This window comes from Loxodonta africana, unplaced genomic scaffold (genome assembly GCF_030014295.1).
Source record: "Loxodonta africana isolate mLoxAfr1 unplaced genomic scaffold, mLoxAfr1.hap2 scaffold_32, whole genome shotgun sequence".
Lineage (NCBI taxonomy): Eukaryota > Metazoa > Chordata > Mammalia > Proboscidea > Elephantidae > Loxodonta > Loxodonta africana.
In genome coordinates this window covers 1704572-1776660 of record NW_026975036.1, presented here as the reverse complement: position 1 = coordinate 1776660, position 72089 = coordinate 1704572, and the positions used below count along the sequence as shown (strand labels likewise).

The window sequence follows — 72089 nt, the reverse complement described above, 5'->3', positions numbered from 1 at the left end:
GACGGTGCACTCTCGACTCCAAAATCAGTCACTGCCTCCCGGGGACTTCTCGTCCCTCCAGCCGCGTGGCCGTGCCGCTCCCAGGAACCAGCTGGGCCCCCTCCCGGGGTTAGTTCTGGTGGGTGGAGCAGCTCCCCATGCTTGTGCCGTGACTGAGTGTCCCGGCTGGGGCGCTGTTCTCCCCGCTCCAATACCAGTCGCTGCCTCCCGGGGACTTCTCTTACCGGCTGCGTCCCACGCCGCCCGCCCTAACAAGCTGGGCCCCCTCCTGGGGTTAGTTCAGGGGGTGGAGCAGGTCTCCGTGTTTATGCCGTACCTGTGTCTAGTCCAAATCCCGGCGGGACGGTTCCCCGGCTGGGACGCTGCTTTCCCCGCTCCAAGACCTGTCCCTGCCTCCCGGGGACTTCTCCTACTGGCTGCATCCCACGCCGCCCGCGGAACCGTCTGGTCCCCCTCCCGGGGTTAGTTCAGGGGGGTGGAGCAGCTCTCTGTGCTTGTGCCATACCTGACTGGTACGCTGGCTTCAGGCTCTGAAAACAATCGCTGCTTTCCCGTATTAGTTCGTTCTCCGTCTCTAAATCTGTGTTTGTTGTTCAGGGTTCGTAGATTGTTAAGTATGTGATCAATTCACTTGTTTTTCTGTGTCTTTGTTGTAAGAGGGATCCGAGGTAGCGTCTGCCTAGTCCGCCATCTTGGCTCTGCCTCCTATTTGGATTGTTTTAATTCCAAATCCCATGCTCTTTCAACCATTTCAGAAGGTATCAGAATCAAAGGCAGCATTTATATCAAAGCCTTTCTTGTTTTGTTACGAATTGAAAATTCTCTTCTGTAATTGCAGAGTTGTGTAACAGACCTGCACGTGTAAGCTGTTGGCCCTCAGAACCTGTATTGCCTACTGGTATCTAGGACAGTGCAGAATACAGTTTAGAAAGAAAATACTTGCTAATACTCTCTCAGTACACTGTCAATATACCAATGCTTAAAATTATATGGGCTTCTTGTTCAGTTGAGTAAAAGTTGTCAGTAATAAAAATTAATTGCATTTAAACCTATGTGAAAATTTTAAGTGTCCTTTGGTGGTCACAGTGACCCTATAAAACTGAAATTGAGTTAGTGTTATTATTTTACAGATAAAAAAATGTGTGGGGTTGTAAAATTTAAATAATTAGATCATAGAACAAATAAGCCAGCCTTGAGCTCAAATATTCTCACTTCACATCCTGTGAACTTTTCATTATATGTATACTTAGTTATGGTCTGTTTTTTTAAAACTTTTTTTTTTTAATTGTATGTCATACCTATTGCCGTTGAGTTGATGCTGTACTCTTAGCGACCCTGCAGTACCCTATAGACTAAAGAGAGACTGATGCATTTTAACTGCTGAACTTTTGGTTAGCAGCCAAACTCTTCTTAACTACTACTCCACCAGGGCTCCATATTTGGTAGGAAGTGACATTTTATTAGATATAAAATCATTAAAAACAAACGAACAGATTGCCGTCTAGCCGATTTGGACTCATAGAAAAGCTATAGGACAGATTAGAGCTGCCCCACAGCATTTCCAAGGAGTGGCTTGTGGACTCAAACTGCCGACCTTTTGGTTAGCAGCTGTATCTCTTAACCACTGGGCCACCAGGACTCCTTAGTGGTAATTAAGTGCAGATTTTTTTCAAAAGCACATGGTAACATAACAATTTCACTATTAAAATTTGGCTATATAATTAGTTACTGGAATCTAACATTGTTAAGTATATATCTGAGACTCCTCTGGCAAACTGCTTAAGAGATGGCTTAAGCATAAGGCTTACAAGAAAAGAGAAATCATTATTCCTCAGTTGCTCAAAGGAAGATTTCTCAGCTAAACAACTTACCTAACTCATAAGAGTTTGTTGCAAATAACTTCTGATTCTTTTCAAAAATGAAGTCTGCTACCATAAGACAAATGTATGTCATAGTGTTTTTATAGCTACCTGTTTCTACAGACAGTTCCATCTCATGGGTATCATATGTTTTACTGAAGAAGTCAGAGAACTCTATGATGTAACAATATTTGGCAAGGCTATTATGATTCTGAAACACAATGGTGGTTAAGAACATCAGCTTCACGATTAGTAGACATGGGTTTTCTTTCTCACTGTGCCGCCATCTCATTGCATGGTCCTAAACAGGTCTCACAATTTCTATAGGCAGTTCACTTAGGTACTTTGGAAAGTGTCTTAGTAATCTAGTGCTGCTGTAAAAGAAGTACCCCAAGTGGATAGCTCCAATAAAGAGAAATTTATTCTCTCACAGTCTAGTAAGCTGGAAGCCCAAAATTCAGGGCATCAGCTCCAGGGGAAGGTTTTCTCTGTCGACACTGGAGGAAGGTCCTTGTCATCAATCTTCTCCTGGACTAGGAGCTTCTCTGCACAGGAACCCTGGGTCCAAAAGTCATGCTCTGCTCCCGGCACTGCTTTCTTGCTGGTATGAGTTCCCTCACTCTCTGCTTCCTTCCCTTTCATTTCGTCTCTTGTAAGATAAAAGGTTGTCAGGTCACACCCCAGGGAAACTCCCTTTACACCGAATCACAGATGTGACCTGAAGAAGGGTGTTACATCACACACTAATCCTCTTTTACCACGGGTAGAGATTATGATTTAAAACACAGAAGATATTGTAACAATTGAGCAGGAATGTGACAGTGGTTTGCACCAGGGTGGGAGTAGTGGAAGTAGATATATTATGATGGTAGCTTCAATAATACCTGCTGATGGACTTGATGTGGGGTGTCAGAAAGAAGGGTAAAAATTATTCCAAAGTTTTGGACTTCACCCTCTGAAAGATAGTATTGCTCTTTATTGAGACAACTTCATGTACAGATGCCATGATTAACATGGCTAACTTTTACGTGACTGCTTTTCAAATACCAAGCACATTTAATCCTTGTGTCAATATTGAGTCATATACTGTTATAGTAGATGAAATAACTAAGATAGCAAGAGGGTAAGGAAGTTTTTTGACTTTAGTCACTAGGTCATACCCCTAGTCTTACACTGAAATAAAGGTAATTCTGAAAATGTTTTTAATCTCTGAACCCCCCTACTATTTTCTGTCAAATGAGGACAACTAGCTTGAAGTATGGCTGTGAGAGTGACAAGGCTACTAGCTCTGCAATTGGCCCAAAGTAGGTGTACAATCAATGTCAACTACTTTTATCGGCTATTGAAATTTTTAAGAGTAAAACCAAAACCCACTGCAGGTGAGTCGATTTCGAGTCATAGCAACCCTATAGGACAGAGTAGAACTTCCCCATATGGTTTCCAAGGAGTGCCCGGTGGATTCAAACTGCTGACCTTTTGGTTAGCAGCTATAGCTCTTAACCACTACACCACTAGGGTATCTATGTTTACTGCCTATGAAAGTGGATAACATGACTGTGACTATCAAAATTATAGTGTTCTTTCTGTGAGGCTATAACTGTGCCACCCCAAAACACCTAGTTATCATAAAGAATGCGGACACATTTTTCTCTCATTTATCTGCAATCTACATTTACTTCTTCTTTATGAAAGGTTTTTAAACACCCAACATGAATCTTTTTTTCTTCTCAGAGTGATTACAAGCTATTTCACACAGACACATACACACAAGCACATGCACATAACCACCAACACCACCACCACTATCACCAGAATTAATGGTTAATTTTGGCAGTAGATAGAGGCAAAATTTGTCACATGATTACTGTTTTAATGTGAATGTCACATCTAATTTTCTGATATTAATATGTAGATTTACTTACAAGCGTTCTCACTCACTGATGCCCTCCCCTTCAATCCATTTTTTTTTTTTAAATAATGACAACATTTATTTTGTGTATGACTGTAATCAGAGTAGGGCTTGGTGAGAACAGCTCATCTGTATTCCAGTTGGCCTTTGTTGGGGTGGCTTGAAAGCTGGGGGCTAGAATCATCTGGAGGCACTCACTCACAGTTGATGTTTGGTGTTGACTGGCCTACCCGAGCTGTTGGCCAGAACACCTTCACGTGGCCTCTATATGTACCTTGGGCTTCCTCACAACATGGTGGCTGAGTTCCAAGGGTGAGCCTCCCAAGAGAGAGAGTCAGGTGAAGGCTGTATTACCTTTTCTGGTCAAGCCTCTGCAGTATTGCTTACACTGCATTTTTTATTTTTATTTTTATTGAGCTTCAAGTGAACGTTTACAAATCAAGTCAGTCTGTCACATATAAGTTTATATACACCTTACTCCATACTCCCACTTGCTCTCCCCCTAATGAGTCAGCCTTTCCACTCTCTCCTTCCGTGACAGTTTTGCCAGCTTCCAACCCTCTCTACCCTCCCATCCTCCCTTCAGACAGGAGATGCCAACACAGTCTCAAGTGTCCCCCTGATACAAATAGCTCACTCTTCATCAGCATCTCTCTCCTACCTACCGTCCAGTCCCTTCCATGTCTGATGAGTTGTCTTCGGGAATGGTTCCTGTCCGGGGCCAACAGAAGGTTTGGGGACCATGACCGCCGGGATTCCTCTAGTCTCAGTCAGACTATTAAGTATGGTCTTTTTGTGAGAATTTGGGGTCTACATCCCACTGATCTCCTGCTCCCCCAGGGGTTCTCTATTGTGCTCCCTGTCAGGGCAGTCATCGGTTGTGGCTGGGCACCAACTAGTTCTTCTGGTCTCAGGATGATGTAACTCTCTGGTTCCTGTTGCTCTTTCTGTCTCTTGGGCTCGTAGTTATCGTGTGACCTTGGTGTTCTTCATTCTCCTTTGATCCAGGTAGTTTGAGACCAATTGATGCATCTTAAATGGCCGCTTGTTAGCATTTAAGACCCCAGACACCACATTTCAAAGCGGGGTGCAGAATGTTTTCATAATAGAGTTTATTATGCCAATTGACTTAGAAGTCCCCTTAAACCATGGTCCCCAAACTCCTGCCCTTGCTCCGCTGACCTTTGAAGCATTCATTTTATCTCAGAAACTTCTTTGCTTTTGGTCCAGTCCAGTTGAGCTGACCTTCCCTGTGTTGAGTATTGTCCTTCCCTTCACCTAAAGTAGTTCTTTTCTACTAACTAATCAGTAAAAAACCCTTTCCCACCCTCCCTCCCGCCCCCCCTCGTAACCACAAAAGTTTGTGTTCTTCTCAGTTTATACTATTTCTCAAGATCTTATAATAGTGGTCTTATACAATATTTGTCCTTTTGCCTCTGACTGATTTCGCTCAGCATAATGCCTTCCAGGTTCCTCCATGTTATGAAATGTTTCACAGATTCTTCACTGTTCTTTATCGATGTGTAGTATTCCATTGTGTGAATATACCACACTTTATTTACCCATTCATCCGTTGATGGACACCTTGGTTGCTTCCAGCTTTTTGCTATTGTAAACAGAGCTGCAATAAACATGGGTGTGCATATATCTGTTTGTATGAAGGCTCTTATTTCTCTAGGGTATATTCCGAGGAGTGGGATTTCTGGGTTGTATGGTAGTTCTATTTCTAACTGTTGAAGATAACGCCAGATAGATTTCCAAAGTGGTTGTACCATTTTACATTCCCACCAGCAGTGCATAAGAGTTCCAATCTCTCCGCAGCCTCTCCAACATTTATTATTTTGTGTTTTTTGGATTAATGCCAGCCTTGTTGGAGTTAATGATTCCATCTCATCATAGTTTTAATTTACATTTCTCTAATGGCTAATGATCGAGAGCATTTTCTCATGTATCTGTTAGCTGCCTGAATATCTTCCTTAGTGAAGTGTGTGTTCATATCCTTTGCCCACTTCTTGGTTGGGTTGTTTGTCTTTTTGTAGTTGAGTTTTGACAGAATCATATAGATTTTAGAGATCAGGCACTGGTTGGAGATGTCATAGCTGAAAATTCTTTCCCAGTCTGTAGGTGGTCTTTTTACCCTTTTGGTGAAGTCTTTAGATGAGCATAGGTGTTTGATTTTTAGGAGCTTCCAGTTATGTGGTTTCTCTTCGTCATTATTGGTAATGTTTTGTATTCTGTTTATGCCTTGTATTAGGGCTCCTAAGGTTGTCCATATTTTTTCTTCCATGATCTTTATTATTTTAGTCTTTATGTTTAGGTCTTTGATGCACTTGGAGTTAGTTTTTGTGCATGGTGTGAGGTATGGGCCCTGTTTCTTTTTTTTGCAAATGGATATCCAGTTCTGCCAGCACCATTTGTTAAAAAGACTGTCTTTTCCCCAATTAATTGACATTGGGCCTTTCTCAAATATCAGCTGCTCATATGTGGATGGATTTATATCTGGGTTCTCAATTCTGTTCCACTGGTCTATGTGCCTGTTGTTGTACCAGTACCAGGCTGTTTTGACTACTGTGGCTGTATAATAGGTTCTGAAATCAGGTAGAGTGAGGCCTCCCACTTTCTTCTTCTTTTTCAGTAATGCTGTACTTATCCGAGGCTTCTTTCCCTTCCATATGAAGTTGGTGATTTGTTTCTCTGTCACATTAAAAAATGCAGTTGGAATTTGTATCGAAGGTGCATTGTATGTATAGATGGCTTTTGGTAGAATAGACATTTTTACTATGTTAAGTCTTCCTATCCATGAGCAAGGGATGTTTTTCCACTTAAGTAGGTCCTTTTTAGTTTCCTGTAGTAGTACTTTGTAGTTTTCTTTGTATAGGTCTTTTACATTTTTGGTAAGATTTATTCCTAAGTATTTTACCTTCTTGGGGGCTACTGTGAATGGTATTGATTTGGTTACTTTCTCTTCGAAGTTCTTTTTGTTGATGTAGAGGAATCCAAGTGATTTTTGTATGTTTATTTTATACCCTGAGACTCTGCCAAACTCTTCTATTAGTTTCAGTAGTTTTCTGGAGGATTCCTTAGCGTTTTCTGTGTATAAGATCATGTCATCTGCAAATAGAGATAATTTTACTTCCTCCTTGCTAACCCGGATGCCCTTTATTTCTTTGTCTAGCCGAATGGCTCTGGCTAGGACCTCTAGCACAATGTTGAATAAGAGCGGTGATAAGGGGCATCCTTGTCTGCTTCCCGTTCTCAAGGGAAATGCTTTCAGGCTCTCTCCATTTAGAGCGATGTTGGCTGTTGGCTTTGTATAGATGCCCTTTATTATGCTGAGGAATTTTCCTTCAATTCCTATTTTGGTGAGAGTTTTTTATCATAAATGGGTGTTGGACTTTGTCAAATGCCTTTTCTGCATCAATTGATAAGATCATGTGGTTTTTGTCTTTTGTTTTATTTATATGGTGGATTACATTAATGGTTTTTCTAATATTAAACCAGGCTTGCATACCTTGTCTAAATCCCACTTTGTCATGGTGGATTAATTTTTTGATATGTTGTTGAATTCTATTGGCTAGAATTTTGTTGAGGATTTTTGCATCTATGTTCATGAGGCATATAGGTCTGTAATTTTCTTTTTTTGTAATGTCTTTACCTGGTTTTGGTATCAGGGAAATGGTGGCTTCATAGAATGAGTTAGGTAGTATTCCATCATTTTGTATGCTTTGAAATACCTTTAATAGTAGTGGTGTTAACTCTTCTCTGAAAGTTTCATAGAACTCTGCAGTAAAGCCGTCCGGGCTAGGGCTTTTTTTTTGTTGGGAGTTTTTTTTATTACAATTTCAATCTTTTTTTTTTTTTTTTTTGTTATGGGTCTATTTAGTTGTTCTACTTCTGATTGTGTTAGTTTAGGTAAGTTGTGTTTTTCCAGGAATTCATCCATTTCTTCTAGGTTTGCAAATTTGTTAGAGTACAATTTTTCGTAATAATCTGATATGATTCTTTTAATTTCAGTTGGGTCTGTTGTGATGTGGCCCATCTCCTTTCTCATTAGGATTATTTGTTTCCTTTCCTGTATTTCTTTAGTCAGTCTGGCCAATGGTTTATCAATGTTGTTATTTTTTTCAAAGAACCAGCTTTTGGCTTTGTTAATTCTTTCAATTGTTTTTCTGTTGTCTAATTCATTTAGTTCAGGTCTAATTTTTATTATTTGTTTTCTTCTGGTGCCTGATGGATTCTTTTGTTGCTCACTTTCTATTTGTTCAAGTTGTAGGGACAGTTGTCTGATTTTGGCTCTTTCTTCTTTTTGTATGTGTGCATTTATCGATATAAATTGGCCTCTGAGCACTGCTTTTGCTGTGTTCCAGAGGTTTTGATAGGAAGTATTTTCATTTTCATTGCATTCTATGAATTTCTTTATTCCCTCCTTAATGTCTTGTATAACCCAGTGTTTTTTGAGCACGGTATTGTTCAGTTTCCAAGTATTTGATTTCTTTTCCCTAATTTTTCTGTTACTGATTTCCACTTTAATGGCCTTGTGGTCTGAGAAGATGCTTTGTAATATTTCGAAGTTTTGGATTCTGGAAAGGTTTGTTTTATGACCTAATATGTGGTCTATTCTAGAGAATGTTCCAAGTGCGCTAGAAAAAAAAGTATACTTTGCAGCAGTTGGGTGGAGAGTTCTGTATAAATCAGTGAGGTCAAGTTGGCTGATTGTTGTAATTAGGTCTTCCATGTCTCTATTGAGCTTCTTACTGGCTGCCCTGTCCTTCTCCGAAAGTGGTGTGTTGAAGTCTCCTACTATAATTGTGGAGGTGTCTATCTCACTTTTCAGTTCTGTTAAAATTTGTTTTATGTATATTGCAGCCCTGTCATTGGGTGCATAAATATTTAATATGGTTGTATCTTCCTGGTCAGTTGTTCCCTTTATCATTATGTAATGACCTTCTTTATCCTATTTGGTGGATTTAAGTTTAAAGTCTATTTTGTCAGAAATTAATATTGCTACTCCTCTTCTTTTTTGCTTATTGTTTGCTTGATATATTTTTTTTCATCCTTTGAGTTTTAGTTTGTTTGTGTCTCTAAGTCTAAGGTGTGTCTCTTGTAGGCAGCATATAGATGGATCATGTTTCTTTATCCAGTCTGAGACTCTCTGTCTCTTTATTGGTGCATTTAGTCCATTTACATTCAGCGTAATTATAGATAAGTATGTGTTTCGTGTTGTCATTTTGATGCCTTTTTATGTGTGTTGTTGACAATTTCATTTTTCCGCTTACTTTTTTGTGCTGAGACGTTTTTCTTAGTAAATTGTGAGATCCTCATTTTCATAGTATTTGACTTTATGTTTGCTGAGTCGTTACGTTTTTCTTGGTTTTTATTTTGAGTTATGGAGTTGTTATACCTCTTTGTGGTTACCTTAATATTTACCCCTATTTTTCTAAGTAAAAACCTAACTTGTATCATCCTATATCGCCTTGTATCCCTTTCCATATGGCAGTTCTATGCCACCTGTATTTAATCCTTCTTTTTGATTTTTGTGATCTTTTACATATTGACTTCAATGATTCCCTGTTTTGAGCGTTTTTTTTTTTTTTTAATTAATCTTAGTTTGTTTTTGTGATTTCCCTATTGAGTTGATATCAGGATGTTCTGTTCTGTGACATTGTGTTGTGCTGGTATCTGATATTATTGGTTTTCTGACCAAACAATTTCCTTTAGTATTTCTTGTAACTTTGGTTTGGTTTTTGCAAATTCTCTAAGCATGTGTTTATCTGTAAATATCTTAATTTCACCTTCATATTTGAGAGAGAGTTTTGCTGGATATATGATCCTTGGCTGGCAGTTTTTCTCCTTCAGTGCTGTATATATGTCATCCCATTGCCTTCTTGACCGCATGGTTTCTGCTGAGTAGTCTGAAATTATTCTTTTTGATTCCCCTGTGTGGGAGACCTTTCTTTCATTCCTGGCTGCTTTTAAAATTTTCTCTTTATCTTTGGTTTTGGCAAGTTTAATGATAATATGTCTTGGTGTTTTTCTTTTTGGATCAATCTTAAATGGGGTTCGATGAGCATCTTGGATAGATATCCTTGCGTCTTTCATGATGTCAGGGAAGTTTTCTGCCAGCAGATCTTCAACTATTCTCTTTGTGTTTTCTGTTATCCCTCCCTGTTCTGGGACTCCAATCACACGCAAGTTATCCTTCTTGATAGAGTCCCACAGGATTCTTCGGGTTTCTTCATTTTTTTTTAATTCTTTTATCTGATTTTTTCCAGATATATTGGTGTTAATTCCCTGGTCCTCCAGATTTCCCAGTCTGCATTCTAATTGCTCGAGTCTGCTCCTCTGACTTCCTATTGCATTGTCTAATTCTGTAATTTTATTGTTAATCTTTTGGATTTCTGAATGCTGTCTCTCTATGGATTCTTGCAGTTATTAATTTTTCCACTATGTTCTTGAATAATGTTTTTTAGTTCTTCAACTGCTTTATCAGTGTGTTCCTTGGCTTTTTCTGTAGCTTCCTTATTTCATTTCTGAGGTCATCCCTGATGTCTTGAAGCATTCTGTAAATTAGCTTTTTATATTCTGTATCTGATAATTCCAGGATTGTATGTTCATTTGGGAAAGATTTCCATTCTTTTGTTTGGGGGGTTGTAGAAGCAGTCATGATCTGCTTCTTTATGTGGTTTGATATCGACTGCTGTCTCCTAGCCATAACTAAGATATTGTAGTGATTTATTCTATATTTGCTCACTGAGTCTTATCTTGTTTTATTTTCTGTCAATATACGTAGATAGGCTACTAGATTGTTGTAGCCCTCGACTCACTTATGACCTATTACCAGCTGGTTTGGGCTGTTACCAGGTAGATATGCCTGAGTCCATTCACTATTCTTGAGTAGAATCTGATTTGGGGTCATCAAGTGTGTGATGCACCCTATCACCTATCCACCTTGAGAAGTAGTGGTAATAGTTGTGTGCACCAGATTCTAATAGCAGCTGGGGTTCACACCCCGGGGGGGCAGGATATTGACAGGCTTCCCCCAAGTGTCAGTGAGGTATGTGTGTCTCTATTCCTAAAGCACCTTGGTGGGTGGGCTCTGCAGCTGTACCTTAGGCCCCCAATGCAAGTACCTCTACAGATTGGTAGGTGTCACCCTCCTTAGACCCCTAAGGCAGGAGGCTAGGTGGTCTGGGGGGAGCTTCAGCCCTCAGTTCCCTGTTGTGGGTCAGTGAGTTCTCTGTTGAATACGCAGGGATATCAGACCAGGGAAAATTGTCTTTCCAGTAAATCTGCTAAAACAAATGCAGTCAGATCCCTATCAGAAATGCCTTTGCATTATAATAGCTACCTTTTTCCCTGTAGGGTCAATCCCACTTTTTTATATCTTGTTGCTCAGCATTCCCCACTCCCAGAAAGATCTCTGCTCTCCACTGGTCTCCATCACCGTCTCATGCTTCCTTCTTTTCTCTACTTCCTTTTTTGCAATCTCAGACTGAGTCCTGAGAAAACAAAGGACTGAAGAAATTAAGCCGGCTTCCCCATAGGAGATATTAAAATGTTTCATAAATTACAAAGCTCTATGTAAAGGTTAAACATTGTTATTACATGCAATGATTAAAAACTAATATTAATTGATTGCTTCTTATATTCTTATATGCTAGGCAGTGTGCAAATCACTTCATATAGATTATCTCTTTTTTTTTTTAAACACTATATATAGTAGGAAACTTATTCCTTCTATTTTACATGTTGAAAACTTGAGACAACAAAAGATTTGGCCTTTTACCGCAGGACATGTGGTTAATGAGGAGCAGGTCCGAAGACCTAATTCAAGCCTCTCTAGCCTCAAGTCTTTCTTTTGACCTTGATCACTTGTGATTTCTCGTGTAAAAACTTACTTTACCTTTGTAGTTAGCATGATCCTTCTTTAATATTTATGTATCAGCACAGGCTTTAAGAAGACTCTCATCCTAACGCATGGAGGCATAAGATTAGATTCAAAAAAACACTTAGGGGTTTGAACTATGCCTATCTCTCTATTTCCTCTGAATTTCCCATCTTCCCTTTTAGGAGAATTTAGAATGAGAACTTAGAACTGCTTTTATACTTATTTGGGGTCCTGTTGGCACAGTGGTTAAGAGCTACAGATGTTAACAAAAAGGTCCGCAGTTCAAATCCACCAGCCACTCCTTAGAAACCCTATGGAGCAGTTCTCTTCTGTCCTGTAGGTTCTTTATGAGCCAAAATCAACTCGAAGAAAATGGGTATATACTTACTTACTTATTTCAGGTCAGCTAATAACACATTACTACCCTTGTCAAAATAGTTTTTCTAAAAAAAAAATAAATTTAAGCCACTTTAAATTTGTTATTAAAACTAAGTCGTTCCCTGGGTGGCATAAACAGTTCTCATTTGACTACTAACCTAAAGGTTGGTGGTTTGAACCCACTCAACAGCTCCATGGAAGATAGGCCCAGTGACCTGCTTCTGTAAAGACTACAGTCAAGAAAACCCTATTCAGAAGTTCCACTCTGTAATATATGGGGTCACCATGAGGCAAAACAATTTGATGGCAATAGGTTTGATTTTTATTTTTTGTATCATATATTGAGCATTTAGTCTTTGCAAGGCACTTTCACATTTAAACTCAAATAACCCCATAAGTATGTTATTCCTAATTCATAGGTGGGAGAGCTGAGGTTCAGAATGTTTTGTTTCACTCACCCAGTGTTGTATAACTACTAAGCACTAGAACTAAAAGCCAGCTTATTCTGTTTCAGTTCCATTACATTCTCTAATGTAAGATTTCTCCTAAATCAGAAGTCTCTGAAACGAGTTGGACCATGTTTCCTACTGAGCAAAGTAATAACCTACTCATATATTATAATGAGAATTTTCTGAGAATCTAAGCACATGGAGGGCAGAATGTGATCTATAAATAAATAAGTAGATAGATGATAGATGATGGATGGATGGACGGACGGACGGATGGACGGGCGTGCGGGCGGGTGAGTGGGTGGGTGGCTGGATCAGTAGGTAGATTCTTTTCATTTTGCAAATGAGGATAACTGAGATTAAGAAAAGAAACAGACATTTACAAAATTGCACATTCATATGGTGGTAGATTAAGGACAAGAATTCAGGTTTCCTGAGTCTCAACCTGTTTATCTTTTCCCTACATGGAATAGCCAATAGTCTCACTTTTTACATGTAATTCAAACAAAAGTTATTGTTTTATTTGCCTACTTGATCTATATAATTGTCCCAATTACTGTAATGAATTGAATTTTTTCCCCCCAAAATTTTGCCAACTTGGCTAAACCAGAACGTCCAGTACTGTGTGACCTACCACAATTTTGTCATCTGATGTGATTTACCTATGTGTTGTAAATCCTATCTCTATGATGTTAATGAAGCGGGATTAGTGGCAGTTATGTTAATGAGGCAAGACTCAATCTACAAGATTAAGTTGTTTTAAGCCAATCTCTTTTGAGGTATAAAAGAAAGAAATGAACACAAGCACTTAACCATTGCACCAAACTACTATAGAACAATTGTAAACAGAGAAGACACCTGTGATTTATCACCTAAGTCAACAAGAATGTGTAGTCTATTTTACTGACAATCAGAAAGGCATTCATTACATAAAACAATCTGTTCCAAAAACATTTAATACTTGTTGTGTGTCTTAATTACCTAGTGCTGCTGTGGCATAACAGTTAAGAGCTATGGTTGCTAACCAAAAGATTGGCAGTTTGAATCCACCAAGCATTCCTCAAAAATACTATGAGGTGGGAGGCGGGGCCAAGATGGTTGAGTAGATAGAAAATACCTCGGATCCCTCTTGCAACAAAGATTCGGAAAAACAAGTGAATCGATCACATTCATGACAATCTACGAACTCTGACCATCAAACACAGATCTAAAGAGTTGACCTGAGTGACAGGGGAGCACTATATTTAAAACATATTTAAAAATAAATACATAAATTTCTAAGTAATATATTCTATCTCTGTTTGGGATGGAAGGAACAATTTTTATGTTATATTTCAAAATGTATTATTCTGAAATTGACAATGAGCACTACTAATTGTGAAAAAAGGATTAGATTTATTTAAAAGACATGAGAGAACCTTCCATCAACTAAAATAGCTTTCTGGCATTAGATGTAGCATAAGTCATCACACAGAATATAAATCCATAGACTCAGCAGAACTATTCTACATAAAAAAAGTATGTATATTTTCTCAGGAAATAAAAATCTTAAAAATTTATTTTCAACAAAATTAATCATTGGAGGTATCCTAATAAATGTTTTCCATTATGCACAATCATGATGACTTGAGGAAATATTTACTACAATTAAATAATTACACACAGCTTCCTTGGAATTGACTGGATGGCAGTGGATTTCAGTTTTATCTTTTGTTTTCCTGGAAGGGAAAACCTTTATTCAAAGTAGGTGATGCATTTGCCTGTTGGCTCATTTTCTTTTTCTTGTCCAAAGCTTCTTCATGGCATTTTTCATCTCTGAATTTCTCAAAGTATAGATTAAGGGATTAAACATAGGTGTGAAAACAGTGCAAAACACCGTCAAGAATTTATCAATGGGTAAGGTGGAAGGAGGTTTCACATACAGAAAAATACAAGGGACAAAGAAGAGGACCACCACAGTGATGTGGGAGCCACAGGTGGGTAAAGCTTTGTGCCTCCCTTTCTGACTAAGATTCTTCAGGGAGTGCATAATGACTCCGTAGGAGATGAGTAACAGCATAAAGATGACCACACATATTACCCCATCATTGACAATCACAGTGAGACCAATGACATAGGTGTCAGTGCAGGCAAGCTTTAATAATGGATACATGTCACAGCAAAAGTAGTCAATAACATTGGGACCACAGAAGGGAATATTGTAAACAAAGAGAAGGTGAGCTATACCATGCACAAAACCTCCAACCCAGGTCACCAGCAGCAGCAAAACACGCACCCTTTGGTTCATGATCATCATATAATGCAGGGGTTTGCAGATAGCCACGTGGTGATCATAGGCCATGACCACCAGAAGTAAAATCTCAGAACCACCAAATAAGTGTTCTGCAAAAAGCTGGGTCAGGCAATCTTGGAAAGAAATGGTTTTCTTCTCATAGAGTAAGTCTATAATCATATTTGGGGTAACTGTAGTAGAATAAACAACATCCATAAATGATAAGTAGCCAAGAAAGAAGTACATAGGAGCATCCAGTGTTGGACTGACCACCACAGTCATGATAATGAGGAGGTTGCCCACCATTGTCACAATGTAGATGAGCAAGAACACAACAAATAATACCTTCTGACCCTGGAGACTCTGAGTGAGCCCCAAAAGGACAAACTCAGTCACATTGTTCCATACGTTCTTCTGTGTATCCTTATTTTAGACGTCAGGACAAATTTACCTGTAAATGTAATGGCAACTAGTGACTTTATGAAATCTCTCTATAAGTTGTTTATTCTTTCAACAAATAGGCATTAGGATTTATTATATTTCAGCACTGTACAAAATTTTAGGAATATAAGGCTGACTAAAATATGGTCCATAACCTCAGAGATCTTATCAAATAACAAAGATAAACAAGTAATTAGAAACATATGGGAAAAGAGCAGATTATGAAATAAATAGGTTTAACACGCTAATTTGCCACATCTGCTAGAAAATAAAATTGGGTATATATACTCAATACTGTTTATAAAAATAAAATGTAAATAAAGTTTTAGTACGAAAATAAAGGAAGATTTATTTAATATTCACTTTCACGTTAGCAAATGAGATTTTTTTTCTGCATTGTAGGAATGGCAGAATCTTTTTAACTAATAACTGAAATCCACAATGGACATACTTCACAATTTTAAAAATACTTATAACAAGTACTGTTGAGCAACAAAGAAATAAGCATGAAATTATGTATAATACTATTATAAGACAAAATAAAAATAATTATGTGAGCATGAATAAAACATGGAAAGATTAAATTTTTGTTGAAAACCATTTACTTTTTGCTGGTGATGTGTGTGCAGGAGTGAAAAAGACTAGGGAAGAGATTTCAAGGAAAAAATGAAAAAGAATATGGCACACACAAACACAAAGTATATCATAAATATCTTCAATATTAACCAACCCTGGTTTCTCTTAAAATAATCCTAGTAATGATATCTAGTTACTCTTGAAGCCCCTATTGACATTTGCTTCAATATCTGACATTGTAATTCTGCTGGACCTCTTCACAATATATGAATTTTCTGTTTCTATGACCAAACCCTCTGTGTTCACTAGATCCAATCTCTTTACACTTTTAAAATAGTCCTCCTGTAATTGTCTCTTCCATTTTCTACGGTAACAATTTTCCTCTCTATATTTATACAGTGTAGTATCTCCATTGTTTAAATAATTAATCCATCTACTCCACATCTATTTCAAGCAAGCAACCCAATTCTGTGTTCTTCATTGTTAAAACACTATTTGCTAAGTTTACTGATCAATTTCAGTCCTCTTCTTACTCAATCTCTCACTCCTATGAATTGAAGTAATAACTGCTTACATAAGTATCATCTTAGGTCCTTGAAAGCCACTCATGCAAGGTTTAAAGATTTACTTTATAATCTAATTATTAACAGATTACAGAGCACTTCCGTTGATCCTATATGAGCTTTACAAATCTCTGCCTATTAGAATAACTCCCAAATACCCTTACATTAGTTTCTAAGAACACTGATGTAAGAGGAGGTAAATGTATTCTAGATCTTTACACTATGAAAGTATCCAAAAGGGTATTTCAGAATTAAGTCAATCCCCGTATTTTTATCGACCACAAAGGTTCTCTAACATGGCTCATTATCAGAATCACTCAGGAGAACTTTTAAAAGACTATGACTTTCCAAATCACACTACCAATGTACCCTTGCATAATATAAACCCTAATGAAGACTCTTATGTGTACAAACACTTCCTGGGTTACCTACATAATGAAACAGTCATTCATTCTAAGTTCTGAATTGTGGTTCCTTCTCCCTTGTCCTAAAAAATAAGAGCCTCATACACTGATGCCGTCTCTGTGAACACAGAGAGTAAAATAGTACATGCACCATCACCTGAATTAGAACTGTTTCTTTGTGGCCAAACTTTCCATGCTTCAGGAAGTCCGTCTCAATCTTTCATAAAATTGTTACCTTTTAAATTGTTGGGACTTCTAACACAAATATCAAAAATGTCTTCTAGCCAAAAGAAGTCTGAATCTTCATTATAAGCAGAGAGAGCCAGAGACCTCAACACTGGGATAATTTGTTCTAAAAAATCAAATGTTAAATAAGTTGTATGAGGTTAAAAAAGTAAATAAGAAGTAAATTTCGTGGGAGAGAGAAATGTGACTAGAAAAATATTTTGCATTTTGTGGTTTAGAAGTGAAATAGCCGTTACAGCCTTTTGATTCTCAATCTGTTATATTGGTCTGACTTTTTACAACAAAGTCAAACTTTGGTTTGCCTGAAGGATGGAGAATAATTTCATATTCATATGTCATTACGCTTTGGGTCCAACATTTCAATTCCTGAAAAAATTAGTCATGTAAACACTCACGTAGGCAAGCACTCTCTGTGGTAACATAAGAATCTTTGGCATTTTATTTACACTTGAACTACAAAAAATATTTTTGAGTCATTTAATAGATGCATCTTAAGTAGTGATGCTTCCATCATTAAATTCATTGTGACCTTAATCATAATTCTGAGAGTAGGTTCTGCATCTCTAGAGATGTTGCAAGGATAATCACCCATGTAAAATAGGATTTACAGGACCAGGTACTCAGGGGAGAAAAATCACAAAAATATAACCTGAGGTCAAATCATCCAAAGGGAAGAGTCCAGACTGGGAAGAACTTAAATATGTAACAATTCTCCTTTTTAAATCATGACCTCCAAAATAGGCAAGCCTTTTGAATGTGTACTGTTAAGTTATATCCTTGCAGATGATATCTGAACTCGCTCCCACTGGACGAAGACTATTGATTTCAGAACAAATCATTGAAAATTCAATTCAAATATATATAAAGCAGGGTTCTCACTTGTTATGGATTGAGTTGTGTCCCTCACAAACATAAGTTGAAGTCCAAACCCCTATACTTGTGAATGTGACACTTTTAATAGGATCTATGAAAATGTTATTAGTTAGATTAATAAGAGATTTTAGTGGAGTAGGGTGGGTCACACTGGTGATTTTATAAAAGAGAAGGTACACAGAGACAAAGAGAGAAAGATGAAGGACTCCATGTGATGCTGCAGTAGCAACTCAGGAATTCTTGGAGCTACTAGGAACTAGGTTAGAGGAGCAGAACAGACCTCCATCAAAGCCTCAGAAGGAATCAACACAGTTGACACCCTGATGCTGAACCTCCACCTCCAGAGCTGAGACTAACTTTCTGTTGTTTAAAGCCACCTACTTTGCAGAATTTTGTTATGGTAGCCCTAGGAAACTAATATATCACACTAGCAGTAACAGCCTTGAGTTTGTCACTGTAAGAGTTTCAGACAGGCAAATTGGTAAAATCTGTATTAAACATGAAATAAAGGAAGTAAAAAAAGTTAAAGGAATAGCTTGCAAATCTATGATTCTTAGTGTTAGACCTTATATTTCCAGGAAAATCAGTAGTCCCAGATTTAAAAAATTAAATTCCCAGCATTCTTTGAAAGCTAAGGTGACATAAGATACGAGTTAAGTCATTAAATGAGACACGCAGGAAGTGAAATGATCAAATTCGAAGCCAAACTCCCTTTTACCCTTTCTCCTTGATGCTTCTCTAGATCTCAGACAAATTGTTCAGAGCTCCAACAACCATCCTGTGACCACAATCATACCAAAGAATGGAAGTTAAGAGAATGGGAGGTGAGAGTCTTTCTACTCTGTTCTTTTTCAAGATTGCTTAGGCAACTAAGAGCCCTTGGCAGTTCCATGCATATTTGAGGATTGATTTTTCCATTTCTGGAAAGAAGGCTGTTGGAACTTTGAGGGGGATTTTCTTGAATTTATAAGCTGTTTTAGGTAGTATTGACATCTTGACAATACTGAATTTTCCAATCCACGAGCATGAAATGCCATTCCATTTATTTAAGTCATCTTTAATTAATTTTAGTACTCTTTTACACTTTTCTCTGTACAAGTCTTTCTAAAATTAATCCTAGTGATTATATTCTTTTAGATGATATTGTAAAAGGGAATTTTTTTTTCCTCTTTAGTATATTCATTGCTGATGCAGAAAAACTCAACTTACATGCATGAGCACAAGGAAATTTTTCCCAGAGATACTCTTAAAGTTTTAAATCTTAAACCAAAGCTAACCCCTGAAGTCTTCTTTGAACGAAAAAATACATTATTTTCATTAGTAAATTACCTCTGCTTTGAGCATTGTGTGCTTTTAAAGAATGATCTATGTGAGATCAAATTTACAAATGGCAACTCAAAACATTGAATGGGAAACTTAGGCAGCAGTTAGTTTAAGATAATGGTAGTAGAATAATGAAGAAATGGTAACTAGTAAGTATGGTAGCACAATTTGAATAATGTAACCAATGTCACTGAAATGTGCATGTAGAATTTGTTAAAATGACGTGTCTTTGGCTCAGTATACTTTAGCCAAAATAAAGAAATTAAGAAAAATAAAATAACATGGAAGTCAAGAGTTAATAATTGCTGAGTAGAAGAATTCAGTGTCCATAAGCAACCTACTCTGTACTTCTTTTGTAAACAGAAAATCAAAACTCTACCTTGTTAAGGTCACAGTTCTTTTAGATCTTTCTTACTAGCAGCCCCCAAATCATCTTAATTACACTTCAGAATGTGTGGTGAAGGATTCTGTGGCATGTCCTAGTTCTTCTCAGGCTGCTCAGTAGAAACGAAAATTGTTGCATACATCAATGGTTCCCCACTATCTAATTTCCTTGTGTAATCAATCCTATTGTCAAAAATCATGAGTGTGTCTATTTACAGGTTAAAACACGTAGCTTAATTTTTTAAACATTTCATACAATTTCAGTAGCCAATATCCATAAAAGAGTGCTTAAATCGACAATTACCTACATTTCATTCTGAAGAAATTTTTAGAAATAAATATTTCTAGACTGGAATATAATTATAGATATAAATTCACTTTAAGGAAATGATAAAATCACTGCAATTTATACTACAAAAAGAATTTGTATACAATTATCTCTTAACATTAAATCAGATTATAAAACTCAACCCAAAATTCCTATAATAATTCTAAAATGAGAAGTTATAGTTTGTACAATAAAATGTTGGGTAATGATCATCTGACTTAAAGCTTTATATTAAACCAATAAAGACAAAAGTAAAGTGACGGTATGGCAATAGAGAAGAGAAAGGAAATCTGGGACTATTCTATTTATCACAAAGTCCTCATGGAACATTCACCAAAATAGACAATATCCTAGCACAAAACAAGCTGCAATACATTTCAGAGGACTTATTCAGAAATATGTGTGATAATATTAGCATTCAACTAAGAAATTTGATTAAACAAGTAACTATACACTCCCCAACTATTTACAAATTAAAAAACACAGTTCTTGATAAGCTATGGATCAAAGAAAAAGTCACAGTAAAAATTAGAATGTATTGTGTACATTATTATATTATAAAAAATACTAACATTTGTTGGATGCAGCTTACTTAGATAGTGCATAAAGAGAAATGTATACCTTAAATTGCAAATATTAGAAAATAGGAAAGATTATTTAAAAAATGAACTAGCTTCTATCTCAAGAACCTAGAAAGGAAAGAGCAAAATAAACCCGGAGAATATTGTAGAATTGAAACAGTAAATATAAAAAAGAAATCATAAACATAGAAATTAATTTAAAATAGAGAAAATACATAAAACTAAGAGTTGGTTTTTGAGAAGACTAATAAAATGGATAAGTGTCTAGCAAAATGAATTTAAAAAAAAAAAGAGGAAAAACAAACCGAGATCTGGTAGAGAAGAAAGTGTCATCACTGCTGATTCTGTATATTCTAAAGGATAATAAAAGGATATTCTAAACAAATACATGCCGATATTTTTCTGAACTGAGAAGAGGTGAAGGAAGCCTTTGAAAAATACAACTTTCTGAACACACACACACAAAATTAAAAATCAAAATAATAACATGATACCTGTTAAATGATGCTTTAATTTCTCCCCCCCCCCCAAAAAAAAAAGATCCATCCACATATAGCTTTATCAATGAATTCAACTCATCATTTCAGCAAAAAATCCTTCTGGGACAAAAGAAAATTAAAATACTTTCAAACTCATTTTTCTACACACAGCATAACTCAAGCAAAGATAAAAAAGGAGTTACAAAATTTTGTAAAAATTCATCAAAATAGCCTCAAAATCTCTCAAGTATTATTTAGCAATTCGAATACAGCCATATATTTTAAAAATCTAACATGACAAAGTAGGTTTTATTTTAAGAAAAAAATCTGGCCTTAATATTTTAAATAAGTTGATGTAATTCAAATGACTACAGGAAGCACCATAGCTTTTCACTTGCCACTTTTTTGAAAAGTAGTGTCTATTTTGATAATCTTGCATTCCCTCCCATTGTATGTTGTGTGTGTGAAAGAGAGAACATGACTCCAGTTCATATGTCTTTAAATACAGAAAAACAATAATTTAGGAGCTGTAAGAAATGAACTGTACCCAAGGAGTCTCACCCATACCTGATATGGATTTAGAAATTGAAGTCCTGAACTTCAAGCTGAGGCAATGATGAGATAAGATGTTGGTGAAGAGGTTGAGTGTACCTTGCCTGTGTATGATTGTGATTGTGACCTTAGGTGAACCGATACAAATTGTATTTCTAAAGGTTGACACAACTCTTCTATCTTATACTTTTCTACATGTTATGTTAAAACTACCCAAAGATATGGAGTTAGTTTCTTCACCCTTATCAACCTGAACAAGTATATGGTTGCCTTGGTCTCTAGAATATGACAGAATCTTGAGCCATTTGTGGGGATAGCCCTTAACTAGCCTGGCAACTTCTACGTGCTCCCTCTGAGAGGCATGAGTAGTCATTTTAGAAGTCTAATAAGCTCGCTGGAGAAATCTTCTCTACATAGGTCTACATGGACTACAGAACAAATGTAATTAACACTCTGTTACACTGTTGCACAATTACACAAACAGTTGAACAAAATTGAACACAGAGTCTAGAAATAGAACCACACATATATACTCGTGAATTTTCAACAAAGTTTTATTAAATTCAATAGGGAAGTGAAAGACTTTTAAGGAATGGGTATTCAAAGAACTGGATACACATATTAAAAAATGAATCATGTGAATCCAGCTTACATTACATCCTAGACACAAGCACCATGCCATCTCTCTGAAGCAAAGACCCAAAAAACTAAGTAAAAGAGATACAAACATCAATCCTGGAACTTTAAGCATCAAATGAAGGGATGAGGAACTAGGTCAAAAACTGAATGAAAGAAGATATTGACAGAAAGCAGAGAGCTAGGAGAGACATGAAGTAGAGGTCCCTGTCAACTATTATGAAACAACCAATAATGACCCCAGACAGGGAAGATGGAAATCAACTTCAAAGAGCTCACAACACGGTACAGAACACTTCGTAACCAGAAAAACAAGCTTTTTCACACTTCCTCCTTCAGTACATATGCCACTTCCTCCCCTTTATCTGGACCCCTCCCTGCTGCCAAGGCTAGAGTATCCCCAACACTCAGGCATACCTCCACCCCAGACTCCCATTGCATGTGCCTTTCCACCACTCAACCAACAGCTGAATGGTGGGAAGTAAGCCTGTACCACCACCCATCTGACACCCTGTTCCATATAGTGAGGGGCTGTGAATGCTCCCACACCTCTGGACCAACATCAGAAAGCAAATATCACCCACCCAAGCCACCTTAACCCACCTCACCAAATCAGTGTAGAAAGAAGAAGCCTTACCCTGACTGCCGCTGCTCTGCCCACTGGACAAGGTGGTGAGAAATATTGTGCCCACAACAAGCAAGCAGCAAGCAAGCCCAGCCTACCCACCCTGATATCAAAACGAAAGAGAAAAACAGGATGAAACAAACAAATATACAATCAATAAACAAAGAAAATAAGACCTTAATGTCTTAGAGACAGAACAAGTTGGCTCCAGAAAGTGACCAAAATAATCAGATAAACTTCTGGTGGAAGAAAAGGCAGTGGAACTACCTGATAATACAAAATACTAATATTTAGAGCTCTCCAAGACATTAGGAAAGAGATAAATAGACACAGAAAAAAAAGAAAAAAATACACAACATTATGAAAAAAAATAGATGAAAACAACAAAAACAAAGACAAAAAAAGGAAAACACAGACAAAAATATAGAAGAATTCAGGAAAATAATACAAGAACAAAACTACACAATAAATAAAGAATTAGAAATCATGAAAAAAGGCAACTAAAAGTCAGAAAGATAACAAAATTTCAGAAATAGACAACTCAATAGAAGGCTTTAGAAGCAAAATTGAAACAATGGAAGACAGAATCAGTGATATTGAAAAAAAATATATGGACACCACTCTGAGGAAAAATTAGAGAAGACAATGAACAAAAATTAAGAATTATGTGGAATACAATTGAGAGCAAAATTTGCACATGATTGGAGTTCCAGAGCAGGAGAAGAAAGTGGAAAAAACAGAGAAGATTGTTGAAGATGTGCTGACAGAAAACTTCCAAAATAGCATGAAAGAAGAAAAAATGACCAGCCAGTAAGTTCAAAAACCCCATATAGGATGGACTCCAAAAGAAGTTACCATGATATATCATAATTACACTTTCCAAAACCAAAGAAAAAGAATCCTGAGAGCAGCTCTAGAAAAACAAAAAGTCACTTACAAAGAGAAAAAATAAGATTAAACTCTGATTACTCAGCAAAAACAATGCAGGCAAGAAGGTGATGGGATGACATATAAAAAACCTTGAATTAATAAAATTGCCAACCAAGAGTAATATATCCTGCAAAACTCTCCAATAAAATAGCAAAATTAGCACGTATCCAGATAAACAGAATTTAAGGGAATTCTAAAACACCAAACCAAACTTACAGGAAATGTAAAGGGAGACCTTCTGTTATAGAACCAACATCAGACAACAACCACAATCTAGGACAAAGGTAAGCATCAGTCAGATACCAACCTAGGCAAAGAAATCTCAATAATAAAACAAAGCTAAAGACTCAGAAAGGAAAACAGAAACATCAATCAATAAATGATGACAACATCAAAACAATAAAAAGGAGAATAAATGGGTAGGTATAGAACTTTCAGATGGAGAGGCAGTCAAGACAATATCAAGTAATAAACGACTGATTAAAACGTAGGAAGATAAGGGTAAATTTCAAGGAAACCATAAAGAAAGTTAACAAAACTAACCATCCAAAAAATAAAAAAAATAAAGACTCAGTAAACACAAAATTTATAGTAATGAAAGAGAGGAAAAGAAAATCCACAAACAAAAGGAACTCAGCATGGGAACGTAAGAGAAAAAAGAAAACGTGAGCACCACAGAAGAAAAGCACAGTATGACAGGAATAAACTCATATCCGTCCAACAATAATTACACTGAATATAAATGGCTTAAATGCACCCATAAAGAGATACAGAGTGGCAGAATGATTAAAAAATAATATTTCACCAATATTCTATCTACAAGAGACATATCATTGACAAAAAGACATAAAAATACTAAAAATTAAAAGAAAAAAAAATCAAGGAAACAGTAATCAAAAAAGAGTAGGAATGGAAATATTGCTCTCAGATAAAATAAACTTTGAGGTAAAATAGAACATAAAGACAAGGGAGGACAGTATATAATGATTAAAATGACAATCGAATATCTATACATTCAATGACAGGGTTCCAAAATACATAAAGCAAACTCTAAGAGCATGGAGAAGAGAAATACTCAGTTCCACAGTAATAGCAGAAGATTTCAACACACCACTGTATAAAGGACAGAACATCTAGAAAGAAATACAGCAAAAATGCAGAAGATAATAAAGACCATTATCACCCAACTCTACCTCATAGGATTATATAGAACACTTCAGCACACAACAGCAAAACGTGAATTTTTTTCAACGCACATGAAACATTCTCCAGAACAGACCACATTTTAGGGACAAAACAACTCTTAATAAAATCAAAAACATTAAAATAATACAAAACGTTCTCTCTAATCAGAACACCATAAAAGTAGAAATCAATAACAAAAGAGCAAGGGAAAAAAAATCAAATACATGAAACCTGAATAACATCTTACTTAAAAACCACTGGCTAATAGAAGAAATCAAAGAGGGAATCAAAAAATTCCTGGAATCAAATGAGAATGTAAACATAGCATATCAAAGCCCTTGAGAAACAGCAAAGGCTGTGTTCAGAGGTCAATTTATAGCAGTAAATGCACACATCAAAATAGAAGAATATATCAAAAGAAAAATGTTAGCTCTACAACTAGAACAAATAGAAAGAGAATAGCAAAAAGAGGCCACAGTCAACAAAAGGAAGTAATAAAGATTAGAGCATAAATAAATGAAATATCAGAAAAAAACAACATAAAGAATCAACAAGACCAAAACTTCTTTCTTTGAAAAGACCAAACAATTCTGCAAACCATCAGACAAGCTGACAAAAGAAAAAAAAAGGAGAGGAAAAAAATAACCCAAATAAAATGAGAAGAGAGACATTACAACAAACCTACCTAAAATAAAGAAGATCATAACAGAATACTATGAATAATTGTACTCCAACAAATTCAAGAAACTAGAGGAAAGAGTTAAATTTCTAGAAACACACTACCTACCTAAATGAACAAAAACTGAGAGAGAAAATCTGAAAAATGCATAACAAGAGAAGAGATTGAATGGGGTAAAAAAAAAAAAAAAAGAACTGCCAACAAATAAAAGCCCTGGCCTGAATGGCTTCACTGGAGAAGTCTACCAAATATTCGAGAAGAGCTCACACCAGCACTATTCAAACTATTTCAGAGCAAAGAAGTGAAGGAAATCTCTCAAATTCGTTCTATAAAGCCAGTAAAACCCTGGTACCAAAGCCAGGAAAACACACAAATATAAAAAATTAAAGTACAGACTAAATTTTATCTCTCATGGACAAAAGCAAAAATACACAGCAAAATTCTTGCCTATAGAATTCAGCATCATATTAAAAAAGTAATACGCCACTAGCAAGTGGGATTCATACCAGGTGTATCAGGATGGTTCAACATTAGAAAATCAATCAACATAATCCATCATACAAAAAGAATGAGAGAAAATAATCACATGATAAAACAATTGACATTTGATAAAGCCCAACATTTATTCCTGATAAAAAAAAAAAACCAATAAAATAGGAATAGTAGAGAAATTTCAGGAACATTTATACAAAACCAAAAGCCAGCATCATTCTCAATGGATAGAGGTTGAAAGCATTCCCCCTGAGAACAGGAATAAGACATAGAGGCCCTTTATCACCACTCCTATTTAAACTAGTGCTGGAAGTCCTAGCTGGAGAAATTAAAAAAAAATTAGGCAAGAAAAATAAATAACGGCATTCAAATTTAAAAAGAATTGTTAAAACTATCCATATGCACAGATGATATGATCCTACACATAGACAACACACAACACAACACCAAATATTCCATAAGGAACCTACTGGAATAAGAATATCTAAACAATATTCTTTAAGGATACATACACACATAAACTATTTTTAACTATGGTTAAAAATTAGGATTGGGATTAATTCTGAGAAGAGGTGGAGAAATGGCATCAGAGAAGTGCAATCACGTAGTTTCAATTATATAGATAATATTCTAGGTAAGAGGCTACAAGATTTATAAATAATTGCATATATTGCTGGATATACATGAAAAATTACACACTAAGATTTAAAAAATAAGAAATGTTTTAAAATCTTTCTTTTAGTTAGAAAAGTAAACTCTTGTTAAGCATAATGTTCCATATTACACTGAAAAAAATCTTTCTGCTTTCTGGTTTCTGATGTTCCTGGATGGGCTGTAGACTAAGAAAAACTTATTTTTTTACATAAAATTGAAAAAATAAAATTTTGTTTTTATCAAACCAAATCATTACTAAGTGCTGCATAAAAAAGTATTTAAGTTTAATACAACTTTTAGGGAACATGCTGCTTATGAAAAATAACACATTTCTTTCTACGTCTTCAATTTCATGGAGATAAAATCAGAAGCTGTATTTAATCTTTTAAGAACCACAAAAAATGCACATAATAACTAATGAGGAAAATATAAATATGTTTATAACTTAGATTAATGTCATTTTCAAATCCAAAGTGAAAGAGTAGTATCTTTCCTCTAATCGAGAACTAGATTGGGTTTTCTTCATCAACCACATCCCATCTATCAAAATTGCTCACTGATGGTGTCTCAAACCAAACACAATATCATGTCCCACTGAAATATGCAGAACTGGAAATACATAGAAATTGCCCAGAGGAACAGAAGTAATCTTAAACGCAAAACGGATAGTGGAGCTAAAAAAAAAAAAAAAAAAACTGTTGTGTTAATAGAATAATGAACAGTAAAATTTTAAAACCACACTCTTGGCCTCAAAAATTTGTTCTAAGTATTGGCCAAATTGTTTTCTCACTAATATGGATGATAGAAAATTTTTGTAAGTAACTTGTTTTTTTCTCTTTTTAAAAGGAAAAAAAAATAATTTTTTTGACTCCTCTTTCAGTATATACTGAGAAAAATAAAATTAAATGTAAACTTATTTTTATTTATAACAGGAAAAATACTTATGGCTTCTATCCAGCCTCCAGAATGTCTCGATTAGTTTCATTCTAATGTCAAAGGATAATTTATTCTACATTTTGGATGCCTTTACGTCAGTAAAGACAAGTATTCCTAGGGAATCCATTGAATTGACTTAATCATTCAATGTAATAATTCATTGCCTATTACTTGCTTTAGAATTACCAATATTTTCAGTGTGGGTGCAAATTCTTATTCTACATGTGGTTAACTTTCTACTCCAGATTTTTTCCATAGCATTTTTCATTTCAGAATTTCTCAGGGTGTATATCAGAGGATTCAACATGGGAGTGATAACTGTATAAACCACAGTCATAAATTTGTCAATTGGAAATTTGGAAAGAGGTCTAACATACATGAAAATACAGGGAACAAAAAAGAGGGCAACCACTGTAATGTGGGAGCTGCAGGCAGACAGGGCTTTGCACCTCCCTTCCTGACTGTGAGTCTTCAGGGATCTTAGGAGGACCCCATAGGAGATTAATAGAAGGATAAAAATTACCATACAGGTGTCTCTGCCATTGGCAAAAACAGTGGGCCCTATAAAATAGGTGTCAGAGAAAGCAAGTTCCAGTAATGGGTACATGTCACACATGAAGTGATCAATGACATTGGGGCCACAGAAGGGGAGGCTGTACACAAAGAGAAGTTGAACCACAGAGTGCAAAAAACCTCCAACCCAGGCCACCACCAGCAACAGAATGCAAACATGTCGATTCATGATGGTTAAGTAATGCAGTGCCTTACAGATGGCCACATAGTGGTCATAGGCCATTGCCGCCAGAAGAAAAACCTCGACACCACAAAACAAGTGCATTATAAAGAGCTGGCCCATGCAAGCTGGGAAGGAAATAGTCTTTTTATCACAGAGTAACCCTAGAATCATTTTGGGGGAAATGGCAGTGGAATAAACAGCATCCATAAGTGACAGATAGGCAAGGAAGAAGTACATGGGGGAGCCCAGGGAGGGGCTGACAACAACAGTCATGACAATGAGCAGGTTGCCCACCATTGTCACAATGTAGATGAGCAAAAATATGACAGTTAACACTCTCTGGCCCTCAGGATCCTGCGTGAATCCCAGGAGGACAAATTCTGTTACATTGTTACTGTATCCCATTTACTCTTCTATAAGACCTAATTCAGAGATGAGAGCTCAGGAGAACAAGACCTGTAAAGAAATCACGAACATCAGTGTGAATATGTCCATTAGGTCTTGGAGTTCTTCTTTACTATTAATCTTGTGCAGTGGCTTATTCATAATAAATATTTAGAAATATGTACTGAGTTTCTCTTCCAAAGATCCCAGTATGTCTTCCCTTAACAATTCTACTTCTATTCATGTGCCCATGAATAACAGGTTCTCTCTCTAAATCTTAGTGGATCTTCTACACAGAAGATCAGTCAGGGGCTCAACAGTCTTTCATTCATTTAATACTTCTTTTTTAAAACATGACAGTGCTTGGCACAGAGGTCAGCAATGACAAAGAGGGAAAGGATTTCTGCTTTCAAGAAACATTCTCTGGTGGCGAAGATAAATTCTAAACAAATAAATTGACATAAAACCAGTACTTACAGTTGGTAATATTTGTGGTGTGTCCCTTTACAATATGATCTATATAGCAGCAAAAATAACCCCTCTTCAGGAATATCTCATGAAATATTATGATATTCCACTATTAGAAGCTTGGTCCTTCCTGCCTCAAATGGCTTTCAATGTTTATGAATCTCTCACTAAATTTGAAGAGCCTGGACTTTGAAATGCATCAGATAACTACAAAATTATTTAGTATATTATTCCCTCTAGCAATTATTTGGACATAGATTTTCTGTCTCTTCTTAAGAACTCATAATGCTTTCCATTTTCTGTTTGCTTATCCCACAACTCCTAACATACTTTTATACTCTACTGACATACAGTCAGTACTTTGAGTTGGTAGTATTTGTGGTGAGTACCCTTACAATATGATCTATATTTTCAGCAAACATTTTTGAACTGAAGTTAACTGACACATAACAATTAACAACTAGTACCTTAGCAGCCAGCATTTTTCAAACCCATCGCAGGTGTGCTGGGTAGCCATGGGGGAGAAAATAGACACTGTAAAGAGAGATAAAGGACAACGGAAGAGGTTTTTATATATAATACTTCTTAGGCACTGAAAGTGGTCAGAATTAGAACTTCAATATCCAGATTCCGAAAAGGAACATACTCAAAGGAAAAATCCAAACTCAGTGTAAGAAGGTATGAGTTTTAGTTGTTTTCTGTATTTAGCCACAAATCTGTCTCAATTTACTCGCTGGAAAATAAAGAATTAAACTAGATGATCTTAGAATCCTTTCTAATCCAACTGTCTATGACACTATCAGTGAAACCCCATCTTATTTTATTCTGCTGGATATTTCTATTTATATATTTGTAATTAAACAACAATCTCGAAACTCATCAATGATACTTTAAAAAATGCTAGTCAGCGTTGGAATTGGATCATTCAAGTGACCAAATAATGGTTAGCTTTCTCACTCAGTGTGTGCCTGTTTAAGGCCCAGGACACCCCCGGAAAGAGCGCACAGCACAGTGACGATTAATGCGTACTCTGGGGCAACGCTGTCTGTGTTTGAATTCCACCTTCACCGCTTACTGTCTCTGTGACCTTGTGCAAATTCATAAACCTCTTTGTGCCTCAGTTTCATAATTTGTAAAATAGGGAAACCAGTCATACATATCTCTGAAATTTGCGTGTGTGTGTTTTTACATGTAAAGTGCCTAGAGTGCTGCTGGATCCTGATAAAGAATCAATAAACAATAGCTTTTTATTATTGTTCTTGAATGTTTTTATGTGGACATTTGATCAGAACAAATCATCTGGATCTTTGTCACATTAGGAATAAGTGTATTACTTATAAAAAGATGTTATATATCTATAACTCAGAGACACACATTTTTGGACACTGAATAAAACTGTACTTTATAAGAATTATCTATTTTGTTGAATATGTATCATAATATCTACCTGTCACGGTATGTATATTGATAAAAGTTAAGCAGAAAAAAAGGAAAAACTTGCACCCACGCATCAGATGGAGACCTAAACAGTAGAAAATGAAAGAAAAGAAGAATTAAATCAAGAAGCAGAGAAGTTGTACTTAAGGAATTAATATACACAGGTAATGGGGATGTTAATGTGTTAAGTGAGGATAGCTTTCTTAAGAAATCTCCAGAAAGACTTCTTGTACTGAAAGAGTGCTAGAAGGTCAACCTCTGAGACCCTGAACTTAGGAGGCTTCTTGGGAAACCATTACAAATAAACACAGAGCCCATCCTAGAAAATAAAGAATAAACGATGAAAGGAAAGGAAGGGGAGTAGGGAGGCGAGAGTAAAAAAAAAAAAAAAAAAGAAGAGCAGAGGAGAGAAGACAGGAAGAAAGGAGAGAAGGAAAAAGAAAGGAAAGGAAGGAAAACAGGAAAAAGAAAAGAAAATTCAAGGAGAAAAAAAAAGAAGAATGCTGATCCCCCAGAGGCCCTCGCATTTATGGTTAAAGACAAACTCAAATAAGAGAGAATAGACATATATAGATAGAAACACGATCTTTAGGGTTATTCATTCTTGCAAAAAAATTGCTGAATTGCTACTCCTCAAATGTAGACAAGCTGATATCATCTTATTGATTTGCTTGAAGTGAAAGAACCTGTTCAGAAGAACTTTGAGCTTTCTTTTAGAAACCAGGTGTAAAGAGCACTCTATGTCTGGGTGATTCAAGAGTTCTATCATTTTTGAAGCTGTAGATTAATAAAGGCACAGCTGTTGATGAATATAATGGTAAAGATAGTTTATATCTAATTGTTTTTTAACTACTTTTTTTCTGCAAGGCCTAGTGCCCTTAATGTTATTAATAATCAATGCTGGATTTCACTGAAATAAATATATTATTGGCCAGCTAAGTTATTTCCATGTAAAACAACCAGTATGTGAAGTATCCACTATAGTCTAAGTCCTCAAAGATTTGATACTATAAAGACTAAAATAATTACTAGGCTGTCAACTTAAACCTCTAAGTTTACACCTTTCTAGAAAAAAATCTTTTAATTAATATTTATAAGAACATGGCTTTTTACAAATAGAAATTAGAATGTCATAGTAACAAAAATAACCTCTACATTGCATTACAATTGCAGTTTTGTATGTTGAATCGATTTGATGGCACTGGATTACTGGGTATGTCTAAGTGGCAGTAGGCAAGGTACTTCCTCATTTCCAGTTTCTTTTTGAATAAATAAAAAAAGGTATATATATGTATACCTCATTATGGTTGTCATAATTTTGTATATATACAAAAAGATATACATATGTATGTATATATATATACATAAAGGTTGTTGTCATAATTTAAAATATTCATACTTAAGAACACATATCAAACTTCCAGACATAACATTTTTTTTTTACACCCTGACACACTTGATGTAATGCATACTTTCTAGTTCAGATACAGAGCCTGGGTGGTACAGTGGTTAAGAGTATGGCTGTTACCCAAAAGGTCGGCCGTTTGAATCCACCAGCTGCTCCCTGGAAGCTCTATGGGGCATTTCTACTCTGTCCTTCAGGGTTGCTATGAGTTAAAATCCACTTGACAGCAATGGGTTTGGTTTTTGATTTAGCTCAAATACATCGAAATCAATTATACATCTTTATTAACATATCACATATCCTATGAACCAAGATTACAAACCTACTGACTTCCTTGTAATGCATAGCATGCCTCTTTTGTTATCTGGCAAATGGACAGTAAACGTCTATCTGATAAAATACTAAAGGGAAATACACTGTGTAGGTTCTGGTTAATTTCTGTGTTTCTCTTGCTTAATTTTACCAATTAGCAATTAATCTAATGAAATATTTTTAACAAGCTAGCTCTATTTCTGTATATCACGTAAAATTTTTAATGAGTGTCCTCTGTCAGATGTTTCAAAATCTCACCTCTTGGTCCTTGTCATTAGTCCTGAAAATCAGGGCTTCTTTCATTGAGAGTAATTGTAGATACCTCACGTATTTATCTGAAATCACAGAACACATGGCAATGTGCATCTAATCAGTGGGCCCAGAAATAGTTCCAAGTCGCTGCACTCTTCACACTTCCACACAAGCTGCCCATCATACCATTTTTTTTTCCAGATAACTGTAGAAGTATATATGTGGATACCTGGAACACGAAGACATTTAAAAGTAACAGTAAAAAGTTGAACGTTCTCACCTGTTGGGAAAATGTGCTAGAAGAGCAATGAAGATGCTATGTTTGCGTGACTATGTAAAAACTGGGCAAAATAATGGAAATTAACCTGGCAAAGCCTATTATTTAGTGACACAAAAAAAAGAAAAAATCATTGAAATTAGTTATTTGAATTTTTCTTTTTTTAATCAATTACGATGAAGCAACCAAAATTTACTTTACTTTGAGGATTTAGGGTAATACTTACATCCTTAGTCATTAATTCTGTACCTAACAAGGTAAAGGCTGGGATTTAACTTCCTGGAAAAGCCAATGACAGAGCTTCTCACAGATAGGAACAGAACTTTTCAGACATTCAGTCATTCAAAAAGCATATCCAAAGACCATTTCTTTCCTCATTAGAAGAATGCCCCTACATCTCTCCAATCTCACTCCAGAAAATCATGACTTTTCAGATTCCTACAAGCAATGAGAGATATGTATCAAGAGAAAATATGACAGGAAACCATCTACAGGACTAAATGCCAATGAAAGAGAGTCTCCAGCCTGGACAGGAATTTGAATTTTTAGAAATCTTCTGGGTCATTCTCTTAGGAAATAATTCTTTCATTTATGTGTGCAGACATAGTGTGTGGCTTTTTACATCATCACTGTTTTAAATGAAAGACAATGCAAGTTCGTTATAAATTTGTTTGTTAAATATTTGCAAGAAATTCAAATGAAGTTACCTCTCCTGGACAGTTTTCTTCCGTAGACAATCCCTAGAGAAAAAAGTCTTGAGTCTTGCCAAGAAAAAGTCACAAACAAGTATGAGAAAAGTCTGTAACGTGAACAGAAAATTCTAAAAGTGAATAATAAATTATGAGTTTTATATTAATAAATCTTTAGATAAAGTAGATAATATTTATTCCAAAATGAAGGGAGAACAAGCCCCAAATTCTCTTGACTAACCATGTTCCTAGCAAAGGAAGGTCTTACTCTGACTGTTCGAGCCATTATAACCAATAAACCCTATGGCTCACAGGCAGAGATCATTGGGACTAGGTAAGTTACTGAAATTTACCTTCCAATTCTTGAAACTGCAGATAACCACAGTTCTGCTGTTCTGGGCTGGAGTAGATGTTGTTGATCTAAGTCTGAATCTAGGTCAGCTGGAGGCATAATGATCTATTTCTCAAACACAATCAGCAATTGCTTTCATGAATAGTCACAACATGAAGATTTAATTCTTGATCCAAGAGGATGTGTCTTAACTTAAGCACTTTACTCTCAGTTGGACCAAGACTCATCTTGACTAGGACTTCAAACTGGAACCTTAACTTAAAAAGCTAAATTTCACTTGCGTGTATGGCTCCTTTACACAAAATTGATACACTTTATCAACTAACCCTGAAGGTTGCCATAACCTTGAAGTTTATAGTTATAATGACCAATTAATAATTATATTTATAGTTCAAAAGTTTTTAGTTGAGTTTTCTGTCATTTGCAACCAAAAGCATCCTAACTGAAACACTCTGATCTTAAATGCGTATATGAGTTTAGGTTAGTTTATGTGTATGAGTGTGTTTTTGAGCAGTATCACTTGATTTTAATTTTTACATTATAATCTGTCTTATTATCAACAACAGTTCATTACTCTTTCAAAATTTAACTGCAATTTCCATATTGTTCTGCTTCCAAATGAACTTTTAGAATCAGAGAAATGTTAGGCATAGCTATATGTGGAAAGAAGTGAAATATATATTTACATTTCTCCTCAAGGACTGACTTAGCATACTATCACAATTCTGTGAGATAAAATTTTGACATGGTCACACTCAGAGTAAGTTAATTCATTACAATCTTCGGACAGTCCATAGTATGTTAAATATCCTTTGCTAACACTACAATTCAGATGTATCAATTCTTCTTCTTCTTTGTACAGCTTTTGCATTAGGAAGCCATAATCCTAGTGCTCAGATAACTTTGGAAATGTCTATTGCATGAATATTTGCACATGGAGAGACTGGCGGAAGCCTAATACTGCCACCCAGTGATGAACACTAGGAAGCGGGAATCAAAAATTCCCTGATACACTCGTAACATGCGTGCTATTTGAAGGACAACTAGTGTAAGGTCATTGGGTTTCATAAGGACGCAAGGAAATGACACCATGAGTGCCCTTTACATCATGCTTGATGTCAGAAGGTCATCCATTAAAAGACTGAGCAGCATAACAAAACTCCTTAATAAAAACAAAATTGTACGTACAGATATATGGCCACAGGGAAGTGGCTCAGGGGAAGTATATCATATTCATAAGTATAATTTTCTGAACAAATGAAACCACTGGCAAGATTTCCATTTCTGTTGCTTAGTGATATGAACGCAATGCTAACTTCCTGAAAGAAAAACAAAATTCTTTGCTTTCAAAAGAGAGTTCTTAAATAGAAGGGTGTGGCGTAATATTCAAAGAGCTCAGCCGCCAACCCACGAGTCAGTATTTTGAATCCACCAGCTGCTCCTTGGAAACTCTATGGAACAGTCCTGCTCTGTCCTGTAGAGTAGCTAGGAGTCAGAATAAACTCAATGGCAATGAATTTGGTTTCTTTTGGGGGGGCGGGGAACAGGTATAAATAACATTAAAAATATTTGACTACTGGAAGGGTGTGTTTTAGTGGCAGAGAAATAAACAACAAAAAAAGTAGAAGATTGATTCTTTTAAAGATGTATAAAACAACATATTAACAGGAAAAAAAATTAAATTTGTACTTAAAATAATTAATAAGTTATGCTGGCAGAATATTTTACCAGTTTGGAGAAAATAGGTATAGATATTCTCTCACCACAAATAAAAATAAATTCTAGATGGGATGAAAATAGAATTATTTGAAAAGTTATTTATAAAACAAAGCAAAACAAAAGAAGATTAAAATGTATAAAGTCAATGAAAGAGAATGGAATTCTCCAAGTATAAGTAAATGAAGAATTCAAAAAGTTAAAGAATTTTTAAATAGAACATCTGTATATAGAAACACTCATAGTATGAAAAACATGGTAACATAAACATTTGTAGCAAATATCAAGGAAAACTGGTACATATATTTAATACATGAAAAGTTCATCAAAATTCATCACTAAAAATTCTGATTCCAATAGACTGAGAGTTCAAAAATATAAATAATTTACAAAGTTTCTGAGGTGAATTCTATACCCCACACATTGCACAAGAAAGAGAGAGCACAAAAATAATTAACTTTTCCATCTTCAGGTAACTTATAAATTGTGAACATAAATAGATAATTAACTAAAATTTTTATCTCATCACTTGATATAACTATGCAAATTTGAAAATCGACTGAATAGCCAAAAGTGGAGGATGTAGTTACGTTAACTCAGTCCAAACAAATGTTTGATATTATTTGATGAATAGTGTTAGGAAGGGTTGAGGTGGTATAAGAAATAGCCATGGAATAATACTAGAGATAAATACCAGGATACAAAGTCATGCATACAGTGTGCTTTACTGTGAAATGGGTCCAATCCCTATCATCGCATTAGACCATCATAAAATAAGACTAAATAGGGGAGGCAGGAACCACGAGTGTGTTTGACCACAAGTTTCCTACTGTAACAGGGGCAGATAATGTTTTAAGCCTGATTCAAAAAAGATATGTTCACTAAAATATAATGAATGAGGCCTCTGTCAGATAAAACAATATATTCCAATCTCTTTATTACCGCATAACCTGCTTTCCTGTAAGAAGAGATGTGAGAATGGAAACAGCATGAATGGTCAGTATCTTTCTTGACAATGAAATCATGCAAAGTAATCCAGTGTCGAATTCTGGAGTGTATACTTGAAGATCAGTGATTATGGGTTTTGCTGATTTTCCATGTGAAAGGCAGGGTCCAGGTCCTTTTGGAGAACATGGTGGCATAGTGTTTAAGAGCTAAAGCTGCTAACCAAAAGGTAGGCAGTTTGATTCCAAGAGGCACTCCTTGGAAACCCTATGGGGCAATTCTACCCTGCCTATGGGCTTACTATGAGCCAAAATTGGCCAACAGGTAGGTTTTTATTTTTTTGGTTTAGGATCTTTTAGAAGACTGTGAAACACTATGAGCAAGAAGGAGATGGGATATTGAAAAATAAGAAAGTCTTCATCAGATATTTTAAAATACATTGGAAGATGAATGCATCGTCTTTATGAAAATATAACACCAAACAAAGCTGCTCCACTTGAGGAGATGATTTCCCAATTGGGAAAAGAAGAGCAAGGTTGAGTCATTTTTCTGCCTATCTGCCTTGTTCTTTCACATTCATTTTGTATGTTTAGCCTCCTTATGATTAGTTTAGAATTCTGAAGCATTTTTTCTATAAACCTTAACATGCTAACCAATATATGGAAAACTACATATTTAAAAGATCTTGCAGATACAAAAATAAAAATATAAAATTCTAATGTAATATGAGGTATCTCTGCATAGGGTAGAGTGAAACATAATTTTATGTCGTATTTCAAAATGTATTATTCTGAAATCGGCATGAACACTATTAATTGTGAAAAAGGATTAGATTTATTTAAGAAAGAGACATGAGAGAATCTTCTATTAACTAAAATAAATTTCTGGCACTAGCTGCAGCATAAGTCATCACATGCAACATAAATCTATAGACTCAACAAAATTATTCTACACCAAAAAAGTATGTATATTTTCCCAGGAAATGAAACTCTTAAAAATATATTTTCAAAAAAAATCATTGGGAACATCCTAATAGATGTTTTTCATCATGCACAATCATGATGACGTGAGAAAGTATTTTCCACAATTAAATAATTACATGCAGCTTCCCTGGAACTGACTGGATGGCAGTGGATTTCAGTGTTTTGTTTTGTTTTCCTGGTAGGGACAGTTTTCTATCGAAAGTAGGTGGTGCATTTGTTTAAGACCTCATTTTCTTTTTCTGGTCCCAAGCTTTTTCATGGCATTTTTCATCTCTGCATTTCTCAGAGTATAGATTAAGGGAGTCAACATAGGGGTGAAAACGGTGCAAAACACACTCAAGAATTTATCAATTGTTAAGGTGAAGGAGGTTTCATATACAGAAAAATACAAGGGACAAAGAAGAGGACCACCACGGTAATGTGGGAGCCACAGGAGGATAAGGCTTGGTGCCTCCCTTCCTGACTAAGTTTACTCAGAAACTGCAGAATGACTCCACAGGAGATGAGTAACAGCATAAAAATGACCACACGTATTGCCCCATCATTGACAATCACAGCAAGACCAATGACATAGATGTCAGTGCAGGCAAGTTTTAATAAGGGGTACATGTCACAGCAGAAGTGGTCAATGACATTGGGACCACAGAAGGGAAGATTGTAAACAAAGAGAAGATGAAGTATAACATGTAGAAACCCTCCAACCCAGGTCACCAGCAGCAGCAGAACGCACACCCGTTGGTTCATGATGGTCATAGAGTGCAAGGTTTTGCAGATAGCCACAAAGAGGTCATAGACTATGACCATGAGAAGTAAAACCTCAAAACCATCAGTGTTCTGCAAAAAGCTGGGTCAGGCAAGCTTGGAAAAAAATTGTTTTCTTCTCATAGAGTAAGCCTATAATCATTTCTGGAGTAACTGCAGTAGAATAAACAGCATCCATACATGATAAGGAGCCAAGAAAGAAGTACATAGGGGTATCCAATGTGGGGCTGACCACTACAGTCATGCCAATAAGTAGGTTTCCCACTATTGTTACAATATAGATGAGCAAGAACACAACAAATAATATTTTCTGACCCTGGAGACTCTGAGTGAGCCCCAAGAGGACAAACTCAGTCACATTTTTCCTTTGTTCCATATATTCTTCTATGTGTCCTTATTTCAGAGTTTGGGACATATTTACATGTAATTATAATGACTAGTGACTTTATGAAATACCCAGAAAATCTGTTTATTCATTCATAATAGGCATTATGATTTATTATGTTTCCGCCCTGTACAATATTTTAAGAATACAAGGCTGATTAAAACATGGCCCATAACCTCAGTGATCTTATCAAATATGGAAAGACAAAAATGTAATTAGAAACATAGGGGAAAGGAGTTGATTATAAAATAAATAGGGCTACCACACTAACTTGTCACATCCAGTAGAAAATAAAATTGTATATAGTGGGTTTTATATGGTTAATGCTATTTATAAAAATAAAATATAAGTAGAATAAAGCTTTAATATAAAAATAAAGGAAGATTTACTTAATACTCAATTTCATGTTAGTAAATGTGATCATTTTCTACATTCTAGGAACTGTAGAATCTTTTTAACAAATAACTGAAATCCCCAATGGACATATTTCACAATTTCGAAAACTGGTACTGACAAAGTACTGCTGAGGAACATAGAAATAAGCATAAAAGTATGTACAATACCATTATAGAACAGAAATAATTATATGAGCATGAATAAAACATGGAAAGATTCAATTTTTGTTGTAAACAGTTTACTTTTTTACTGCTGATGTGTGTGCAGGAGTGAAAGAGATGAGAGAAGAGATCCCAAGGAAAAGAAGAAAAAGGTCAAACACACACATACGCACACACACACTCACACAAAGCTATATCATAAATACCATCAATATTAACCAGCCCTGCTATCTCTTAGAATAGTCCTAGTAATGATATCCAGTTACTTTTAAAATCTTTGTTGACATTTACTTCACTATTTGACATAATAATTCTGCTGGACCTCTTCACAGTACATGGATTTTCTGTTTCTGCTAAAACCTCTGTGTGTGCCCTAGATCCCATCCTTTTTGTCACTCTTCCTCCTGTAATTGTCTCCTCCATTTCCTACAGTAACAATTTTCTTCACTATATTTACACAGTATAGTATCCTCATTGTTTAAATTATTAAGGCTTCTACTCCACATCTTTTTTTTTTTTTTTAAATTTTTATTAAGCTTCAAGTGAACATTTACCATTCCAATCAGTTTGTCACATGTAGGTTTACATACATCTTACTCCCTTCTCCCACTTGCTCTCCCCCTATTGAGTCAGCCCTTACAGTCTCTCGTTTCGTGCCAATTTTACCTTCTTCCCTCTCTCTCTATCTTCCCATCCCCCCTCCAGTCAAGAGTTGCCAACACACTCTCCTGTGTCCACCTGATTTAATTAGCTCACTCTTCATCAGTATCTCTCTCCCCCCCACTGACCAGTCCTTTTCATGCCTGATGATTTGTCTTCGGGGATGGTTCCTGTCCTGTGCCATCAGAAATTCTGGGAAGCATTGTCTCTGGGATTCCTCTAGTCGCAATCATACCATTAGGTGTGGTCTTTTAATGAGAATTTGGGGTCTGCATCCCATTGGTCTCCTGCTCCCTCAGGAGTTGTCTGTTCTGTTCCCTGAGAGGGCAGACATCGATTGTGGCCGGGCACCAACTAGTTCTTCTGGTCTCAGGATATTGTAGGTCTCTGGTTCAAGTGGCCCTTTCTGTCTCTTGGGTTCTTAGTTGTCCTGTGACCTTGGTGTTCTTCCTTTGCCTTTGCTCCCGATGGGTTGAGACCAATTAATGTATTTTAGATGGCTGCTTGTTGGCATTTAGGACCCCAGGTGCCACAATTCAAAGTGGGATGCAGAGTGTTTTCATAATAGAATTGTTTTGCCCATTGATTTAGAAGTCCTCTCAAACCAAGTTCCCCAGACCCCAGCCCCTGCTTCGCTATCCTTTGAAGCTTTCATTTTATGTCGGAAACCTCTTTACTTTTAATCCTGTCCAATTAGGCTGACCTTCCATGTTTTGAGTGTTGTCTTTCCCTTCACCCAAAGCAGTTCCCATCTACAGATTGATCAATAAAAAGCCCTCTCCCTCCCTCCCTCCCCCCTTTGTAACCACAAAAGTATGTGTTTTCCGTTTTTTCTATTTCTCAAGATCTTATAATAGTGGTCTTATACAATATTTGTCCTTTTGCAACTGACTCATTTCGCTCAGCATAATGCCTTCCAGATTCCTCCATGTTATGAAGTGTTTCAGAGATTCGTCACTGTTCTTTATCGATGCGTAGTATTCCATTGTGTGAATATACCACAATTTATTTACCCATTCGTCCGTTGATGGACATCTTGTTTGCTTCCAGCTTTTTGCTATTGTAAACAGAGCTGCAATAAACATGGGTGTGCATATATCTGTTTGTGTGAAGGGTCTTGTATTTTTAGGGTATATTCCGAGGAGTGGGATTTCTGGGTTGTATGGTAGTTCTATTTCTAACTGTTTAAGATAACGCCAGATGGATTTCCAAAGTGGTTGTACCATTTTACAACCCCACCAGCAGTGTATGAGAGTTCCAGTCTCTCCGCAGCCTCTCCAACATTTATTATTTTGTGTTTTTTGAATTAATGCCAGTCTAGTTGGTGTCAGATGGAATCTCATCGTAGTTTTAATTTGCATTTCTCTAATGACTAATGATCGAGAGCATTTTCTCATGTATCTGTTGGCTGCCTGAATATCTTCCTTAGTGAAATGTGTGTTCATATCCTTTGCCCACTTCTTGATTGGGTTGTTTGTCTTTTTGTGGTTGAGTTTTGACAGAATCATGTAGATTTTAGAGATCAGGCGCTGGTCTGAGATGTCATAGCTGAATATTCTTTCCCAGTCTGTAGGTGGTCTTTTTACTCTTTTGGTGAAGTCTTTAGATGAGCATAGGTGTTTGATTTTTAGGAGCTCCCAGTTATCTGGTTTCTCTTCATCATTTTTGGCAATGTTTTGTATTCTGTTTATGCCCTGTATTAGGGCTCCTAGGGTAGATCCTATTTTTTCTTCCATGATTTTTATCGTTTTAGTCTTTATGTTTAGGTCTTTGATCCACTTGGAGTTAGTTTTTGTGCATGGTGTGAGGTATGGGTCCTGTTTCATTCTTTTGCAAATGGATATCCAGGTATGCCAGCACCATTTGTTAAAAAGACTATTATTTCCCCAATTGACTGACACTGGTCCTTTGTCAAATATCAGCTGCTCATAAATGGATGGATTTATATCTGGATTCTCAATTCTGTTCCATTGGTCTATGTGCCTGTTGTTGTACCAGTACCAGGCTGTTTTGACTACTGTAGCTATATAATAGGTTCTGAAATCAGGTAGGGTGAGGCCTCCCACTTTCTTCTTCTTTTTCAGTAATGTTTTGCTTATCCGGGGGTTCTTTCCTTTCCATATGAAATTAGTGATTTGTTTCTCTATTCCCTTAAAGTATGACATTGGTATTTGGATTGGAAGTGCGTTGAATGTATAAATGGCTTTTGGTAGAATAGACATTTTTACTATGTTAAGTCTTCCTATCCATGAGCAGGGTATGTTTTTCCATTTAAGTGTGTCCTTTTGAATTTCTTGTAGCAGAGTTTTATAGTTTTCTTTGTATAGGTCTTTTACATCCTTGGTAAGATTTATTCCTAAGTATTTTATCTTCTTGGGGGCTACTGTGAATGGTATTGATTTGGTTATTTCCTCTTCGGTGTTCTTTTTGTTGATGTAGAGGAATCCAAGTGATTTTTGTATGTTTATTTTATATCCTGAGACTCTTCCAAACTCTTCTATTAGTTTCAGTAGTTTTCTGGAGGATTTCTTAGGGTTTTCCATGTATACGATCATGTCATCTGCAAATAGTGATAGCTTTACTTCCTCCTTACCAATCTGGATACCCTTTATTTCTTTGTCTAGCCTAATTGCTCTGGCTAGGACTTCAAGTACGATGTTGAATAAGAGTGGTGATAAAGGGCATCCTTGTCTGGTTCCCGTTCTCAAGGGAAATGCTTTCAGGTTCTCTCCATTTAGAGTGATATTGGCCGTCGGCTTTGCATATATGCCCTTTATTATGTTGAGGAATTTTCCTTCAATTCCTATTTTGGTGAGAGTTTTTATCATAAATGGGTGTTGGACTTTGTCAAATGCCTTTTCTGCATCAATTGATAAGATCATGTGGTTTTTGTCTTTTGTTTTATTTATGTGATGGATTACATTAATGGTTTTTCTGATATTAAACCAGCCTTGCATACCTGGTATAAATCCCACTTGATCATGGTGAATTATTTTTTTGATGTGTTGTTGGATTCTATTGGCTAGAATTTTATTAAGGATTTTTGCATCTATGTTCATGAGGGATATAGGTCTAAAATTTTCTTTTTTTGTAATGTCTTTACCTGGTTTTGGTATCAGGGAGATGGTAGCTTCATAGAATGAGTTGGGTAGTATTCCGTCTTTTTCTATACTTTGAAATACCTTCAATAGTAATGGTGTTAAGTCTTCCCTGAAGGTTTGGTAGAACTCTGCAGTGAAGCCATCTGGGCCAGGACTTTTTTTTCTTGGGAGTTTTTTGATTACCGTTTCAATCTCTTTTTTTGTTATGGGACTATTAAGTTGTTCTACTTCTGAATGTGTTAGTTTAGGTAAGTAGTATTGTTCCAAGAATTTATCCATTTCTTCTAGGTTTTCAAATTTGTTAGAGTACAATTTTATGTAGTAATCTGATATGATTCTTTTAATTTCATTTGGTTCTGTTGTGATGTGGTCCTTCTCGTTTCTTATTCGGGTTATTTGTTTCCTTTCCTGTTTTTCTTTAGTCAGTCTAGCCAATGGTTTATCAATTTTGTTAATTTTTTCAAAGAACCAGCTTTTGGCTTTGTTAATTCTTTCAATTGTTTTTCTGTTCTCTAATTCATTTAGTTCAGCTCTAATTTTTATTATTTGTTTTCTTCTGGTGCCTGATGGATTCTTTTGTTGCTCACTTTCTATTTGCTCAAGTTGTCGGGACAGTTCTCTGATTTTGTCTCTTTCTTCTTTTTGTATGTGTGCATTTATTGATATAAATTGGCCTCTGAGCACTGCTTTTGCTGTGTCCCAGAGGTTTTGATAGGAAGTATTTTCATTCTCGTTGCTTTCTAAGAATTTCCTTATTCCCTCCTTGATGTCTTCTATAACCCAGTCTTTTTTCAGGAGGGTATTGTTCAGTTTCCAAGTATTTGATTTCTTTTCCCTAGTTTTTCTGTTATTGATTTCTAGCTTTATTGCCTTGTGGTCTGAGAAGATGCTTTGTAATATTTCGATGTTTTGGATTCTGGAAAGATTTGTTTTATGCCCTAATATGTGGTCTATTCTAGAGAATGTTCCATGTGCGCTAGAAAAAAAAGTATATTTTGCAGCAGTTGGGTGGAGAGTTCTGTATAAGTCAATGAGGTCAAGTTGGTTGATTGTTGTAAGTAGGTCTTCTGTGTCTCTATTGAGCTTCTTACTGGATGTCCTGTCTTTCTCCGAAAGTGGTGTGTTGAAGTCTCCTACTATATATGTGGAGGTGTCTATCTCACTTTTCAATTCTGTTAAAATTTGATTTATGTATCTTGCAGCCCTGTCATTAGGTGCGTAAATATTTAATATGGTTATGTCTTCCTGATCAATTGTCCCTTTTATCATTATATAGTGTCCTTCTTTATCCTTTGTGGCGGATTTAAGTCTGAAGTCTATTTTGTCAGAAATTAATATTGCTACTCCTCTTCTTTTTTGCTTATTGTTTGCTTGATATATTTTTTTCCATCCTTTGAGTTTTAGTTTGTTTGTGTCTCTAAGTCTAAGGTGTGTCTCTTGTAGGCAGCATATAGATGGATCGTGTTTTTTTATCCGGTCCGTGACTCTCTGTCTCTTTATTGGTGCATTTAGTCCATTTACATTCAGCGTAATTATAGATAAGTAAGTTTTTAGTGCTGTCATTTTGATGCCTTTTCATGTGTGTTGTTGGTCATTTCATTTTTCCACATGTTTTTTTGTGCTCAGACGTTTTTCTTAGTAGCTTGTGAGATCCTCATTTTCATAATGTTTAACTTTGTGTTTATTGAGTCGTTGCGTTTTTCTTGGCTTTTTTCTTGAGTTATGGGATTGATATTCCTTTTTGTGGTTACCTTTTTATTTACCCCTATTTTTCTAAGTAAAAACCTAAGTTGTATCCTTCTATTTCGCCTTGTATCACTCTCCATCTGGCAGTTCAATGCCTCCTATATTTAGTCCCTCTTTTTGATTATTTTGATCGTTTATCTATTGATTTCCATGATTTCCTGTTGTGTGTATTATTTTGTTTATTTATTTGTTTTTTAGAATTAGTCTTAATTTGTTTGTTTTTGTGCTTTTCCTGTTTGAGTTGCGTTGATATCAGGACGTTCTGTTTTGTGACCTTGTATTGTGCTGGTACCTGATATTATTGGTCATCCGGCCAAACAATCTCCTTTAGCATTTCTTGCAGTCTTGGTTTAGTTTTTGCAAATTCTCTAAACTTGTGTTTATCTGTAAATATCTTAATTTCTCCTTCATATTTCAGAGAGAGTTTTGCTGGATATATGATCCTTGGTTGGCAGTTTTTCTCGTTTAGTGCTCTGTATATGTCGTCCCATTCCCTTCTTGCCTGCATGGTTTCTGCTGAGTAGTCTGAACTTATTCTTATTGATTCTCCCTTGAAGGCAACCTTTCTTTTCTCCCTGGCTGCTTTTAAAATTTTCTGTTTGTCTTTGGTTTTGGCAAGTTTGATGATGATATGTCTTGGTGTTTTTCTTTTTGGATCAATCTTAAATGGGGTTCGATGAGCATCTTGGATAGATATCCTTTCTTCTTTCATGATGTCAGGGAAGTTTTGTGTCAGGAGTTCTTCAACTATTTTCTCTGTGTTTTCTGTCCCCCCTCCCTGTTCTGGGACTCCAATTACTCGCAAGTTATCCTTCTTGATAGAGTCCCACATGATTCTTAGGGTTTCTTCATTTTTTTTAATTCTTTTATCTGATTTTTTTTTTTCAGCTATGTTCGTGTTGTTTCCCTGGTCCTCCAGATGTCCCAGTCTACATTCTAATTGCTCGAGTCTGCTCCTCTGACTTTCTATTGCGTTGTCAAATTCTGTAATTTTATTGTTAATCTTTTGGATTTCTACATGCTGTCTCTCTATGGATTCTTGCAACTTGTTAATTTTTCCACTATGTTCTTGAATAATCTTTTTGAGTTCTTCAACAGTTTTATCAGTGTGTTCCTTGGCTTTTTCTGCATTTATCCTAATTTCATTTGTGATATCTTTAAGCATTCTGTAAATTAGTTTTTTATATTCTGTGTCTGATAATTCCAGGATTGTATCTTCATTTGGGAAAGATTTTGATTCTTTTGTTTGGGGGGTTGGAGAAGCTGTCATGGTCTGTTTCTTTATGTGGTTTGATATGGACTGCTGTCTCCGAGCCATCACTGGGAAACTAGATTTTCCAAGTAGTCAGCTAAAAAAAAATGCAGTCAGATCCCTATCTGAATTCTCTCTCTGGCTCCGGGTATTCGGATGTTAGTGGGGTCGCCTGGGGAGGGTGGGGGAGGGATCTGAGAGCTAGGAGTGTAGCACCACAGAATATAGAGCTGAACAACACGTTCACGCTCCGCCCCCGTTCGCCAAAATCCGGGCTGGACGGGTCCCTGGCTAGGACACTGCTTTCCTTGCTCGGAAACCAGTCACTTCCTCCTGGGGACTTCCTCCGGTGCGCGGCACCGCTCGTGGGCACTGGGTGGGCGTTTCCCGCACGAACGGGTGGGCCCGCCCCCAGGGTCTATTCAGGCGATTATAATTAGGTCCCGCGGTCACGCCCCGCCTGTGCGCGTGCCCAAATCCCAGCGGGATGACTTCCGGGTTGAGACGCTGCTTTCCCCGTTCCGGAACCAGTCACTTCCTCCCCGGGACTTCTCCTTCTGGAGCACCACACCTCTCACGCGAACTGGTTTGGCGTCACCTGCACAGCCAGGTGGGCCCGCCCCCTGGTTCAATTCAGGGCAATAAAAATGGACTCCGTGCTCACGCCCCGCTGGTGTGCGCGCCCAAGCCCCGGCAGGACGGTACCCCGTCTGGGACGTTACTTTCTGCGCTTCGGGACCAATCAGTTCCTCCGCACGGCCAGGTGGGCCCGCCCCCTGGGTCAATTCAGGGCAATAAAAATGGACTCCGCCCTCACGCCCCACTCGTGCGTGCGCCCAAGCCCCGGCAGGACGGCATCCCGTCTGGGACGCTACTTTCTGCGCTTCGGGACCAATCAGTTCCTCCCGGGGACTTCACCTTCTGGTGTGCCACACCTCTCGCGCAAACTGGGAGGGCGTCACTGGCACGACCAGGTGGTCCCGCCCCCTGGGTCAATTCAGGGTAATAAAAATGGACCCCGCGCTCATGCCCTGCCCGCTCGGGTGCCCAGATCCCAGCGGAATGGCTGCCCGTCTGGGATGCTGCTTTCCCTGTTTTGAGACCAGACACTTCCGGGGATTTCTCCCTCTGGTGTGCCGTGCCACACGCGCGGACTGGGTGTGCGTCCTCCCGCACGAACGTGTGGGCCCCGCCCTGGGGTCACTTTAGGGAAATATAGTTGACCCCCCACCCGCTCGCACCCCGTCGGCTTCTCGCCTAACTCCCGGCGGGACGGCACCCCAGCTGGGACGCTGTTCTCCCCCCTCCCAGATCAGTCTCTGCCTCCCGGGTGCTTCTCCCTCTGGCTGCGCCCCTACGCCGCCCGCGCCAACCTGCTAGGCTTCCTCCCGGGATGGGTTCGGGGGGGAAGGGGTGGGCCCCCTTTCTGTGCCGTCTGCCCCCCTGGGCTCTGCCCCCGATCGAGCTCCGAAGGTCACCTGCCTGGTGCGCTGGCTCCTAGTTCTGAAAACAGTCGCTGTCTGCCCGTATTTGTTCGTTTTCCGTCTCTAAGTCTGTGCTTGTTGTTCAGAGTTCGTAGATTGTTATGTGATCAATTCCCTTGTTTTTCCGAGTCTTTGTTGCAAGAGGGATCCGCGGTAGCGTCCACCTAGTCCGCCATCTTGGCCCCCGCCCTCCACATCTTTTTTAAAGCAAGCAACCAAATTCTCTGTTCTTCTTCATAAAAACACCTTCTATTTGCTAAGTCTACTGATCAATTTCAGTCCTCTTCTTACCCAACTTATCACTCCTATGAATTGAAGTCATAACCTGCTTGGATAAGTATTATCTTAGGTCCTTGAAAGTCACTCATTCAAAGTTTACAGATTTACATCATACTCTAATTATTAACAGATTACCGAGAACTTCCGTTGATCCTTTATGAGATTTACAAATCTCTGTCCATTAAAATAACCCCCAAATACTTACCTTGAAATTAGTTTCTAAGAGTATTGATGTTAGAGGAGGTAAATATACTCTAGATCTTTACAGTATGAACATACCCAAACGGGTATTACAGAATTAAGTCAATCCCCATATTTTTATCGACCACAAAGATTCTTTAATACGGCCGATTATCAGAATCACTCAGGAGAACTTTTAAAAGACTATGACTTTCCAAGTCACACTACCAATGTACTCTGGCATGACATAAACCTCAGTGAAGACTCTTATGTGTCAAGACACTTCCTGGGTTACCTGCATAATGAAGCAGTCATTCAGTCCAAGTTCTGGGTTGCGGTGCCTTCTCCCTTGTCCTAAAGGATAACAGCCTCATACACTGATGCTGTCTCTGTGGACACAGTAAGACAGTACATGCACCATCACCTGGACTAGAAACGTTCCTCTCTATCCAAACTTTCCATGCTTCAGGAAGTCTGTCTCCTCTCAATCTTTCATAAAATTGTTACCTTTTGAATTATTGGGCCTCCAAATACAAATATCAAAAATGTCCTCTAACCAAAACAAGTCTGAATCTTCATTATAAACAAAGAGAGTCAAAAAACCCAGTACTTACCTAATTTGTCCTAAAAAAATCAAAAGTTGAATAAGTGGTATGGGGTTAAAAATAAATAAATACAAAGTAAATTTTGTGGGGGAGAGAACTGTGAATAATTTAGAAAAATATTTTGCATTTTGTGGTTTAGAAGTGAAATAGCCTTTACAACATTTTGATTCTCAATCTGTTATACTGGCCTGATTTCTTCCATAGTTAAACTTTGGTTTACCTGAAGGATGGAGAATAATTTCTTTTTCATATTTTGTTACACTTTGAGTCCGACATTTCAGTTCCTGAACAAACAGTCATGGAAATACTCAGATAGATAAGCACTCTCTGTGGTGACATAAGAGTCTTTGGACCTTTTATTTACTTTTGAAATACAAAAAATATTGCTGAGTCATTTCAGTGATGCATCTCAAAGGGTTACTCTTCCATCATTAAACTCATTGGAACCTTAATCATAATTTTGAGAGTAGGTTCTGCATCTCGAGAGATGCTACAAGAATAATTACCCACATAGAACAGGATTTACAGGACCAGGTACTCAGGGGAGAAAAATCACGAAAGTATAACCTGAGGTCAAACCATCCAAAGGGAAGAGTCCAGAATGGAAAGAATTTAAATATGTAACAATTCTCTTTTTTAAATCATGACCTTCAAAATAGGCAAACCTGTTGAATGTGTAATTTTAAGTTATGTCTTTGCAGATGACATCTGAACTACTCCCACTGGACTAAGAAGTTAATTTCAGAACAAATCATTGAAAGCTTAATTCAAATGCATGTAAAGCAGGGTTGTTACCTCTTATGGATTGAGTTGTGTCCCTCACAAACATATGTTGAAGTCCAAGCCCCTGTACTTGTGAATATGACTGTTTGCAAATAGGGTCTATGAAGATGCTATCAATTAGATTAATATGAGATTTTACTGGAGTAGGGTGGGTCACACTGGTGCTTTTATAAAAGAGAAGACACACAGAGACAAAGAGAGACAGATGAAGGATGCCATGTGATGCTGCTGTAGCAACTCAGGAATTCTTGGAGCTACTAGAAGGTAGGAGAGAGAAGTAGAACAGATCTCCATCAAAGCCTCAGAAGAAATCAACAGAGCTGACGTCCTGTTGCTGAACCTCTACCTCCAGAGCTGAGACTAACTTTCTGTTGTTTAAAGCCACCTACTTTGCAGAATTTTGTTATGGCAGCCCTAGGAAACTAATATATCACACTAGCAGTAAGAGTCTTGAGCTTGTCACAAAAAGAGTTACAGACAGGCAAATTGGTAAAATCTATATTGAACATAAAAAAAAAAAAGTATAAAACATTTAGAGGAATACCTTGAAAACCTAGGAATTCTAAGTTTTATCACACAGCACTTTCTGAGGAAAACATTACCAACTGTTTCTTTTTACACAAAGTTTCAAGGAACTCTGTTCCTGTGGGAGGAGGAAACTCCATCACTTGGAAATGGGCATAAAAAGAAAGAAAATTTGTAGAAATTGTAGAGTTCTGGTAGCCTTCTTTATATTTCTGCCCCCCCTTTTTTACCTTAGTGTTAGACCTTATATATCCAGGGAAAGCAATAGTCCCAGATTAAAAAAAATTAAATTTCCCAGCATCCTTTGAAAATTAAGGTGGTCTATAAGATAAAAGTTAAGTCATTAAGTAAGACATGCAGGAAGTGAGATGATTCAACTGGAACCCAAACTCCCTTTTATCGTTCCTCTTTGATGTTTCTCTAGATCTCAGACAAGTTGTCCAGAGCTCCAACAGTCATCCTGTGACCTTGGTCATACCACAAGAATAGAAAACAAGAGATTGGGAGGTGAGAGTCCTCCTCTTCTGTTGTTTTTTCAAGGTTGCTTAGGCTGTTTGGAGCCCTTGGCAGTTCCATATACATTTGGGAATTGATTTTTTTCCATTTCTGTAGAGAAGGCTGTTGGAATTTTGAGGGGGGTTTCCTTGAATTTATTAATTTATTAATTTAGGTAGTATTGACATCTTGACAATATTGAGTTTTCCAATCCATGAGCATGAAATGTCCTTCCATTTATTTTAAAAAAAAATTTATTTAGGTTATCTTTAATATCTTTTAGTACTCTTTTACAGTTTTCTGTGTAGAAGTCTCACTTCCGTGCTAAAATTATTCCTAAGAATTTTATCCTTTTAGATGCTATCGTAAAAGGGATTTTTTTTTCTTTGTTAACTTTTGAACATGTTCACTGTTGATGCAGAAAAACTCAACTTACGTGTGTGAGCACAAGAAACTTTGTCCCGGAGATAATCTTTAAACTTTAAACCTTAAACCAAAAATATCACCTGAGGTCTTCTATGAACCAAAAAATAGATTATTTTAATCTGTAAATTACCTCTGCTTGGAACATTGTGCTCTTTTAAAGAATTATCTATGTTAGATCAAATTTACAAATGGTGACTCAAAACATTGGGTGGGAAACTTAGAGGGCAGTTAGTTTAAGATAATTGTGGTGGAATAATGTGGAAAAGGAAACTAACAAGAATGGTAGCACAATTTGAAGAATGTAACCAGGGTCACTGAATTGTACATGTAAAAGTTGTTAAAACGATGTATCTTTGGCTCAGTATACTTTCTCCAAAACAAAAAAATTAAAAAAAAGTTAAATAACATGGAAGTCAAGAGTTAATAATTACTGAGTAGAAGAATTTAGTGTCCATAAGCATTTGGGACTAAATTCAATCAATCTACTCTGTATTTCTTTTAAGACAAAAAATCAAAACTCTACCTTGTTAATGTCACATTTCTTTTAGATCTTTGTTACTAGCAGCCCCCAAATTATCTTAATTACACTTCAAAATGTATGCTGAAGGATTCTGTGGCATGTCCCAGTTCTCCTTCAGGCTGCTTTGTCTTTACAGCAATGAAATTCATTACATACACCGATGGTTCCCCCACTATCTAACTCCCTGTGTAATCAATCCCTATTGTCAAAAATCACATGAGAGTGTCTATTTACAAGTCAAAACACCTAGCTCCAATTTTTTTAAAATATTTCATACAATTTTATTAGCCAATGTCCATGAAAGTGTGCTTAAACTGACAATTTCCTATATTCCATGGTGAAGAAATTTATAGAAATAAATATTTTTAGATTGGAGTATAATTACAGATATAAATTTCATTTTGGAATTCATTTTAAGGAAATGATAAAAAAAACTTCACAGCAACTTATACTGCAAGAAGAATATGTATACAATTATCTCTTAACATTAAATCTGATTATAAAACTGAACCCAAAATTCCTATAATAATTCTAAAATGACAAGTTATACTTTGTAGAATAAAATGCTGGGTGATGATTATCTGAATCTAAAGCTTTGTATTAAACCATTAAAGACAAAAGTAAGGTAATGGTATGGCAATAGAAAAGAGAAAGGAAATGTGTGACTATTCTGTTTATCACAAAGTCATCATGGAACATTCACCAAAATAGACAATATTCTAGTACAAACAAGTTACAATGCATTTCAGAGGACTTATATCATACAGATATATGTCTCATAGTTAAAATACATTCAAACTAATTTCTACACACAGCATAATTCTTAAGCAAAGATGAAAAAGAGAGTTACAAGATTTTGTAAAAAATCATCAACATACCCTCAAAATGTCTCAAGAAGCTAGAAAGAGCAAAATAAACCTGGAGAATATGGTAGAATAGAAACAGTAAATATAAAAGAGAAATCATTTCTCTAGAAATTAATTAAAAAATAGAGAAAATATATAAAACTAGGAGTCGGTTTTTGACACTAATGAAATGGATAACAGTCTAGCAAAAGGAATTTAAAAAATAAGAGGAAAACAAACTGCCAGATTTGGTAGAGAAAAATGGGCCATCGCTGCAGATTCTGTACATTCCAAAAGGATATTATAAACAAATGTATGCCAATATTTTTGCCAACTGAGAAGTGGAAGAAACCTTTGAATAACACAACTTTTGGAAGAGACACACACAAAATTAAAAATCAGAATAACATAATACCTGTTAAATTAATCAATATTTTAAATAAGACAAATCTCCCCCCCTCCCAAAATTCATATATAGCTTTATCAATGAATTCTACTCAGCATTTCTTTAAAAAATACTTTTGGAACAAGAGAAAATTAAAATACTTTCAAACTAACTTCTACACACTGCATAACTTTCGCTTTCCACTCTTTTGAAAAGTAGTGTGTATTTTGGTTATCTTGCATCCCTTCCCATTGTATATAGTGTGTGTGGAAGAGAGAAGGACTGCAGTTCATATAGCTTTAAATATAGAGAAACAATAATTTAGGAGCTGTATGAAATGAACTGTACCCAAGGAGCCTCATCCATACCTGATATAGATTTAGAAATTGAAGTCCTGAACTACAAGCTGATGCCATGATGGGATAAGATGTTGACGAAGAGGATGAATGTACCTTGCCTGTGTGAGTATGTGTGTTATTGTGACCATAGGTATACTGTATACAATTTATACAGTATAAATTGTATATCTAAAGGTGGACACAATATCTTTTATCCTATGCTTTTCTTCATGTTATATTAACACTGCCCAAAGATATGGAGTCTATTTCTTCACCTATATCAATCTGGACAAGTCTGTGGCTGGCTTGATCACTAGAATATGACAGAATGTTGAGCCATTTGGGGCGATAGCCCTTACCTAGCCTGGCAGCTTCTGCCTTCTCCCTCTCAGAGCCATGAGTAGCCATTTAAGGAGTCTAACAAGCTCGCTGGAGAAATCTTCTCTACATAGGTCTACATGGAGAAGAAGAGGGATCCAGCAGAGCCCAGTCTTCAAGACATTCCTGTCAGGGCACCATTCATCTGAGTGAAGTCATCTCGGTCCCACTGTAAGTACAGCCATTAGCAGAATATCAAACACTGAACTAACTCCATGCTGTATGGCACAAAATTGATCAGTCAAGGTCTGCCTAAATTTCTAACCCCCTAAAAATGTGAGATACAAAAAATAATATAAGTTTTTTTAAGCTACCAAGTTTTAGGGTAGTTGGTTATACGTCAATGCCTAACAGGAACAGTAGAAATGAGCAAAGAGATTCTAAAATATATATTAAAATGAAAAGGTCCTGCAGTTAAAATAATCTTGAAAATAAAAATGGTAGAATAACACTACATGATTTTAGAATTTACTACAAAACAAATGTAATTAATACTCTCTTACGCTTCTTCAGTTAGACAAATAGTTGAACAAAATTGACCACAGAGTCTAGAAATAGAACCACAGTATATGCTCATATATATTCAAAAAGTTTCATTAAATTCAATAGGGAAGAAAAACACTTATAAGGAATGGGTATTTGAACAAATGGATATCCATATTACAAAATGAATCGTGTGAATTCAGCCAACGTGATCCTATAGACAGAACCACCATCCCATCTCTCTGTAGCAAAGACCCAAAAAACTAAGTAAAACAGATACAAACGTCAATCCTGGAACTTTTTTCCATCAAATGAAGGGGTAAGGAACTACGTCAAATACTGAATGAAAGAAGATATTGACAGAAAACAGAGAGCCAGGAGAGACATGAAGGGAGGTCTCCTGTCAACAAATATGAGCACTGTTGGCATCTTGAAGCACAGCCAGTAATGACCCAAAACAGGGAAGATGGGAAAGCAACTTCACAGAGCTCACAACAGGATGTAGAACACTTGGTAACCAGAAATACAAGCTTTTCCACACCTCACCCTTCTGCCCCACATGCCATTTCCCTCCCTTTGCTTGGGCCCCAACCCAGAAGCCAAGGCTAGAGCATCCTTGACACTCAGGCACACCTCCACCCCAGACTCGCATTGCATGTCCTCTCCCACTACTCAACTAATGGCTGAAAGGTGGGAAGTAATCTTGTACCACACCCCGTCAGACACCCCCACCCATGTGGTGAGGAGCTGTGAATGTTCCCACACCTCTGGACCAACATCTGAAAGAAATAGCACCCACACAGTCCGCCTTCACCCACCTCATCAAATCAGTGTAGAAAGAAGTGGACTCATCCTGACTGCTGCTGCCCTGCACACCAGACAAGGTGTGCAAGAGCCTACCCACACTGACATCAAAAGAAAAGATAAATATAGGATGAAACAAAAAATATGCAATCAATAAATAAAGAAAATAAGAAGAATGACTCAGAGACAGTAGGACAAGATGGCTCCAGCAAGTGAACAAAAATAAAGACTCAGATAAACTTCTGTTAGAAGAAAAGGCAGTGGAACTACCTGATGATTCAAAATACTAATATTTAGAGCTCTCCAAGACATTAGGAAAGAGATCAAGAAAAAACAGGAAAAAAAAGGTAAAAAATACATAAAATCATGGAAAAAGATGAAACCCACGAAAACACAACCAAAATCAAGGAAAACAAACACAAAAATATGGGAGAATTCAGGAAAATAATGCAAGAACAACTCATCACAATAAATAAACAATTAGAAACTATGCAAAAAAGGCAACTAGAAATCAGAAAGATAACAAAAGTTCAGAAATAGACAACTCTACAGAAGGCTTTAGAAGCATATTTGAAACAATGGAAGACAGAATCAGCAACATTGAAGACAAATACGTGGACACCACTTTGACGAAAAAATAGTGAAGAAAATGAAGAAAAATTAAGAATTTTTAAGGGACACAATCAAGAACAAAAATTTTCACGTGATTGGAGTTTCAGAACAGGGGAGAAAGTAGAAAACACAGAGAAGATTGTTGAAGATTTGCTGACAGAAAACTTCCAAAATAGCATGAAAGATGAAAAACTGACCATCCAATATGCTCAAAGGACCCCAAAAAGGTGGACTCCAAAAGCATGTAACCACAATATATCATAATCACACTTGCCAAAACCAAAGACAGAAAGAATCCTGAAAGGAGCATTAGAAAAACAAAAAGTCACTTACAAATGGGAAAAATAAGATTAAACTCTGATGACTTGGCAAAAACAGTTCAGGCAAGAAGGTGATGGGGATGACATATATAAAACCTTGAATTGATAAAACTGCCAACCAAGAATATATCCTGCAAACTCTACAATGTGATTGCAAAATTAGTACATATCCAGATAAACAGAAATTAAGGGAATTCTAAAAAAAACAAACCGAACTTACAAAAAATATTAAAGGGAGACTATCTGTTAGAGAACCAGCAACATCAGACAACAACCAGAGTCTAGGACATAGGTCAGCATCAGCCAGATACCAACGTAGGTAAAGGACTCTCAGTATTAAAACAAGGCTAAATACATGGAAAGGAAAACAGGAATGCCTATTAGTAAATGATGACAATGTCAAAACAATAAAAATGGAGAATAAATGGGACAGATATAGAACTTTCAGATGGAAAGGGATTCAAGGCAACATCAAGTAATAAATGACTGATTCAGACTTAGGAAGTTAAGGGTAAATTTCAAGGAAACCGCAAAGAAAGTTAACAAACCTAACCATGCTAATAAAAAAAGAAGAAACACATAAAGACTCATTAAAACAAAACCTATGATAATGAAAGAAAAGAAAAGAAAATCCACAAACAAAAGGAACTCAGCACAGGAAAGTAAGAGGAACAAAGAAAACATCAGCACCACAAAAGAAAAGCACAAGACGGCAATAAACTCATACCTATGAAACCCTGGTGACATAGTGGTTAAGTGCTATGGCTGCTAACTAAAAGGTCAGCAGTTCAAATCTGCCAGGCCCTCCTTGCAAACTCTATGGGGCAGTTGTACTCTGTCTTATACTGTCAATACGAGTCGGAATCGACTTGACAGTGCTGGAGTTGTGTATCTATCGATATTCACACTGAATGTTAATGGCTTAAATGCACCCATAAAGAGACAGAGAGTGGCAGAATGGATTAAAAAGAATTCACCTATATGCTGTCTCCAAAAGACATATCATTGACACAAAGTCATAAACATACTAAAAATTAAAAGAAAGAAAAATATATCAAGCAAACAGTAAACAAAAAAGAGTAGGTGTAGCAATATTACTCTCATAAAATAGACTTTACAGCAAAACTGATCATAAAGACAATAATGATTAAAATGACAATCAACCAAGAACACAAAACTTTAATAAATATCTATACACTCAATGACAGGGTTCCAAAATACATAAAGCCAACTCTACAAGTACAGAAGAGAGAAATGTTCAGTTCCACAATAATAGTAGTAGACTTCAGCACATCACTCATTAGTGGGCAGAACATCTAGAAAGAAACACAGCAAAAATACAGAAGATCTAAAGGCCATGATCATCCAACTTTACCTCATAGACATATATAGAACACTCTACCAAGTGCCAGCAAAGTGTGCATTTTTTCCAATGCACATGAAACATTCTCCAAAATAGGCCACATTTTAGGCACAAAACAACCCTCAATAAAATCCAAATCATTAAAATAATACAAAAAATTCTAATCACAACACCATAAAAGTAGAAATCAACAAGAAAAGAGCAAGGGAAAAAAATAAAATACATGAAGATTGAATAACATCTGCCTTAAAAACCACTGGGTAATAGAAGAAATCTAAGAGGGAATCAAAAAATTCCTAGAACCAAATGAGAATGTAAACGTATCATATTGAAGCCTTTGAGACACAGCAAAGGCAGTGTTCAGAGGTCAATTTATAGCTATAAATGTACACATCAAAATAGAAGAACACACAAAAATAAAAATGTTAGCTCTATGACTTGAACAAATAGAAAGAGAACAGCAAAAAGAGGCCAGAGGCAATAGAAAAAAGGAACTAATAAAGATTACAGCAGAAATAAATGAAATATCAGAAAAAAAAAAAAAAACAGAAAGAAAGAATCAAGAAGACCAAAACTTCGTTCTTTGAAAAGGTCAAAAACTCTGGCAAAGCATTGGACCAGCTGGCAAAAGAAAAACAGGAGAGGAAGAGGAAACAAATGACACAAATAAGATGAGAAAAGAGACATTACAATAGACCTATCTAAAACAAAAAACATCACGATAGAATACTATGAAAAATTGTACTCCAGCAAATTTGAGAAACTACAGGAAATGGGCAAATTTCTAGAAGCGCACTACCTACCTAAACTTACAAAAACTGAGATAGAAAATCGGAAAAATGCATAACAAGAGAAGAGACTGAATGGGGTAAAAAATAAAAACTCCCAATAAAAAAACCCTGGCCTCAACTGCTTCACTGGAGAAGTCTACCAAACATTCAGAGAAGAGCTCACACCAGTACTATTCAAATTATTTCAAAGCATAGAAATGAAGGAAATCTCCCAAATTCGTTCTATAAAGCCAGTATAACCCTGATACTAAAGCCAGGAATACATACAAACTTAAAAAATAAAAATACAGACCAATATCTCTCATGAACATAAAAGCAAAAATGCACAGCAAAATTCTAGCCAAAAGTATTCAGCATCACATTAAAAAGGTAATACACCACTACCACGTGAGATTCATACCAGGTATGCAAGGGTGGTTCAACATTAGAAAATCAATCAACGTAATCCATCATATAAATAGAACAAAAGAAAAAATCACATGATAACACAGCTGACATTTGATAAAGCCCAACTCTTATTCCTGATAAAAAAAACTCTCAATAAAATAGGAATAGTAGAGAAATTCCTCAACATAATAAAGGGCATCTATGCAAAACCAAAAGCCAACATCATTCTCAATGGAGAGAGGCTGAAAGCACTCCCCCTTAGAACATGAACAAGACAAGGAGGCTTTTTATCACCATTCCTATTTAACATTGTACTGGAAGTCCTAGCTAGAGCAGTAAGAAAAGAAAAAGAAATAATGGCATCCAAATCGAAAATGAATTGGTAAAACTCTCTCTATTTGCAAATGATATGATCCTACACATAGACAACACCAAATATTCCATAACGAAACTACTGGAATAAGAAAATCTAAACAATATACTTTAAGAATACTTACAGGCATAATTAAACTATTTTTAACTATGATTAAAAAATTAGGATTGGGATTAATTCTGAGAAGATGTGGAAAAATGGCATCAGAGAAGTACGATCAGGTAGTTTCAGTGATATTGATAATCTAGGTAAGAGACTACAAGGTTTATAAATAATTGCATATGTTGCTGGGTATACGTGAAAAATTACTCACTAAAATTTAAAGACAAGAAAAGTTCTAAAGTCTATGTTTTAGTTGGAAAAGTAAACTCTTGTTAAACATAGATAATGCTCCATACTACACTGAGAAAATTCTTTCTGCTTTCTGATTTTGGGATGTTCCTGGATGGGCGGTAGGCTGAGAAAAACTTTTCTTTTTTTTTTTTTTACATAAAATTGAAAAAACAAAATTTTCTTTATACCAAACAAATCATTACTAAGTCTCTACATAAAAAAAAAAACCTTTAAGTTTAATACAACTTTTAGGGAAAGTGTTGCTTATGCAAAATAACACTTTTCTTTCCATATCATGGAGATAAAATCAGAAGCTCTATCTAATCTTTTAAGAATCACAAAAAATGCACATAATAACTAATGAGGAAAAATATAAATATGTTTATAACTCAGATTAATATTATTTTCAAATCTAAAGTGAAAGAGTACTATCTGTCCTCTAATCAAGAACTCATGCGTTTTCTTCATCAACCACATCCCATCTCTCAAACTTGTTCACGGATGGTGTCTCAAACCGAACACAACATCATGTCCCACTAAAATATGCAGAATTGCAAATGCACAGACATTGAACAGAGGAACAGAAGTAATCTGAAGCACACAATGCATAGTGGAGCTTCAAAGTAGCTGTTGTGCTAATAAATAACGAACAGTAAAATTTTAAAACCATACTTTTGCCCTCAGAAATTTGTTCTAAGTATTGGCCAAATTGTTTTCTCATTAATTTGAATGATACAAAATTTTCCAAAGTAATTTGTTTTTTCTCTTTTTAAAAGAAAGTCCTGTTTTGGTATGTACTCAGAAAAACAAAATTACCATGTGAGCTTAGTTTTATTTTTATTTATTTATTTTCTAATTTTTATTGTGCTTTAAGCGAAATTTTACAAATCAAGTCAGACTCTCACACAAAAAACTTATATACACCTTGCTACATACTCCCAATTACTCTCCCCCGAGACAGCCCGCTCCCTCCCTCTACTCTCTATTTTTGTGTCCATTTTGTCAGCTTCTAACCCCCTCTACCATCTCATCTTCCCTCCAGGCAGGAGATGCAAACATAGTCTCAAGTGTCCACCTGATCCAAGAAGCTCACTCCTCACCAGCATCCCTCTCCAACCCATTGTCCAGTCCAATCCATGTCTGAAGAGTTGGCTTCGGGAATGGTTCCTGTCCTGGGCCAACAAAAGTTCTGGGGACCATGACCACCGGGGTCCTTCTAGTCTCAGTCAGACCATTAAGTCTGGATTTTTTATGAGAATTTGGGGTCTGCATCCCACTGCTCTCTTGCTCCCTCAGGGGTTCTCTGTTGTATTCCCTGTCAGGGCAGTCATCGGTTAGAGCTGGGCACCTTCTAGTTCTTCTGGTCTCAGGATGATGTAGTCTCTGGTTCATGTGGCCCTTTCTGTCTCCTGGGCTCGTAATTACCTTGTGTCTTTGGTGTTCTTCATTCTCCTTTGATCCAGGTGGATTGAGACTCATCTGAGATGCATCTGAGATGGCCACTTGCTAGCATTTAAGACCCAAACACCAGTCTTCAAAGTGGGAAGCAGGATGTTTTCTTCATAGATTTTATTACGTCAATTCACTTAGATGTCCCCTGAAACCATGGTCCCCAGACCCCTGCCCTTGCTATGCGGGCCTTCAAACCATTCAGTTTATTCAGGAAACTTCTTCGCATTTGGTTTAATCCAGTTGTGCTGACCTTGCCTGTATTGTGTGTTGTCTTTCCTGTCGCCTAAAGTAGTTCCTTTCTACTATCTACTTAGTGAATACCCCTCTCCCACCTTCCCTCCTACCCTCCTCTCGTAACCGCAAAAGAATGTTTTCTTCTCAGTTTAAACTATTTCTCAAGTTCTGATAATAGTGGTCTTATACAATATTTGTCCTTTTGCAACTGACTCATTTCACTCTGCATAATGCCTTCCAGGTTCCTCCATGTTATGAAATGTTTCACAGATTTCTCAATGTTCTTAATCGATGCATAGTATTCCATTGTGTGAATATACCATAATTTACTTATCCATTCAGCCGTTGATGGGCATCTTGGTTGATTCCAACATTTTGCTATTGTAAACAGTGCTGAAATAAACATGGGTGTGCATATATCTGTTCATATAAAGGCTCTTATTTCTCGACAATATATTCCGAGGAGTGGGATTGTTGGGTCATATGGTAGTTCTATTTCTAGCTTTTTAAGGAAGTGCCAAATCAATTTCCAAAGAGGTTGTACCATCTTACATTCCCACCAGCAGTGTATAAGTGCTCCAATCTCTCCACAGCCTCCCCAACATTTATTATTTTGTGTTTTTTGGATTAATGCCAGCCATGTTGGAGTAAGATGAAATATCATTGTAGTTTTGATTTGAATTTCTCTGATGGCTAATGACCATGAGCATTTCCTCATTTATCTGTTAGCTACCTGAATATCTTTTAGTGAAGTGTCTTTTCATATCGTTTGCCCATTTTTTAATTGGGTTATTTTTCTTTTTGTAGTTGATTTTTTGCAGTACTCATGTAGATTTTAGAGATCAGGTGCTGATGGGAAATGTCATAGCTACCCAGTCTGTAGGTAGTCTTTTTGCTCTTTTGGTGAAGTCTTTGGATGAGCATAAACAAAACCACCCAGTGCCCTTGAGTTGGATGAGCATAAGTGTTTGAATTTCAGGAGCTCCCAGTTATCTAGCTTTTCCTCTGCATTCTTAACAATGTTTTGTATACTGTTTATGCCTTGTATTAGGGCTCCTAAGGTCGAGCAGCTAAAGCAAAAGGAAGAAATGATGAAGTAAAAGAACTGAACAGAAGATTTCAAAGGGCGGCTCCAGAAGACAATGTAAAGTATTATAATGACTTGTGCAAAGAGCTGGAGATGGAAAACCAAAAGAGAAGAACAAGCTTGGTTTTTCTCAAGCTGAAAGAACTGAAGAAAAAATTCAAGGCTCAAGTTGCAATAGTGAAGGATTCCATGGGGAAAATATTAAATGATGCAGGAAGCATCAAAAGAAGATGGAAGCAATACACAGAGTCATTACACCAAAATGAATTAGTCGATGTTCAACCATTTCAAAAGGTGGCATATGATCAGGAACTGATGGTACTGAAGGAAGAAGTCTAAGCTGCTCTGAAGGCATTGGGGAAAAGCAACGCACCAGGAATTGATGGAATATCAATTGAGATGTTTCAACAAACAGATGCAGCGCTGGAGGTGCCCACTCTTCTATGCCAAGAAATATGGAAGACAGCTTCCTGGCCAACTGACTGGGAGAAATACATATTTGTGCCTATTCCCAAGAAAGCTGATCCAATCAAATGTGGAAATTATAGAACAATATCATTAATATCACACGCAAGTAAAATTTTGCTGAAGATCATTCAAAAACGGAGGCAGCAGTATATCCACAGGGAACTGCCAGAAATTCACGCCGGTTTCAGAAGAGCACGTGGAACCAGAAATATCATTGCTGATGTCAGATGGATCCTGGTTGAAAGCAGAGAATACGAGAAGGATGTTTACCTGTGTTTTATTGCCTATGCAAAGGCATTTGACTGTATGGATCATAACAAACTATGGATAATGCTGTGAAGAATGGGAATTCTAGAACACTTAATTGTGCTCATGAGGAACTTTTACATAGATCAAGAGGGGGTTGTTCGGACAGAACAAGGGGATATTGATTGGTTAAGAGTCAGGAGAGGTGTGCATCAGGGTTGTATTCTTTCACCAAATCTATTCAATCTATACGTTAAAGAAATAATCCGAGAAGCTGGACTATAAGAAGAAAAACGGTCCTCAGGATTGGAGGAAGACTCATTAACAACCTGCGCTATGCAGATGACACAACATTATTTGCTGAAAGTGAAGAGGATTTGATGCACTTACTAATGAAGATCAAAGACCACAGCCTTCAGTTTGGATTGCTGAATCGCATGGTAGTTCTATTTCCAGCTGTTTAAGGAAGCACCAAATCTATTTCCAAAGTGGTTGTACCATTTTAAAATTCCCACCAGCAGTGTATAAGTGTTCCAATCTCTCCACAGCCCCCCCCAACTTTTATTATTTTGTGTTTTTTGGATTAATGCCAGCCTTGTTGGAGTGAGATGAAATATCATTGTAGTTTTGATCTGCATTTCTCTAATGGCTAATGATCGTGAACATTTCCTCACATATCTCTTAGCTACCTGAATGTCTTCTTTATGAAGTGTCTATCCATATCTTTTACTCATTTTTTAATTGGGTTATTTGTCTTTTTCCAGTTGAGTTTTTGCAGTATCATGTAGATTTTAGAGATCAGGCACTCATCAGAAATGTCATAGCTAAAAACATTTTCCCAGTCTGTAGGTAGTCTTTTTACTCTTTTGGCGAAGTCTTTGGATAAGCATTTGTTGTTGTTAGGTGGCGTCGAGTTGGTTTTGACTCATAGCGACCCTATGCACAACAGAATGAAACACTGCCGGTCCTTAGCCATCCTTACAATCGTCGTTATGCTTGAGCTCATTGTTGCAGCCACTGTGTCAATACACCTTGTTGAGGGTCTTCCTCTTTTCCGCTGACCCTGTACTCTGCCAAGCATGATGTCCTTCTCCAGGGACTGATCCCTCCTGACAACATGTCCAAAGTATGTAAGACGCAGTTTCGCCATCCTTGCCTCTAAGGAGCATTCTGACCGCACTTCCTCTAAGACAGATTTGTTCGTTCTTTTGGCAGTCCATGGTATATTCAATATTCTTCGCCAACACCACAATTCAAAAGCATCAACTTATTCACTGTCCAGCTTTCACATGCATATGATGTGATCAAAAATACCATGGCTTGGGTCAGGCGCACCTTAGTCTTCAGGGTGACATCTTTGCTCTTCAACACTTTGAAGAGTTCATTTGCAGCAGATTTACCCAATGCAATGCGTCTTTTGATTTCTTGACTGCTGCTTCCATGGCTGTTGATTGTGGATCCAAGTAAAATGAATTCATTGTCAACTTCAATCTTTTCTCCATTCATCATGATGTTGCTCATTGGTCCAGTTGTGAGGATTTTTGTTTTCTTTATGTTGCGGTGTAATCCATACTGAAGGCTGTGTCCTTTGATCTTCATTAGTAAGTGCTTCAGATCATCTTCACTTTCAGCAAGCAAGGTTGTGTCCATCTGCATAACGCAGGTTGTTAATGAGTCTTCCTCCAATCCTGATGCCCCGTTCTTCATATAACCCAGCTTTTTTTTTTCCCTGGGGTTATCTGTTCAGCATACAGATTAAATATGTATGGTGAAAGAATACAACGCTGACGCACACTTTCAGTTAGGCCTGTTGTAAGATTGCCCATCTCACTTCTTTTTCAGGTTATTTGCTTCCTCTCCTGTTTTTCTTTTATCAGTTTCTGCCAAGTAGTCCAAGCTTATTCTTATTGGCTCTCCTTTGTAAGTGACTTTTTGTTTATCCCTCACTGCTCTTATAATTGGAAACCCTGGTGGCATAGTGGTTAAGTGCTACGGTCGCTAACCAGAGGGTCAGCAGTTCGAATCCGCCAGGCACTCCTTGGAAACTCTATGGGGCAGTTCTACTCTGTCCTATAGGGTCTCTATGAGTCAGAATCGACTCGACGGCACTGGGTTTTTCTGGGTTATAATTCTCTCTTTATCTTTGGTTTTGGCAAGTTTGATTATAATACGTCTTGGTGACTTTCTTTATGTGGAGTTCGATGAGCATCTTGGATAGATATCTTCTCGTTTTTCACAATATTAGGGAAGTTTTCTGCCAACAAATCTTCAACAATTTTCTCTGTATTTTCTGTTATCCCTCCCTGTTCTGGTACTCCAATCACTAGTAGGTTGTTTCTCTTGATAGAGTCCCACATGATTCTTAAGGTTTCTTCATTTTTTTAAAGTTCTTTTATTTGATTTTTCTTTAAATATATCAGTGCCAAGTGATTTATCTTCAAGTTCAGAAATTCTAGGTTCTACTTGCTCAATTCTGCTCCTCTGATTTTCTATTGAGTTGTCTAATTCTGTAATTTTATTGTTAATCTTCTGAATTTCTGATTGCTGTTTGTCTATGGATTTTTCCAGCTTATTACACTTTTCATTATGTTCCTGAATAATCTTTCTAATTTCTTCACTTGCTTTATCTGTGTGTTCCTTGGCTTGTTCTGTGTATTGCCTCATTTCCTTCCTGATGTCTTGAAGGGTTCTGTATATTAAACTTTTGTATTCTGCATGTAGTAATTCCAGGAATGCACTTTCATCTAGAAGATCCCTGGATTCTTTGTTTTGAGAGCCTGTTGAGGTGATCATGGTCTGTTTCTTTATGTGACTTGATATCGACTGTTGTCTCGAAGCCATCTATAAGTTATTGTGTTAGTTTGTGCTTGTTGACTGTGTTGTAGGTTCTTGCTTTGTTTTGTTTTGATATACCCAAATGGGTTACTTGAGTGAGCTAGCTTGATTATTTTTGCCTTTGGAGTTCTGATGTCCTGTCCCCAGATGGCTAGAGCTGTTATGAAGTGTATCAGTCTAGGAACCTATTTGCTTTTCTTGTATGAATTCAGCTCAGGTTTCCAGGTAGCTGACCATCAAGTGTGTGGTACAGGCTCTGTCCTACAGCCTTAGAGGGGCAGCGTGATTAGTGTATGTACCAGAATCTGATTGCAGGAGGGGGTCACACTCTGAACAAGGTAGAGGGCTGAGAACCAACCTACGAGTGTCTCTGAGGAAAGTGCGTCCCTATTCCCTAGAGCGTGCAGTGGGTGGGCTCTGAAGTTGGAACGTGGGCACCCAAAGTTTTTTGTTGTAAGGACTGGGAGGTACCAGTTATCCTTGGACCCCTGTCATGGGTGGCAGGGCGACCTGAGTGGAGCTACGAGTCCTTAGGTCTCTGATGTGGGTAGGTGAAGACCTTGTTTAATGGGCAGTTCATTTTCTAAGCTTGTCTTTGAAGCTCAGGGCTCCCAGCTTGTCACAAATATACTTGTTTCACTTTCTTTTTCTGGTCTTTGTTGTAAAAAGGGATCGCTGGAAGTGCCTGTCTATTCTGCCATCTTGGCTCAGCCTCCTATTTTTATTTATAACATTAAAAATATATATGCCCTTTATCTAGCCTCCAGAATAACTCTATTAGTTTAATTCTAACGTCAAAGAGTAATTTATTCTACATTTTGGATGTCTTTACATTAACAAAGTGAAGTATTCATAGAGAATCCATTGAATTGACTTAATCGTTCATTGTGATCATTTATTGCCTATTTCTTGCTTTAGAATTAGCAATGATATTTTCAGTGTGGGTACACATTTTTACTCTATCTGTAGTTAACCTTTTACTTAAGATTTTTTCCATAGCATTTTTCATCTCAGAATTTCTCAAGGTGTATATCAGAGGATTCTACATGGGAGTGATAACTGTATACAGCACAGTCATGGATTTGTCAATGGGAAAGTTGGAAACAGGTCTAACATACAAGAAAATACAGGGGACAAAAAAGAGGACAACCACTGTGATGTGGGAGCTGCAGGTAGACAGGGCTTTGTGCCTCCCTTCCTGACTGTGAGTCTTCAGGGAGCTTAGGATGACCCCGTAGGAGATTAGTAGAAGGATAAAAATTACCATACAGATGGCTCCACCATTGGTAACAACAGTGAGGCCTATAAAATAGGTGTCGGTGCAAGCAAGTTCCAATAACGGGTACATGTCACAGCTGAAGTGATCAATGACATTGGGGCCACAGAAGGGGAGGCTGTACACAAAGAGAAGTTGAACCACAGAGTGCAAAAATCCTCCAACGCAGGCCGCCACCAGCAACAGAATGCAAACCTGTCGATTCATCATGGTCAAGTAATGCAGTGGCTTACAGATGGCCACATAGCGGTCATAGGCCATTGCCACCAGAAGAAAGACCTCAGTACCACCAAATACGTGTCCTATGAAGAGCTGGCCCATGCAAGCTGGGAAGGAAATAGTCTTTTTTATCATAGAGTAAGTCTACGATCATTTTGGGAGAAATGTCAGTGGAATAAACAGCATCCATTAGTGACAGACAGGCAAGGAAGAAGTACATGGGGGAGTTCAGGGAGGAACTAACAATAATGATCATGACAATGAGCACATTTCCCACCATCGTCACAATGTAGATGAGCAAAAACATGACAAATAATGCTTTTTGGCCCTCAAGATCCTGAGTGAGTCCCAGGAGGACAAATTCTGTTACATTGTTTCTGTGTCCCATTTACTCTTCTGTAAGACCTGTTTCAGAGATGGGAGCTCAGGAGAACAAACCTGTAATGAAATCATGAAGACAATTATGAGTATGTCCATTAGGTCATGGAGCACTTCTGCACCATTTATTTTCTACAGTGGCTTATACATAAGAAACATTGACAAATGTCTACTGAGATTCTCTTCCAAAGATTCAAATATGCCTACCCTTAACAATTCTAGTTCTTCTCAGATGACTGGATTGGGCCTACAATAGACAAACTCTATCTCTAAATCTTAGTGGATCTTCTATAAATAAGTCAGAGGCCCAACAGTCTTTCATTCATTTAGTATTTCTTTTTTTAAACATGACAGTACTTGATATAGAGGTCTGCATGACAAAGAGGGGAAGGATGTCTGCTCTCAAGAAACTTATTCTCTGGTGGCGAAGATAATTAAATTGACATAGAATCAGTACTTAGAGTTGGTAATCTTTATTGTGAGTCCCTTTACAGTATGATCTATATAGCACCAAAAATAACCCCACTTCGGGAATATCTCACGAAATATTATGATATTCCACTATTAGAAGTTTGGATCTTCCTGCCTCAAAGGTTGTTCAGTCTTTATGAATCTCTCACTAAATTTGAAGAGCCTGGACTTCGAAATGTATCAGATTACTATAAAATTTTTTGCACATTATTCCCTGTAGCAATTATTTGGGCATAGTCTTAAGGATCCACAATGCTTTCCATTTCCTCGTTGCTTGTCCCACAACTCAACACACTTCTATACACTAGTGACATACAGTCAGTACTTTGATTTGGTAGTATTTGTGGTGAGTGCCCTTACTATATGATCTCTATTTTAAGCAAACATTTTTAACTGAAGTTAACTGCCACATAATGGTTACCAACTAGAACATTAACAGCCAGTATTTTCAAACCAATTGGGGGTAAGCTGGGCAGTAATGGGGGAGAAAATAGAAGCTGTAAAGAGAAGTAGAGGACAATGGAACAGGGTTTTATGTATAATGCTTCTTAGGCACTGATAGTGGACACAATTAGGAACTTCAATGTCAAGTTTCCAAAAAGGAACATACTCAAAGGAAAAGACCAAACTCAGTGTAGGAAAGCATGAGCTTTAGTGATTTTCTAAATTTAGTCACAAGTCTGTCTCAATTCACTCACTGGAAAATAAAGGATTAAATAGATGATCTTAGAATCCTTCTTCGACCTACTGTCTTTCATACTATCAGTGAAATCCCAACTTATTTTATTCTGCTGGGTACTTCTATTTGTATATTTTTAATTAAACAACAATCTCCAAGCTCATTGATGTTACTTTAAAAATGCTTGCCGGTGTTGGAATTGGATCATTACTGTGGCCAAATATTGGGTAAGGTTTCCCACTGAGTGTGCGCCTTTGTACAGCCCAGGGCTTCCTTGAGGAGAGAGCACAGCACAGTGATGACTAATGTGCACTACAGAGCAACATTGTCTGTGTAGGAATTTCCCCTTCGCCAATTAATATCCCAGTGACCCTGAGGAACTTCATAAACCTCTTTGTGCCTCAGTTTCATAATTTGTGCATGGGGAAACCAATCGTATCTATCTCTGAAGTTTTTGTGTGTGTGTTTTTACATGTAAAGTGCCTAGAGCACGCTCTGGATCCTGATGAAGAATCAAAAAATCATAGCTTTTTACTATTGCTCTTGAATGTTTCTCTATGGACATTTGATCAGAACAAATCATCTGGATCTTTGTCACATTAGTAATAAGTGTATTACTTATAAAAAGAATATTATATACCTATAACTCACAGACGCACATTTTGGGCATAGAATAAAACTACATTTTAAGAATTATCTATTTTGTTGCATATGTGTCATAATATCTACCTATCATGGTATGTATATTGATGACAGTTAAGCAGAAAAAAAGGAAAAACTTGTACCCATGCATCAGATGGAGGCCTAAAGAGTAGAAAATGAAAGAAAAGAAGAATCAAATCAGGAAGCAGAGAAATTATATTTAAGAAATTAATATTCACAATAATAGGGGTATTAATGTGTTAAGTGGGGATAGCATTCTTACGAAATCTTCAGAAAGATTTCTTCTCGTGAAAGAATCCTGGAAGGCCAACCGCTGAGGCTTCCTGAACTTACTCAGGAGGCTTCTTGGGAAACCACTACAAATAGACACAGATCCCATCCTACAAAATAAAGAGTAAAAAAAGAAAAGGAAATGAAAGCAAAAGAAGGGGAAAGGGGAGAATAGATGAAAAGATAAAAGAGGAGAAGAGAGAAGATGGGAGGAGAGAAGGGGAGAGAAGGAAAGAGAAAGAAAGGGAAGGAAAAGGAGAAAAAGAAAAGATATTTCAAAGGACAAAAAAAAAAAAACAAACATTGATTCCTCAGATTCCCGAGCACTTATGGTTAAAGACAAACCCAAGACAGAATAGTACATATGTAGAGTCAAACACAATCTTTAGGACTATTTATTGTTGCAGAAAATCATTGAATTACTAAACCTCAAATGTAGACAAGCTGATCTCATTTATTTTGATTTGGTTGAGAGAAAAGAACACGTGCAGAAGAATTTTGAGCTTTCTTTTAGAAACCAGCTGTAATGAGCACTCTGTATGTCTAAGTGATTCAAGAGTTCTCTCATTTTTGAAGCTGTAGATTAATAAAGGCACAGCTGTTGAAGAATATAGTGGTAAAGATAGTTTATATCTAAATCTTTTTTTTTATTAACTTTTATTGAGCTTCAAGTGAACGTTTACAAATCAAGTCAGTCTGTCACATATAAGTTTACATACATCTTACTCCGTACTCCCACTTGCTCTCCCCCTAATGAGTCAGCCCTTCCAGTCTCTCGTTTTGTGACAATTTTGCCAGCTTCCCACTCTCTCTATCCTCCCATCCCCCCTCCAGACAGGAGATGCCAACACAATCTCAAGTGTCCACCTGATATAATTAGCTCACTCTTCATCAGCATCTCTCTCCCACCCACAGTCCAGTCCCTTTCATGTCTGATGAGTTGTCTTCGGGGATGGTTCCTGTCCTGTGCCAACAGAAGGTTTGGGGACCATTGCTGCCGGGATTCCTCTAGTCTCAGTCAGACCATTAAGTATGGTCTTTTTATGAGAATTTGGGGTCTGCATCCCACTGATCTCCTGCTCCCTCAGGGGTTCTCTGTTGTGCTCCCTGTCAGGGCAGTCATCGATTGTGGCCGGGCACCAACTAGTTCTTCTGGTCTCAGGATAATGTAGGTCTCTGGTTCATGTGGCCCTTTCTGTCTCTTGGGCTCTTAGTTGTCGTGTGACCTTGGTGTTCTTCATTCTCCTTTCCTCCAGGTGGGTTGAGACCAATTGATGCATCTCAGATGGCCGCTTGTTAGCATTTAAGACCCCAGACGCCACATTTCAAAGTGGGTTGCAGAATGTTTTCATAATAGAATTATTTTGCCAATTGACTTAGAAGTCCCCTTAAACCATGGTCCCCAAACTCCTGCCCTTGCTCCACTGACCTTTGAAGCATTCATTTTATCCCGGAAACTTCTTTGCTTTTGGTCCAGTCCAATTGAGCTGACCTTCCATGTATTGAGTGTTGTCCTTCCCTTCACCTAAAGCAGTTCTTATCTACTAACTAATCAATAAGAAACCCTCTCCCTCCCTCCCTCCCTCCCTCGTAACCACAAAAGTATGTGTTCTTCTCAGTTTATACTATTTCTCAAGATCTTATAATAGTGGTCTTATAAAATATTTGTCCTTTTGCCTCTGACTAATTTCGCTCAGCATAATGCCTTCCAGGTTCCTCCATGTTATGAAATGTTTCACAGATTCGTCACTGTTCTTTATCGATGTGTAGTATTCCATTGTGTGAATATACCACAATTTATTTAACCATTCATCCATTGATGGACACCTTGGTTGCTTCCAGCTTTTTGCTATTGTAAACAGAGCTGCAATAAACTATGGGTGTGCATATATCTGTTTGTGTGAAGGCTCTTGTTTCTCTAGGGTCTATTCCGAGGAGTGGGGTTTCTGGGTTGTATGGTAGTTCTATTTCTAACTGTTGAAGATAATGCCAGATAGATTTCCAAAGTGGTTGTACCATTTTACAATCCCACCAGCAGTGTATAAGAGTTCCAATCTCTCCCCAGCCTCTCCAACATTTATTATTTTGTGTTTTTTGGATTAATGCCAGACTTGTTGGAGTGAGATGGAATCTCATCGTAGTTTGAATTTGCATTTCTCTAATGATCGAGAGCATTTTCTCATGTATCTGTTAGCTGCCTGAATATCTTCTTTAGTGAAGTGTGTGTTCATATCCTTTGCCCACTTCTTGATTGGGTTGTTTGTCTTTTTGTGGTTGAGTTTTGACAGAATCATGTAGATTTTAGAGATCAGGCGCTGGTCGGAGATGTCATAGCTGAAAATTCTTTCCCAGTCTGTAGGTGGTCTTTTTACTCTTTTGGTGAAGTCTTTAGATGAGCATAGGTGTTTGATTTTTAGGAGCTCCCAGTTATCTGGTTTCTCTTCGTCATTTTTGGTAATGTTTTGTATTCTGTTTCTGCCTTGTATTAGGGCTCCTAAGGTTGTCCCTATTTTTTCTTCCATGATCTTTATCGTTTTAGTCTTTATGTTTAGGTCTTTGATGCACTTGGAGTTAGTTTTTGTGCATGGTGTGAGGTATGGGTCCTGTTTCATTTTTTTGCAAATGGATATCCAGTTAAGCCAGCACCATGTGTTAAAAACACTATCTTTTCCCCAATTAACTGACACTGGGCCTTTGTCAAATATCAGCTGCTCCTATGTGGATGGATTTATATCTGGGTTCTCAATTCTGTTTTATTGGTCTATGTGCCTGTTGTTGTACTAGTACCAGGCTGTTTTGACTACTGTGGCTGTATAAGAGCTTCTGAAATCAGGTAGAGTGAGGCCTCCCACTTTCTGCTTCTTTTTCAGTAATGCTTTGCTTATCCGAGGCTTCTTTCCCTTCCATATGAAATTGGTGATTTGTTTCTCTATCACCTTCAAAAATGACATTGGAATTTGGATCGGAAGTGCATTATATGTATAGATGGCTTTTGGTAGAATAGACTTTTTTACTATGTTAAGTCTTCCTATCCATGAGCA

At 37.0% G+C, this 72089-nt stretch overlaps 2 protein-coding genes and 2 pseudogenes across 2 annotated transcripts; all 4 read right to left on the bottom strand.

Annotated features, from left to right (window-relative positions):
- Positions 1-14202: 14202 nt before the first annotated feature.
- Positions 14203-15076, bottom strand: LOC135229484 (olfactory receptor 4A47-like). Its single transcript, XM_064279027.1, has one exon. The coding sequence runs from the start codon at positions 15059-15061 to the stop codon at positions 14252-14254; it is 810 nt and encodes a 269-aa protein (XP_064135097.1). The 5' UTR covers positions 15062-15076; the 3' UTR covers positions 14203-14251.
- Positions 15077-27799: 12723 nt separating this feature from the next.
- On the bottom strand, positions 27800-29543 carry LOC135229490 (olfactory receptor 4A5-like). The gene has a single exon (XM_064279029.1). It carries the CDS (start codon positions 28781-28783, stop codon positions 27800-27802), a length of 984 nt encoding a protein of 327 aa, XP_064135099.1. The 5' UTR covers positions 28784-29543.
- An 8159-nt stretch (positions 29544-37702) lies between these two features.
- LOC135229498 (olfactory receptor 4A47-like) lies at positions 37703-39173 on the bottom strand (annotated as a pseudogene).
- Positions 39174-65987: 26814 nt separating this feature from the next.
- On the bottom strand, positions 65988-67419 carry LOC135229500 (olfactory receptor 4A5-like; annotated as a pseudogene).
- Positions 67420-72089: the final 4670 nt, after the last annotated feature.

Excerpts from the sequence above, each read along its gene's own strand:
- LOC135229484 (XM_064279027.1), bottom strand. The coding sequence starts at position 15,061 with ATGGTGGGCAACCTCCTCATTATCATGACTGTGGTGGTCAGTCCAACA.
- LOC135229490 (XM_064279029.1), bottom strand. The coding sequence starts at position 28,783 with ATGGGATACAGTAACAATGTAACAGAATTTGTCCTCCTGGGATTCACG.